The 72089-nt window shown below is 32.7% G+C and overlaps 3 protein-coding genes across 4 annotated transcripts; 2 read left to right on the forward strand and 1 right to left on the reverse strand.

Annotated features, from left to right (window-relative positions):
* Nucleotides 1-30531: 30531 nt before the first annotated feature.
* On the forward strand, nt 30532-33558 carry LOC123195660 (putative disease resistance protein RGA1). The gene has a single exon (XM_044609477.1). It carries the CDS (start codon nt 30532-30534, stop codon nt 33556-33558), a length of 3027 nt encoding a protein of 1008 aa, XP_044465412.1.
* A 6281-nt stretch (nt 33559-39839) lies between these two features.
* On the forward strand, nt 39840-44367 carry LOC123196412 (probable disease resistance protein At1g15890). The gene is made up of 2 exons (XM_044610430.1): nt 39840-40073; nt 41307-44367. Exon 2 carries the CDS (start codon nt 41308-41310, stop codon nt 44263-44265), a length of 2958 nt encoding a protein of 985 aa, XP_044466365.1. The 5' UTR covers nt 39840-40073; nt 41307; the 3' UTR covers nt 44266-44367.
* A 130-nt stretch (nt 44368-44497) lies between these two features.
* Nucleotides 44498-49177, reverse strand: LOC123196410 (disease resistance protein RPS2-like). 2 transcript variants are annotated; one of them, XM_044610429.1, is made up of 3 exons: nt 49035-49177; nt 45351-48356; nt 44498-45191 (listed from the first exon to the last, which is right to left on the reverse strand). In XM_044610429.1, exons 1-3 carry the CDS (start codon nt 49048-49050, stop codon nt 44647-44649), a joined length of 3567 nt encoding a protein of 1188 aa, XP_044466364.1. In that variant the 5' UTR covers nt 49051-49177; the 3' UTR covers nt 44498-44646. The 2 variants fall into 2 exon arrangements, with proteins under 2 accessions (XP_044466364.1, XP_044466363.1); XM_044610428.1 differs by having other exon boundaries at nt 44498-48356.
* Between the last annotated feature and the right edge of the window lie 22912 nt (nt 49178-72089).

Genomic DNA, 72089 nt, shown 5'->3' on the forward strand with positions numbered 1-72089 from the left:
AAGTTGTAGGCTAATGAAAATTTCCAATTGCTTCCCTTTTTGAGTGCGCGAACGTGGACCCGAGCGGACGGAAGCCTTGGTGGTTGGTCGTGGCTGAGGTGACGGTGAAGGGAATGATGGTGGAGGAGTTACATTCGTCGGAGACGGTGTAGACTGTGGAGCTGTATTGATCGGTGATTCATCGGAATCGGACAACAGCTCTGGTGTGGATGGTTTCCGATGGTCAGATTTTGCTGCTCGATGATGCTGTGAACGGGTTCGGACCATGGTGTTGCAAGATGGAGGAAAGGGGCTACTAGGTTTTCGTTTTAGGGGAAGAGAAATTTTTGAGGCATGGGTTTGTCGAATATGGTCTCTGGAAGCAAATAACCCAGCGCTTTTAATCACACAAATTCATATGGCCCTCTTGGATTTAACCAAATATCAAAGCAAAAGTTTGACTTTTGACAGAAATACATAACCCAGCTCCAGATTACCAAAGTGCAGATTCCTCCCCTCGTGAACATTTACAGAAGGCTAATTGAGACTGGCAGGAGGAAGAAGACGATTGAACAGTAACCTGAAAATAAATTAAAATAAACCCAATAAAAAATTCATAAAATAATTGCTAATTAACTATCTAAACATCCTAAAACCGAAATTTAAAACTAAAAATTGGAACACATAAACCGAAATTAAAGCAATTGTTGAGAAAATTAAAATTGAAACATTAATCAAAATTAAGCTTGGGTTGCCTCCCAAGTAGCGCCTTTGTTTACAGTCGTCGGCTCGACGTAAAGCCTTCGTCTATTCATCCATGTACATGGGATCTTTCAGCTCCACTTCTCCAATGTTTTCAGTTGACACTCCTTCGTAAAACAGTTTGAGTCTGTGGCCATTAACTTTAAATACTTTCGATGTCGTTAAGCTCTGAATCTCTACTGCACCACGAGGAAAAATGTTAGTAACAACGAACGGCCCAATCCAACGAGAACGTAATTTACCTGGAAATAATTGAAGTCTTGAATGATAAAGGAGAACTTTTTGACCAAGTGAAAATTCCTTTCTGGAAATCATTTTGTCATGGAAAGCTTTTGTTTTCTCCTTGTAAATTCTAGCATTCTCGTACGCGTCATTACGAATTTCTTCTAATTCTTGCAGCTGTAATTTCCTATGTTCGCCACTCTCATCCAACTTCATATTGCAATGCTTGATAGCCCAATATGCTCTGTGTTCTAATTCAACTAGAAGATGACAGGCCTTACCGAATATCAACCTATACGGTGACATCCCAATTGGCGTTTTGTACGTTGTTCTGTATGCCCACAACGCATCTTCCAATCGCAAACTCCAATCTTTTCTTGTTGGACCAACTGTTTTCTCTATGATTGATTTAATTTCTCGATTTGAAACCTCAGCTTGTCCGCTGGTTTGTGGATGGTACGCCATAGCAATCTTGTGTGTTACACCATATTTTTTTAGCAGCGCCTCTATTGTTCGGTTGCAAAAATGTTTCCCTTGATCGCTAATTAGAGCCTTTGGAATGCCGAACCTGCTGAATATGTTAGATTTAAGGAAACCTGAAACAACTTTAGAGTCATTAGTTCGGGTAGCTTTCACTTCTACCCATTTCGAGACATAATCAACGGCCAATAAAATATAGAATTAACCAAACAAAGATGGAAAAGGCCCTATGAAATCAATACCCCAAACATCAAAAATTTCGCAAACTAAAATAGAAGTTTGAGGCATTTCATTTTTCTACGAAATATTACCTGTTTTCTGACAGCGTTCACAAGATTTACAAAACAAGTATGTGTCTCGGAATAAAGTTGGCCAGAAAAACCCACAATCCAGAATTTTTCTTGCTGTCCGTTTTGCTCCAAAATGGCCTCCACAAGCATACGAATGGCAGAAGGTAATAATAGAAGAAATTTCAATTTCAGGTACGCACCTTCTAATAATTTGATCAGCGCAACGCTTCCATAGATATGGATCATCCCATACGTGATATTTTGCATTATTTTTCAGTTTGTCTCTTTGAGCCTTAGATAAATCAGTTGGCAGTGTGTTAGTAACTAAATAATTCACCATGTGTGCGTACCAGGGCAGCCTGTAGCTCGCTGAAAATAACTGCTCATCAGGAAATTGCTCCTGCAGATTCTGCTCTGTTTTAACATGAACCAGACGGCTTAAATGGTCAGCAACACGATTTTCTTGTCTAGCTTTATCCTTGATTTCCAGGTCAAATTCACTCAGCAGCAGAACCCATCTTACAAGCCTTAGCTTTGCCTCCTTCTTTGTAATCAAGTACCTAAGGGCTGCATGATCAGAGTAAATAACCACTCTAGTACCCAATAAATAAGAACGAAATTTTTCTAATGCAAAAACAACAGCCAAGAGTTCTTTTTCAGTGGTCGAATAATTTTTTTGTGCATCATTTAAGGTCATGGATGCATAATATATGGCATGTGGCACCCTTCTAACTCGCTGCCCCAAAACAGCTCCTACGGCATAATCACTTGCATCACACATTATTTCAAACGGGAGACTCCAATCTGGTGGCTGGATTATTGGTGCAGAAGTTAGCAGCTGCTTCAACTTGTCAAATGCATTTTTACAGCTTTCATCAAACTCAAAAGTCACCTCTTTCTGCAGCAGCTTACATAATGGCAATGCAATACGTGAAAATTCTTTAATAAAACATCAGTAAAAACCTGCATGGCCAAGAAAAGAACGAACTTCCCGCACACTAGCGGGGTAAGGTAAGGACTGAATAATATCAACTTTAGCCTTATCTACCTCAATACCCCTAGCTGAAACTACATGCCCCAAAACTATACCTTGCTCAACCATAAAATGACATTTTTCAAAATTTAAAACAAGGTTAGTTTCAATGCATCTTTGTAACACAAGTGTGAGATTCTGCAAACAATTATCAAATGAGTCTCCGTGAACAGTAAAATCGTCCATAAAAATTTCGATAATGTGCTCAACATAATCTGAAAATATACTTACCATACACCTTTGAAAAGTAGTCGGTGCATTACAAGCTCCAAATGGCATTCGTCGATATGCAAAAGTTCCAAATGGACATGTGAAAGTTGTCTTCTCTTGATCTTCGGGAGTAATTGCAATCTGAAAATATCTTGAAAAACCATCTAGAAAACTATAGTAAGCTCGGCCAGCCAACCTTTCCAACATTTGATCAATAAACGACAACGGAAAGTGATCTTTACGGGTTACCGAATTTAATTTCCTATAATCTATACAGACCCGCCACCCATTCTGAACTCGAGTAAGCACCAATTCATCATTCTGATTTTTTACCACTGTGATGCCGGTCTTCTTCGGAACGACTTGAACAGGGCTGACCCATTCGCTGTCTGAAATAGGATAAATTACTCCGGCTTGAAGCAACTTCAAAATTTCCTTCTTTACCACTTCCATCATTGGCGGATTCAGCCTCTTTTGTGGTTGTCGAATTGGTTTAGCTCTCTCTTCGAGATGAATTCGATGCATGCAAGTAGAGCGACTGATTCCTTTTATGTCGGCAATGGTCCATCCTATGGCTGTTTTATGTTTCTTCAAAATCTGCACTAATTTTTCCTCTTGCTGCTTAATTAACTTGCTGGAAATAATCACTGGTAAGGTCTCCCCATCTCCAAGGTACACATATTTTAGGTGATTTGGAAGAGGTTTCAGCTCCAGCTCTGGTGCCTGTAAAACAAAAGGTATCAATTTTTCGTTAGGCACTGGCAACTCAATATAAGATAAATTATCTGTATTTTTCAGCTCTCTGCACTCATTCATCGCTGCCACTGTATTCTGCACATCTGAAATTAATTTAGGTTCATCTCTTTCTTCCAAAATATTTTCCTGGTTAGCTGCTTCCAACTCATCTTCATCATCAAAAATTTCCTGCGTTAGAGAATCAATTAAATCCACTGAGTACACAGGAAAATCTATATCAGGATATTTCATAACATCATAAATATTAAATTGGACAGTTTCACCATCAAACTCCATGGTCAGTATGCCTTTATGAACATCAATTTTCGTTTTAGCTGTTTTCAGAAAAGGTCTTCCCAACAAAATAGGTGCAGATTGGTCATTATTTTCCATGTCAAGAACATAAAAATCAGCTGAAAAAATTAATTTATCATTAAACTGAACAAGAATATCTTCAATTAATCCTTTCGGATATGTGTTCGATCTATCGGTCAACTGAATAACTACACCAGTTTGTTCTAAAGGACCCAGATTAAGAGCAGAATAAATGGAATATGGCATTACATTAATAGATGCTCCTAAATCTAACATGGCTTTTTCAATTTTTGTTCCTCCTATGGTGCAAGGGATGCAAAACATACCTGGATCTTTGCATTTTTCAAGAAGACTCTTTCGAATTATGGCTGAAACATTTTCTCCTACCTTTATTTTTTCATACCTTTTGAGTTTTTGCTTTCTTTTCAATGTACACAGCTCTTTCAAAAATTTAGCATAGCGAGACACTTGTTTTATTGCATCAAACAGGGGGATATTGACTTCACACTTCTGAAAGGTCTCATATAAATCCGCATTGCTTTCGCACTTTAGTTTTAAAGCTTCAGGAAAAGGAGGAACAAGTTTGTATTCGCTAAAAGGAGGATATTTACCTGTCGTTACCTTTTCGGAAGGATTCTTTTCTACCATTGCTTCCTCTCTGTTTTTCACTTGTTGTGTTGGTACAGGTGGTTCAGGTGGTTCAGGTGGTTCTTTAATTGGCATCTCCAACTCTTTTCCACTTCTTAGCACTATGGCGCTAGCATTCTCCTTTGGGTTCACCATAGTTTGTGACGGCAGTTTACTTGAATTTTGTGCTTCCAGCCTACTGATTGCAGTAGCCATCTGACTTATTTGATTTTCCAAATTTTGAATACTGGTTCTTGTTTCTTGCTGAAATTTCACAGTGTTAGTAGCCATAGTTTTAACAATATCCTCAAGAGATGTACCTGAACTGGAATTTTGGATTGGTTGCTGTTGTCTAGGAACATAAGGCTGCTGATACGACTGAAAATTATTCGAAGGCTGATTCGCATTTGCATTCCCATAACGAAAATTAGGATGATTTTTCCAACCGGAGTTGTAGGTATTTGAATAGGGATTATAATTATGATTTCGCTGCTGCTGTCCTAAAAATCCGCCCACTACATTAGCATGTTCAGAGCAGTCCTCCTGAAGTGTTGGGCACATATCAGTTGGATGTCCTCCTACCGAACAGATTCCGTAAACTTTCGCTACCTTTGTTTTTCCTACAACCATTTGACGTACAAGAGTAGTTAGATCATCAAGTCAGCTTTCAAGAGAAGATACATTTACCTCATTGACGCGCCGAGACGAATGGTCTAATCTATTTCCAAATTGTTGTGAATTTGACGCCATATTTGCAATTAAATTTCGGGCTACTTCAGGTGTTTTGTCAGCCAATGCTCCACCACTTGCTGCATCAATCATATTTCTCTCATTCGATAGAAGTCCTTCGTAGAAATATTGAATAAGCAGCTGGTCACTTATTTGGTGATATGGATAGCTTGCACAAAGTTTTTTAAAGCGCTCCCAATATTCGTATAAAGATTCTCCAGTATGCTGCCGAATGCCACATATTTCTTTCCTTATGCTGGCTGCTCTTGATGCTGGAAAAAATTTCTGCAAAAATAATCTTTTCATCTCATGCCAAGTAGTGATACTTCCAGCGGGTAGATAATACAACCAATCTTACGCATCATCTTTCAAAGAAAACGGAAAAGCCCTCATCTTGATTTGTTCTTCGGTTACTCCATTTGGTTTCATTCCGGTGCACACCACATGAAATTCTTTTAAATGTTTATAAGGATCTTCACCTGCAGAACCACGAAAAATAGGTAAAAGATGAATTAGTCCAGATTTTAATTCGAATGTAGTATTAACATCTAAATTCGGAAAAGTAATGCAGTGTGGTTGTTGATTTAAATTTGGAGCAGCAAGTCTCTTAAAGTCTGATTTTCAGCCATGTTTTCCTCTGTTTCGTAAGCAGATTTGTGTGCTTGCAGTCTCCTTTTCGCTTCTTTTCTCAGCCCTTTTGCAGTCTTTTCAATTTCTGGATCAAACTGTAAACTAGCTTGTTTCAAAGATCGCGTAACGAACATACAAAGTAAAAACTCCCCGGCAACGGCGCCAAAATTTGGTACGTGCTGTCGTTGACACCCAAATTAAATCCTAAATTCTTGTAACAAAAATGTAGTAAAGGAAAGTAGGGATCGTTCCCTCAAAGAGCTTTGATTAGTATGTCGTCACTAATAAATCGAAACAAATAAATAAAAAGGGGGGTTTTGAAGTGAATGCAAATTATAATGAAAAACACTAATTAAAAATTCAGTAAAATAATCTAAAAGGAATAAATCGATTTAACAAACCTTGGTCTTCGGTCACATCCACCATTGGAACTACGATCGATCATCGAAACAAAATATCAAATTAATTATTCAAATATTCGTTGTGGTATTAAATTAGTCTGTCCTTCCTTACGATTAGTTAACCAAAAACATGTATTTCAATTAACCCTTATTGATTAATAATTCGGATACGATCTTGAATTTAATTAAACAATAACATTATGAATTAGAAAAACCAACGAAGCAAGACAACACAAACGTACGACGTTGCATTTAATCTAGTTGATTATTTCCCTAGGATTATCGCTTCTGACGCAGCAAACGATAAACTTAGTTGCCACTTCGATTAGATGGATTGAACAATTACGGATTCAACACCTAAACTAGCCGTAGATTATATTAATTGATAAACTAATCGAGCGCCTTAGAAATCAACCAACACAATCATAAACAAATAATTCAGAAAGATAATCAATACTCGAATAAATAAAAAGATGCATTAAAGAACAAAAATAAATCTCACAATTATTGTAGTTCCATGGTTTCAGATCCTTTCAACCAAGATAAATTATTCAGCCACTGTAGACCATGTTTTTCTCTCTAATTCTCTAAGTACAATGGTTGATCATTCTCAAATAAAAATAAGAGTATATATATTATCTTCCTACTAAAAATCTGGAAACTGAAATCAATCCTAATCTCCTAATCCAATCAAGCAAAGTGATACATATCTTCCCAAAAAGAAAGGAAAAGATATGTATCTTTAATATATATCCTTCTTCCTAAAATATCATTCCTTATTTAGCTCAATTAATCCTCTTTTCTAGCTGGTGATTATCCTTTTCCTAGGAAGCAAATCTTAATATTTTCTGGACTCTTGCAGCTGATCTGGGCGTTCAGATCTGTTTTCTAGATTCTGCTCTCATCTTTCACGTGCCCACGCCTAGTCTACTTTACGAAAATTCCAGATTAATAGATCTGCTCCAGTTTTTCATCTTTTTGGCCCTATTTATTCCAAAATTGCTCAAAGCTTCCTAAAAGCAAAAAGATAAGTAATTCTATTAGATTAAATCAAATTTCCACACAACACAAGAGAATTCTAAGTCAAAATAGTAACAATTAATGGCCTTATCAATAGGTGATCGAGGTAGTTACGAGGCAGGGTCAAGTCAGCGAAAATAGATCTGTTTGGACCAAGTTATCTCTAGTTTATATTACATGCATACAGTGACATGCACTTATCGACTTTTGACCTTTTTGAGATGATTATACAGTTGTATATGATTACTCCCTGTTTTTAGACGCTTTCAGATGAGTTTTCATATGAGTATATACATCTTTTGTTTGCTTCCAGATTTCCAGTTTTCTTGGAATACTTTCTAAACACTTTTAGTGATGCATTTATTTTAAAGTATTTTAAAAGAAAAAAATATATGCTCCAGATATTAATTCGTAACATTTCTCCTTCGGTGGGTAGTACTTCTAGGGAGGGGTGTTACAATTTAAGTAACTTGTTTGGTTATTTACAATAAATTTATACTAATTTGTGTTAAAATAATTAACTATTATTATGATTCAATATGTAGATTTGCGAGACATTTACTCACATGATTCTGATTGATAAATTGTCATTTTCGTATTGGCTTCAACTATTTCTATAGTATTTTACAATCGCTAAACAAGAGAATTGGCAGAAAACAAGCCAAATCTGATTGTGATCAAGTTGTACAAGCTAAAGCTAAAGAATTTAAGAAACTTTTTAAAGAATTAAGAAGGGTAAGTGGGATAACAGATTTATGGAAGTTAGATGCACAAAACATCAAATATGTGGTCATAACCATTCATTAAATGGATAAAGCGTAGACATTAAATAAACACATTATTAGTTTTGTCCATGTACCTCCCTCAAGAAATGGGGAAATTGTTGTGCAAGCTTTGTACAATTGCTTTGAAGAGTGGCTTATTCAGTAGAAGGTAAAGTTCAATTTTATTTTGCTTACTAACTAGTATATCTTGATTGATAAGTAACAACCCTTATAATTTAAAAACATGTTAATTCTATGTTGATAGGTGTTCACCATTACTGTGGACAATGCATCTATAAATGACAAGAGCATAAGATCATTGAAGAAATATTTTAAGATGGACATATCAATAACTTTTGAGGGAACGTTATTACACATTAAGGGCATGACTTACATTGTCAATTTGCTTGTTCAAGATGCCATTGTTGAGATTATGGATACAATTGAGAAAATAAGGGTCAATGTCTAATTTATGCGTGCTAGTGAGGTTAGGTAGTGAGAATTTGCAAGTACAGCAAAAATTTGTGGGATTAAAGAACGAAAATTGGATTTGGATTGCCCAACTAGGTGGAACAACACCTATAATATGCTTAATGTGGCATTCATTTTTCGGGAAGTATAATTGTGATATGGAGCTAAGGATGGAAACTACTTGCGATATTTGCTAAATGGGGATGAATGGAACAAAATGGCTACAGTTTGCCATTTTTTGAAAATATTTAACAATGTAAGTAAAATTGTATTCGGAATTGACTATCCAATGACCAACTTGTACTTTATGGAGGTTTTTAGAATAAAAAAGCTGTTAAAAGCTAGAAAAATTGATCTAGTTATAGCCTTAATGGTTATATCAATGATGTTAAAGTTTAACAGGTATTGGGGAGAGGTTAATCTACTAATGACGGTTGCAATCGTTTTAGATCCGAGGTAATAATCTTGATTATTGATATGATATTTATTAATTTTGATTTAGTATATATGGTAACAAACTAATTTCTCATTATCATGGGTATAAATTTGAGTTTACAAAATTTGTTTATCTTATTTTATATGAGGAATATGATAAGGAGCTTGAGTTGGACAACCTTCACCACACACTCAATTAGTTATATTAAGAGTATGTGGAAATTTTTTCAACATGGAACCCATCTCTCGTCCTCACATCACAGATAGGATCATCTACCTTAGGTATATAATTTCATTATACATTAATATTAATTGAATTAAAGTTTTAGATTTTTTTTTTATAAACATGCAATTTTAATAATAAACATTGTAGAAATACATTCTAGTTTCATATCTTCACATGGAATGACAAATGATATTGTGTTGCAATGTTGTGTACACCATAAGAAAAGTCTAATTGAACTTTTGGGAAAGTCAGAGTTGAAAATGTACCCAAAATCCGATGTATTTGAGTTTGACACATTAGAGGATGCAGATACAATAAAATTTAACCTATTTAACTAGTGGTCTGTAAATCAAACTAAGTATAAAGTTTTGTCACGAATGGCGGTTGAGATTCTTACAGTTTTGATCTCTACAGTAGCTTTATAAAAGTGTTTTCAGTGTTGCTGGTAGAGTGGTTGACCCGTATAAGGCATCTCTAGCATTAAAAATTGTAAGCATGCTTATGTGTTGAGGTTATTGGATTTGAGCCAAGCATCGGGTAAAAAAATAACTTTAACTTCATATACTTAATAATTTAATAAGCCACATAGTTTGCTTTTTTGAAGATTGATACTAATATAGAGATCGTTGAGATAGTAGGCATTTAAACAACCATATATTGAAGGATAATGCAATGTTCTTGTACAGGTAAATCATTCAATATATGAATATTTATGCATATACTTATTGATGTTAACTAGATCTAAAAAAAAAAATATGATTATGGATGTTATTGATGTGTAACCATATCAAAAAAAATATGACTATGGATGTTATTGTTGTGTTATTGTTTTTATTCTTGAATTCATTTTCCAAGTATGACATATGGAATCAATTGGCTATAGTTTGTGAAACTGCTTATTGAGGGTTGACTAAAACTATGACATGTTATAATTATATAGGGTTGGTTGAGGTTTGATAGAGGCATGAAAGTTATGGAACCATAACATGAAATAGGCCTGATTTAGGTTTGATAGGAGACAATTTCATTTTGGCCATTTGTTCATATTTAAGTATTCTTTATAAATATTAAAATTACGCAATTAATGTGTAATGTTTTACTATTGCTATTTTGTATTCATGTCTTTGGAAACAAATATTGAGGATGATAATAGGACGTAATATATATTTTTGATAAATAATATTTTGTACACATGTTTAAATTTGGGATTCTTATTGTACAATAGTATACATTTTTCATATATTCTGTATTGTACAATATACAAATGAATAATCCAGATTTTGACACGAGCTTGAAATACAAACTTGAAGTTGAGTTACCCAGCTTGAATTGCGAGCATGAAGTCTATTAAAACAAACCCGAGTCAGAATATACGAACTTTAACTAATTATAAGTTGATCTCAATTACTAAAATTATGAAATGAGCCAAACACGAACATATGTTCAACGAGCTCAATGAGTTTAAGCCAGAGCCCAAGTCTGAGCTTGGGCTTAACAAAAATGAGCCAAACCCGAATCCAGTCCTAGATGCAAGTCATGACATTCTAAAGATAGGGAATGTATAGGCATACTCCATGAGAGAGTGCTAGGGTACATTTACTTTCAAGCTTGATGTGTGACTTCTTCATGTATAGGTAGAGGTGTGTGCGGTTCAGTTTGGTGTGATTTAAAGATTTTTTGAAACTAAATTGAAAAAAACTAATTTGAAAAAATTTTTAAATCAAATCAAATCAAACTAAACTGAAAAAATATGGTTTGATTTAATGTGGATTACGGTTTGAATCATTTAAAAATCATTTACTTTAAAATATTTCTTACTTAATAAATAATATTGAATTATAGTTATTTAAGATATAAAATAAACATGTAAAATGGACATGAAATACATACAAAATACATATATAAAAAAATTGACAAGATAAATATTAAAAACAAGTAATATAAACTCCTAATTTGTTGCATTATGTTCAATTTTTTGAGGTGTAATTGTTATTTTTGAAACAATTTAAAGATATATTAAAAATTTTAAAATTACAAAAACACCCTCGAAGTTTTTTAAAATTTCCAAAACCCCTTAAAAATTATTAACACCCCTAAGATTTTCAAAAATTACAAAACACCTCCAAATGTAAAATTATATATCATTGACACCCCTATCTATATTTGTAATTTTTTTATATATTTAATTGAAATGATGTAAAACTAAGGATAAAAAATTATATAATAAAATTTTAGGGACAAAGTGTTACTAGCTTGAGGTTTATTTTTTCTTTTCAACAATTTTATAAAAAAATAATAAATTTAATATATGGTTGAGAAAATGACTTTTTTTCAAACTTGAATGGTAAGAAATTTTCATTTCATCAAGCCTTGGGTGGAAAATAGTCATTTGGCCAATATATTTTTAAAAAATGCAATGTGTGATTTGGATTGGTTTGGAAACCTATTAAATTACAACCCAAATTATAAACTGTTTTTCCAAATTTTATCAACACAAACCAAATTGTTTTATAAACCAAACTATACGAAACCATAAGTTTTGAATGGTACCAAATTATGCACACCTTTACATACGAGACATTCTCCTCGTGACTTTGCCTATATTAAGTGATGTACAATTGTAATGTTAGTGTGTACAGACATACATGCATATTTGAATGAGTACTATGCATACATCAAAGAGGTGAGGGCGTAAATGACCTAAAATGTTGCATTTTTCAACTTTTGTCTAATTTTATCATGAACTAATTCATTTCATAGACAAGTTAGATAATTTCGCTTACTTTTTGTTATCATTAAAATACCTAGGGGTTTAACAATTCTATTGCAAGTACAAAATTTGAGAGATGGCCCAGGCAAATGAGCCATAGTCTTACCAACAATCTAAACACATACTCGAACAATACCCCTTAATCATAAAGATTATTTAGTATGCAAATAGCAAAGTAGACACCGATGGCAACTTAACTAACCTATTAATGAAGCCTTTATCACAATAGGACATGATAAACATGTAGCCTTATATGCAATTAGACATATAACTAATTGGTTATAGTGAAAGCGAGAGATTGTTAGGGTAGTTCCTTAAAGCCATTCATCACATATGTAGTTTTATGTTATTTGTAGTCATTCTTATTTTAATTAATAATATGACATTTCTTTATCTTGTTCTTGTAATTATATGAATGTCTTTAAAATGGTTGAATTGTGACAAGGGGTTTAGTGTATGACCATTGATCTTAAGGATATTATGTTCACATTAGGTGGTTATTCTTAAAGTTTTTATAGTTATGATATTACCATGACTAAGGGCAAAGATAATATTGATAAACTATCATAATGTTGACATATTTGATATGTTAAATTTTTTTATTGATGGTTTGGTGCAACACATGAGTTCATGTCATAAACGTGTCCACTAGATAAATCTAACAAAAGGATTCCATATAGATAGTTGTTCAGTGTCTGGAACATATCCTCTTAGTGAATAGAGGAACATGTGATCTTTAGACTTGAGGTTACCAGATCATTTTGTACAAGGATCAGTATGATTTAACTCTAGCCTAACTTGATCTTTATAAAGGGTTGCTAAGTAGGTGGTGATTGGTAATATCAAGATATTTGTAAACGTTATAATGGATCAACAAATGATTCGTCACCCCAAGCACAAAAACTAATATCTTAGAAGGTTTACTAATAGATAACAACAACTACTTAAATTCATAGTTGTAATATGATTAAGTTGGTGTTTAATCAAATATTGGTCAATTATTGACAAAAGTCAGTCCATATGTATTGAAGGTTTCTTGAGGGAGATACTTAATCTATAGCTTAACCTCGAAAAAGATTGTAACACCCCTCCTTAGAAGTATTACCCACCAAAAGAGAAATGTTACGAATTAATATTCGGAGTGCCTTTTTTTTTTAAAAATACTTTGAAATAAACGCATCATTAAAAGTGTTTAGAAAGTCTTCTAAGAAAACTGAAAATCTGGAAGCGAATAAAAGATATATATACTCATATGAAAACTCATCTGAAAGCATCTGAAAATAGGGAGTAATCATATACAACTGTACAATTATCTCAAAAAGTCAAAAGTCGACAAGAACATGGCACTGTATGCATACAATATAAACTAGAGATAATCTGCTCTAACCGGTTCTATCTTCGCTGACCTGACCTTGTCTCTCAGCTACCTTGATCACCTGTACCTGCGATCAGGAAAGAAAATGAAGTGAGAGATAAGAATACTCAGTAAGGGGAAAGAATTAAGTAAACTATCTCATTTCCTGTTCTAACTCACTCTTAGGACTTAACCTTGCTCATAACCTCTATAAGAAAGTGATGGGGTAATCTAGTTAATTCTTTACTATTTAGGTCATACTTTGTCCCATCTGGTGTTTATTTGATACTTTCTGGAAGCTAACTATAGGGATTTGACACTTTCTAAGTTTGAGCTCTTTTTTTTTCTCTCATTACACCATTTTTGAATCTGAATTGAGCTCTACTACGAGCATTCTCTATTACGAACGAACCCTACTAGGGGTCTATGTCCTACTACAGACATGTCCTACTATGAACATGCCCTACTGCGGGCGGTGTAGTGTAAAGTGCCCCTTCATAGTTTTTAGCATGCATGCAGGCTTCATATCTGACTAATTTTGCTTCCATCTAAATCTATTCATAACTCACCAGACCATACGCTTGGGACGACCCCTGAATCTTGAGCCCTAAATTCCTTTTCTTGTTTTTCTCTCTTTTTTTCTTCTTTTCTTTCTCTCTCTTTTCTTTCCTTTCCTTTCCTTTCTTTTCTTTCTTTTCCTTTCCAAAACTGTGAAATACTGTTCACAACCCTGTTCATTTGATAGGGCAACCTTTTTTTTTATACAATTTCACTATCCAAATAGTTTCTAATTTATACAAACTATATATCATTGAAAAGAGGATTCAAAGAGATTTTCAACATGCTATAATAACACTCCTAATTCATTAGATAAGGTAGTCAAAACGTGAGATGAAATCAGCGGCAAAAACTGCTTCCTTTGTTTATTTGGTAAAACAGTCCTTGTGGTTTATACAATATTTAACAGTCCAAATGATCCCCAATTCATATAAGCTATATATCACTGAAAAGAGAATTCAAAGATATTTCCAATAAGATATAATAGCACTTATAAACCATTAGATAAGACAGTCAAAACGTAAGATGAAATCAGTGGCAAAAACTGTCTTAACTATTTATTTGGTAAAATAGTCCTTTTGTTTCATACAATATTTAACAGTCCAAATGATCTCTAATTCATACAAACTATATATCATTGGAAATAGGATTCAAATATCTTTCCAACAAGTTATAATAGCACCCATGATTCATAAGATAAGATAGCAAAAATATGGGACGAACTACATGGCAAAATTGTAAATATTGTCCAACTCTCTGCCATCAACAAAATCACACACATAGACACCCCAAATGGCAAAACAACATTTCTTGACTTCAAAATCATCATTTATAACATAGATCTAAGGAACCAAAAGCCTAAAACATGCAACATATCAAGGATAATACCCTTTACCTTGTTTCAAGCTAAATATTTGCAAGTTCGCTTCCTTCTCTTTGTTTTGCTTTCTTTACCACTAAAATCACTTTAAATCAATATCAAAACACACTAACATATTCATATAACATGCATCCAATACATATATAAACATAGGTAAAGGGAAAAAGAAGAGATCTTTTGGTTACCAAGACTCCCAAAGTGTTTCCTCTTTTTTTCCTTCCTTATTTATCTTCTAAAACCCTTCCAAATCACTCAGTTTTCATCAAAAAACATAGCAAAGAAAGGAAGAAACTGCCTCCTTCTGGAAGAGATGGGAAAATGATGGAAAATATGCAAAGATTGCCTTTTTTTGACTTTTCTCTCTTTATATATATATATATTTACATACTTTTGAATATATTAATATATATATAACGCTTTGTTTTTCTTTGTAATTAGTTTGTATATAACACACACACACACATACATTTCAACATATAAATTTAAAATTGGAAATGTCTCAAAGTAGGATCAGAAGACACAAATGCCCTTGGAATGCACCCGAGGGTATTATAAAGATATTATAAGATGAATGGTTTAAATTGTACAAGTAGTTACAAAAGGTTGGGAGGCTATGATATCTTTTTACAGGTCAATCTTTGTTTGTATCTAAATGAAGGTCAAGTCAAGAGCTCAAGACAGATTTGATCACCGTTTGCTTAATAAAAGGCTTATGGGTCACAAACAAAAAAGGTTGATCAAACTAAGGCATAATCTAGTTTGAAACCTGGAAAGAGGATTTCAAGTTATAAAAGGTCTTTTGGCTCAAAGTGCAATTTATTGCACATAGGGACCAAAATATAACAATCTTGACATATTAATCTATGTATGAAATTATGAAGTATTTAGTTTATCCAATTGGATAAAGAAAAACATGAATAAAATTTCTTTTGGCCTATATACGACCATGTGTAATCCAAGCACGAGTGTGCATAATGTTTGGATAATGATAATTTGATAATGCTTATCAACCCCAAAATCTAGATAAATCATATATTATACAAGATTGGATAAGGTGATGTACACTAGTAAAACATTGATGTATAGTCGTACATGGTATCTATATAAACAGACTTGAATTTTACAATTTCATTTTTTCTTTTCTTTACATAAACACATGTACACCTATATGAAACTCCCTCACACCTGTACTTAACGTTCTAGCCAACATCAATATGTGATTCTAGCCTCTTTTCTATTCATGCTTTGTGTAGATGTAGGGATTCGATTCTGTGCTTGTATCAAGAGCGATATCAATGCCATTCAATGACTGTGAAAGATGAAGAAGTTGTTAAATGCAAGAATAAAATACTAAACACCCTATGGATGTTTATATTAATGCTAGTGTTTCAATAATACTAGGAGTGAGATCCTACAGAGGTTTTATAGTTTTATGTGATTTTAAAATTCTAAAACCTAACAATATCATCATGTGCTAATTGGTTATTATCTTATCTTTAATTTAAAATCACCAAATCACATGATAACATATAATTTGAATACCCTATTGGGTAGATGCATATAGTTTTATTATTGTAGTTATGACACATGAAAGTTAGTATTCATCTTTTACTCTTAATCAAGTTGCTTGATACATATAGTCAACTATAATCACAAAGAAGTAAATCTATCAGAATTCACAAAATGAAATTATACACTTGTCTTCGAGGTCTCGATTTACAACTGTTTCTCTAATAAATAAATTTTTTTGATCATCACTCTTTATATAAATCTCAGAAACCTAATGTTTTTAGGCTTTAACTTAAGAATTAGAAAATTCTTAAATGTCAACTCTACAAGATAATAAGGTTGTTAAATAATATTAAGGATATGAACTAGTCTTAGACAACTAACAATGTCTAACTTTTGTAAGGAATCGAACTTTTCTATGGTCTGATCAATAGGAGGTCCATTTGCCACAATGAATAATCCTCAAATATCTGGTAGAAGAAAAACTTTGGATAACTAAAAATAAAATTTCTAGATTATCATAATCATGTATTTTTAGTTTCATGACATAAATTAAGTTTCTAAGATCACCTAGTAAGCCCTTGAGTTAGTGAAAGTTATCAATATGAGAGGTAAGAAAGGGTTAATGGTTAAGTGAGTTTGAGCTTGAGTTTGCTTGAGTTGAACTCATTTTCACTGGTGATATATGAACTAGTCTTAGACAATTGACAAAGTCTAACTTTTGTAGGGAATCAAACTTTTCTATGGTTTGATCAATAGGAGATCCACTTGTCACAATGAAGAATACTCAAATGTCTAATAGAAGAAAAACTTTGGATAACTAAAAATAGAATTTCTAGATTATCACAATCATGTATTTTTAGTTTTGTGATAGAAATCATGTTTCTAGGATCATCGGGTAAGCCCTCAAGTTCATGAAAGTTATTAACATAAGAGATAAGAAAGGGTTAAGGGTCAATGGTTAAATAAGTTTGAGCTTAAGTTCGCTTGAGTCAATCTCATTTTTTCCAGTGATATATGAATTAGTCTTGGACAATTGACAATGTCTAATGTTTGTAGGGAATCAAACTTTTCCATGGTCTGATCAATAGAAGATCCACCTGTCACAATGAAAAATACTTAAATGTTTGATAGAAGAAAAATTTTGGATGATTGAAAATAGAATTTCTAGTCTATTACAATCATGTATTTTTAGTTTTGTGATAAAAATTGAGTTTTTAGGATTACTTAGTGAGCCCTCAAGTTTGTGAAAGTTATCAACTTGAGAGATAAGAAAAGGTTAATGGTTAAGTGAGTTTGAGCTCGAGTTCGCTTAAGTCGAGCTCATTTTCACTGATGATATATGAACTAGTCGTTGACAATTAGCAATGTCTAATTTTTGTAGGGAATCAAACTTTTCCATGGTCTGATCAATAGGAGATCCACTTGTCACAATGAAGAATACTCAAATTTCTCATAGAAGAAAAACTTTGAATGACTAAAAATAGAATTTCCAGACTATCACAATCATGTATTTTTAGTTTTGTGATAGAAATTGAGTTTCTAGGATCACCTTGTGAGCCCTTGAGTTTGCGAAAGTTATCAACATGAGAAGCAAGAAAAGATTAATGGCTAAGTAAGTTTGAGCTTGAGTACGCTTGAGTCGAGCTCATTTTCACTGGTGAAATATCTCCACATCATGCAACCTTATAAAATAGAAAATTACTATGTAATAGCCATAAGCACATCTCAAAGGCATAATAGTCTTTTTTTATGATTACGATTGACGTATGATTGATTTAATGTGAAATAAATGTTAAGTATGATTTTTAAATGACACACAACCATTCACGGGTGGTCATGCTTGTGTGTCAATTACCACATTAGCTAGATAAGATAAATGCATCATAATTTCAAATTCAAGTGATACACGGTTGTGTATTACGTTACGTTATAATAGTTTATATAAGACACATTTGTTGTTTTAGGGATTTTTATCCGTACCCAAGAACACAAACTCTTGTAAAGGAAAGAGAACGTTTTTTAGTTTGATCATTTGGCATTATTGTGATAGCTCCAATGACATTTTTGGTAAGAGAAAAAGAGGTGGTGGTATAAAGAAGTAAGACAGACACAACTTTAAACACTTCAGAGATAAGGTAAGTAGGTTTCTCTTTTTTTACACTTGTTCTTGCTTTACATTTTGATGGTTATTTGAAGGCCTTTTCCCTCTACCTAAACTTGTATAGAACTATGCAATTACACATTTTAGATTATTATTGTGCATTCCTTAAATTGATTTCAAGGTTGATTAGTTCATTATGCTTGATTGGATGCCTTATGGAATGGATTGTAATTTTATAACATGTTATGAATAGATTGATAAGCAAGGTTAATTGGTTATGCTCAAGGACTTGTAGTTATTTTAATATCACAAGTTTATAATCATAGTTGTTTCAAGATTGTAAGTTGTGTTATATAGAATTGTGATAAATTGAATTTTTAAGTTGTAGATGTAGTCTAGGTTATAGATGATTGTTTTGCCTGGATTTGCTTTAGGAATCTAGAAATTTAAGGTTGAAGTGGTAGGAAATGTATAGAGCCATTTAAAGAGTGAAAATAGGTTTACTCTTCTAGTTTTCTAGGTTTGACACATAGTCGTATTGTATAGGATACAAACCGTATGTGTGAATTCTAAATTTTAGAATGAGTTTTTAGCAATTTGATGACCATTAGATATCGTTAACCGTTAAGTGATCAACTAGGGCAAAAAGTTTGCTCGTGTATATTGCATGCATGATTGTGTGTAAGGTGAAATGGCTAAATACCCTTGAGAAGTAGAGTTGTTGTGTTGAGGTTGAGTTTTGAAAAAAAAAACCTAAGTATAGAGAATAGGAACACGCTTGTATTTGGAGACACACATGCCTATGTATAGTTGATTTTGTGTACATAGGAAAAGGCCACCATGAATAAAGGTCATGTATGCTATAAAGAGACAACATGTTTGTGTCCAAAAGTAACATACTTGTGTACAAAGCATAGTAGAGACATGCCTTTAAGGAGATAGTCGTGTCTTATGCATGAGGACAAATACATGCCTATATATCCTAAGGGATATGTTTGTGTATAAAGGGCAAACTAAGAAAGAAAAAGAAAAATAGGCTAAAAGTTTAAGGGTTGTCTTGAGAGACAATATAGAGATGTTGAGTACGTAACAGTACCCAATGTGCTAAAGAAATAAACTTATGATAGGGCACGAAATATGATTAAGGTGAAAGCTAAGAGGAGCTTGAAGTGATCTGAAACTCAAGATGTATGCATGTTAAACATCTTAAAGTCATGTAACACCCTTCTCTAGACATATACCTCTACACAAAATGTGTACCTGAAAAACATGTCAAACAAAAACTTCACATGTTAAGAATTAATGCCAAATATGTTTCATTAATGAAAATCCCGTAATCCCAAAAAGTGTATCAATTATTACATGGAAATCAAACATATAAATCCGATAAGGCATGTCATCAACTAAATGTGCATTAATAGAATTGAGAAATAATGAAATTAATGCAATGTCCAATTAGTGATGACTAAAACCACACAATGTATGTTGGCATCTCAGACGCTCGGTGAAAGCATAAGACATCCTGGATATTGATCATAAAATACACTTATTATACATATTGTCTAGGCTTAGGGCTATGGACACTATATCATAAGTTAGTGAGACCTCGAGCCTCTCTTGCTATCGAACATGCATCCCAAATTTGATTCTCATCGTCTGTGCTAGATCATTTAAAGCTATCAATATCACATAGACTTGCCTTGTTACTTTCACTACTATACTACACATCTTGGTGATTCTAAATATTAAATACATCATTTTTTGGTTTTGACTCGAAACCACTTTCATCGAGGTTCATGTCATCATTCACATAGTCAAAAACACCCATCTTAGCCTTTATTAAGGCCTTGTATCTTTTTTCATCAAAATCAACCTTTGTAGGGGTAGAATAGTCATTTTTAAGCTCATATGTTCATTTCAAAACCCTATAAATTCTTCACTAACTATATTTTTATTCTCAGTTTTCCCAAATATAAACAAGTATGTATCTTTCACAGATAGGTGTGTATACCTTTAATCCATATGACTTGAAACTTAGGCACATGGGTGTGCATCTTTAGGGTAGGGCACACGGTCATGCGTCCTTTACCACACGGGTATATTTGTTCCTAAATCTACACTTTTATGGCTTGTTCTAACACGGGAAGAAATCCTTTCAAAATATACACAATCGTGTGTCACATGACACACGAGTGTGTTGTTAAGACAGGTGCCTTAGAGCCAACTGATTTAACATTTGCAACTATAATTTTACATTTCATTAATTAATCAATGATCTAATTGTTATTCAATTCATATGTGTTTTTTTTATATGATTGTGCAAATAACATGCTTTTAAAATGGTAGAACTATGATAAGAGGATTAGATGACTGACCATAGGAACTTTATGCACATTTTAAATGGCCATTCTAGAAACCTTAGTAATCCTTGCATTATAATGAACAAGTGCACATGTAATGATGATAGAATTATCCGAGTGTTGAGCAACCTCACTGAATGGTGGTGACAGTTCTCATGTGTCGAAACTATTCATAGACAACTTGATGTAATACGTTGGTGCATATTGTAGACGTGTTAATCAGACTGACCCTACTGAAAGATATCCATATGAATGGTTTCTCTAGTGCTTATGGTATAAATCCTCTGAGCAAAACGAGTATATGTGATCCTATGATTTGAGGTTGTCAGACCATCTTGTATAAGGATTGACTTGGTTCGACTCTATCCAACATACCAACATAATTGGGGTATCATAAAGGTAGTGTATAACCATATCGTGAGATACATGGAAGGTATGGTTGATCAATAAAAAATTTGTCGCTCTTAAGTAATGAAGAAGATATCTCAAATAAGAATACTGAATCACATTCTTGACTTCTTGAATTTGTGGCCATAATGGGAAAATGTTATAGCCTAATCTATGTAGGTCATTAGTGTGTGTCAGTTCATATCGAGAAATTACTGAGATAGATATGCATTTATGTCTCAACCTCAAGAGATATTAGTTAATAAAAAGATTGAATTGCATATAACTATGATGTTGTAAAAGCTTAAGAAATATCTGCTAACACTCTATCATTTGAGTGGTTATGATGCTTTGCTAGAGGCCAATCTTGGTTTGTGTTTGAATTAAACTTGAATTTAGATACTATTAGTTAGATGGAGAGCTTATGAGTCACAAGTATATAAGGGTCGGTACGGACCTTGAGACAAGGATCTTTTGCTGATAATTCTAGTGTTTAGGAAAAGAGAGAAAGATTGAAGTTGACCACACTATGCCAAGTTTGACTTAGTATGTATAGTGTCATTTGACATTTTACAAAATTAAGGTGAGTTAATTGATAATAATATTACTAGGAGAGACAAAATTCACATACGAAAAATCAAAAAATCTAGCCACTAGTTTTCTCTATTTTCTCTCTTCTTGTGAACATGTTCCAGTCCAGATCACAAAAGTCCTAATAGCCTTCAACTTGGGTAGCCTCACTGTTCGTGCTTTGGGTAGATACCAACATGTTGCCTTTGGATAGCGGTTGTTTCTTTGCCATGTGAAAAATTGGAGGAGCCATTAACGTAGGCATAAACCCTAAAAACACCCCATTGTTATTTTTTTATGTTCATGTTAAATATGGTTTAAAACAGGTATCATGGTTAGAGTTTTAGGATCATTTGATTTTTTGTAATTTTTAATTCCATAACGTTATCAATTATCAGTACCTTAAAACCCTATAGTGGTATAAGAGTTACCACTTACAGATATTTTCATAAAAAATTATACCCATATGTTTTAATTATTTTACTTGTTGTTGCATATAATTAAATTAATTAAAACCCTAAAATTAGTAAAGATAATTTGCAATTGTGTTGTCACACTATTTTGTAAAGTTTCATGAAAGAAGTAAACGTATATAAATTATCGAATAATGTTCTTTGATTATTTTGTTTCATTTTTATTATTTTTGTAGGCTAAATTCAAGTTGAAAATCGTTCCATCGGTGTGAGCACAATTTACATGCCATATTTTCTCATCCTAGTTGTGGCTTACTAAGAATGGGTTTTTTTAAAATTTGTTGTCATTCAAAAATCCAGAAGACTTGTTTGAAAAATTATCAGGAATAAAGCTACCAGCTGAGGGACCTTACACCAAGAGAGAAGGTCATAATTGGACCAATCTTGGTCCAACCATTATAACTCAATTGGTGCTCAACACTAATAAGAGCCATCACAATTGGACCATGTATCTAGCTGTGAAGTAGCAGTGTTATGGCACCATTAGGTGTCATGGCTAAACCAATTTCCAAATTGGTCCAATTGTGACACCTTATGGTTGGTGACATTATGTGTCATGGTTAGACCATTATTCAACTTTGTCTAGCCATGACTCATCATGGCAACACGTGTCTAGCTGTAGACCAATTATGTGTTATGGTTAGATAGTTTTTCACATTTGTCCAGTCGTGCAACCTATTAGAATTTTGCTAAATTTCAAAATCACGGTTGGACGTCTTGCTTGCACACTTGACAAAGTTGAAAATTATAATTTAGCCCTATTTTGTTGAATTTGGATCAAACTAAAATTTTTCTTGAGTTTTGGGGTTAAATATAATTTTACAAAACTTTAGGAATTAAAATGTAATTTTTAATTTGATTAAATAATAATTAAAATTTAATTTCAATTGGTTGTATATGTATTGATATGTATATATAGAGTGCTTAGTACACAACTAAAGAACCAATGTGATTTTTTTAATTTAATTTTTATTTGACTATCTTTGGGTTGTAATTCTCAAATATGGCTTGCACGCCTTGCTTTAATCCCATTCTTCTTAGTTTAATTTCTTTATTTTATTTTCTTAGAATTATGTAACTAGGAAACAACACTAATTATTGAAGATTGGAGGCGAAAAGACATGCGTGAAGACTTGAATACCAAGATTCACCTAGGTTGACCCATCAAATCCCTTTTAGCTTGAGAGATTTGACATTAGTTATGACTATATGTTGGCACATTTACTTTTACATTGTTGTATGTATATGGATGGTTATATTTTGCAAATATCACCTAACATGTGACTTTAATCTAATGAGACTAATTAATTTAAAACCCTTAAGTTAAATATTAATCTAAGATTAAATTAATGTCTTCCAATATAATATCTTGATTAAGCCTTTATTCGTTAGAACCTTGTTTGCCAAAGCGAAGGGTAAACTTCTACCAGACAAAAAATTAGGAGATTTTCATTTTGGGTCCCACTTAATTAGTATACTTTGCTTGTTCACCAAAGCAAAGGTGAAATATATTGAAGGCATGAATAGGAAATACATTTGTCGATGTAAGAAGATATATAGTATCCACCCTACTGATACCATACGTCACATTTGAGGTTACATGATTTGTTAGGATAAAACTTAGCTTAAGATCATGGACTTTTGTTGATTAATTTCAAATATACATATTCGATTAATTTGTGCCAATGCAAAAGAGAAAATTAATGCGATAAAGTCTTGGTCCACTAAAAAGTTTTCTAAAACTTTTCGAGCATAATAGTAAGAGCTATTTGCTTGAGGAAAATAGTAGAAACATTTTAATTAATTAAATCTGTAATTAAAAGGAATATTAATTAAGAAAAAAATTAATAAAGGTAGTGTATGACCATATTTTGAGATAAATGGAGACTATGGTTGATCAATAAAAGATTCATCACTCCTAAGTATAAGAGAATATATCTCACATGAGAATATTAAATGACATTTATAACTGTTTGAATCTGTGGCCACGGTGGGATAAGGTTGTAGCTTAATCCGTATAAGTCATTAATGTGTATCAGTTCATACTAAAGAATAACTGAGATAGACACATGTCTATGTCTTAGCCTTGAGAGATATTGGTTTATGAAAGAATTGAATTGCACATAACTGTAATGTTGAAAAAGCTTAAGAGATGTCCGTTGACACTCTATCATTCGGGTGGCTATAACGCTTTGCTAAAGGTCAATCTTAATCTATGTTTGAATTCAATCTAAATTCAAACACTACAAGTTCAATGAAGAGCTTATAGGTCACACGTATATAGGGGTTGATATGAACTCAGGGACAAAGATCGTTTGGTAACAATCCTAGTGTTTAGAGAGAGAGAGATTTCGATTGACCATGCTTTGATCAAGTTTGACTTAGTATGTATAATGCCATTTGACATTACACAAAATTAATGTGCTTGGCATGACTAGACCACCTTTTCAGTCCAACCATGCAAGGCCAATAAATGGCGCAGTTGGATAAGGCTTGTATAGCCGTGTAATGCATGTTAAATGCCAGATGACACAATCTTGTGTTCACTCATGCATATGTGTTGATAGAAACAAATTTAGATGAAATTCCATTAGGATTTGGATACCTGCACAATAAACAAATAAAACCATGAGTTAGTTGATAACAACACTATTATGAGATACAAAATTCACATATGAAAAATCAAAAACCCTAGTCGTTATTTTTCTTGATTTTCTTTCTTCTTGTGAACATGTTCCAATCAAGATCATAGAAGCCCTAACAACTTTTAACCTAGACAACCTCCTATGTTCATGCTTTACGTGGATACCAGAGCATTACCTCACGAGGGTTGGATAGTGTTCATTTGTTTGCCATTTGATAAATTGAGAAAACCATCAACACATGTATAAACCCTAAAAACAATCTATGGTTGTTTTTGTATGTTCATGTTAGATATGGTTTAAAATAGGTATCCTAGTCAAAGTTTTAGGATTATTTGATTTTATAATTTTTAATTCTGCTACGTGTTAGTTATCGACGCCTTAAAACCTTACACATGGAGTATAGAATTTCCAAAATTCTATCGTGACTCTTCTGCATTTTTTGGCCTACCAACCCTCAATACTTAATCCAAAACACAACAATCTAGCACCAAATAACCTAAACCAATTTCTATATCCCACATGTTCACAATTCACCATTAACATAGTGATTTAGGCATTATTCCTCTAAGCACATTTACAACCTTCACAACCCTTCTCCAATACAAATACTTATAATTTCAAAGCACGTCAACCATCTACCATCGTTAATTCTACTAGCAAATTATCATATTAGAATCAACCATTAACTTTAATTAACCTACCTAAAGCAATAAGGACATGTTATGCATTCCCCTAACTCATTCTTATTGATACAAGAACATCAGCACTATTAACATACTAAACCAATGAATTCAATAGCATACATATATAAATCTATCATTGTTTGTTCATAAATTTTTAAAAAACACCAAAACAAAATTTTAGAAAAGGAATTGTACTAGTTACCTCTCTTGCAATGATGCTAATCAAACCTTCATATGGCCTTTGATGGAACCCCTAAGGTCTCTTATGTGTCTAAGGCTTCCAAAGCACTTAAACCTCACATTTTCTTTATGTGTTGATTGTAGAAAATAAGGAAAAATTATAAACCAAAAATAAGTCCGATCCTTTTTATTTTCTCTCTAGTCTATAATACATAGGTCTACACTTAAAGCACATGGATCTATGTGCCATTTCACAGCAAAGCCACATTCAAAAATCCTTGTGAAATTCATCTCTATCCAATATTTAAAGTGCTGATGATACACAGGCATGCATACCCAATGCATGAGTGTGTATCATGTTCAATTTGGTCAAATAACACGTATCACATAGAAAAGATTACTTTACCCTTTACAATGTCACACATGAATGTGTAGCTGCTCTACATGACTATGCATCACAAATTTCATACATTATAAATTCTCATACATCATTACTTAACTCAAGCAAAAAGACAAAAATAACCTTAGACATGCCTGTGGGTGTTACTGATGTATAGACGACTCCATTGTCATTTTTGGGTTCCAAGCCATCCTTAAGTCTCCATGCAGTCTTTGAAGCCAAGAAGAATGAAATCTAGCAAATCTCAAGCCAAAGGAAGCATTGCACCTTCAATTTTGGCCCAAAACCACTTTTGGGTATAGTCTCATTATATGTACCCAAGGTCCAAGTGAATAGCTTACTCTAATTGATCTAAAAGTGTGACTTTGGAAGTCCATCAATGGCCCAAACGTCCAAGCATCATTTTGGGAAGCCCAAAGGGCCCAAAATTGGTTTTTAGTTATGTTAGAACTAAATTAGAATTTGGTTGTTTTAGTTAGGAAATATCATTCTTAAAGCTAAGGAATTGGTTGCTTTTAGTTAATTATTATGTATGGCCTTGGTTTAGAATGAATTGCTTAGCTTAATTCATGCCATTTTTAGTTGACCTTTGTGAGAAATATTGTATCATTGCCATCCATGCCCCCTATATAAAGGGGTGGATCTTCATTTGTAATTGGTTGGTTGGCATTTTGAATGAAAATTTGAAGAAAACTTTGTTGGCTTTTATCTCATTTCCTTTATCCAATCATTCTTGGTGGAAGATTATTGGTAGAAGACCTTAAGTTGGTGGAACTTTCCTTTATGCCTCGGTTACATTTTATGTTTAGAAATCCAAATTAGAGTGTGTATGTGTGTTAATTTTGCTTATAACATAGAGTTGCACTATAATTACGTTTTCTGTCATTGATTTTGATAAGCCATTTTGACTACTTTATCTATTGAATCTTGAGAGCTACCATAGCTTGAAAGAAAGTTTATTTTGTTGTGATTATGATGATATAAATTTGGTTGGATTTAGAGTTGATTTGATTGGTTAAATTGAATGAACAAAAAAACTGCACATGCCAAATAAACAGTAAAAACAGTTTTAATTATTTGGTTGATTATTGCATGTTTGGATAAATATGCACCAGTTACAAGTTGTTACGGAGGGGACACTGTGAGTACATACTTCTTACATTGCTTATAATAGGGCATATGCATAATATGATACCATACTTATAATAAGGTACTAGCTCATAGAAGATCTCAGTTAAGATAATGTTGGACAATCCTATAGTGGTGTAAATGAGTGAACATCACAACAAGTGCTCATATGACCAAGGTATCAAATCCCTATATTCAATCTAGTCTGATCGGCTTAGTTTCTAGTTATAAGATATAAACTCCAGATGATAGTACTTTCATTTAGAGATGATATGGTCACACTAGTAAGAATTTAGGGAATGGTTTTTTAGTGACTGAACAAGAGATAATTTGATTTGAGAGTTATGATATGTACCCTAGATGTTCTGATATCAGTATGACTATAGATATAAGAAGTAAGCCCTATCATCATCTTAGTAAGAATTTAATGACAGAGTTAGTATAGGTCAAGCCAAGGGCATTTTGAAGATTACATAAAAGTTGATAGTATTGTTTTTTACTTATTGAGTATTTTATTACTTATTCCCCATGTGTGTTAATACGAGTGATCATGATGCATGCAGACTGAACAGTGGTCAACGGGCGTAGAGCAGTTGAGGACATTTATGTTATTATAATGTTATTATTGCTGTTTTTTTTTTTTTTTTTGATGTATTTGGCTATATACCTTATGATATTATTATTGATGTTTTTATGATGGGGATATTTTTTGTACGTTTCCAAATGATGAATTTTTGATCAAGGGAATTTTGGTAATTTATAATTAGTGTTTGATGTTTTAAATAAATTGTCATATATTTGTATGCTCAATTAATCAAATTAGTAACATATTTCTTTGGAGGATACTATTTTTGGAGAAATGTGTTACATATTATTTAATCTTTTTTCATGGATCATAATAGAAAAATCAAATGACAATTTCCTACCCAAATTTGGTCAAACAATAATTTTTAGATTTTTAAATTTGAAATGTTCATTTACCCACATGTCATCTGATAATCTTGGTGAGTTTCATATGGTTTCGGTTCAAATTTTGGTTTTGTCCTTTGTCAATGTAATTACAAGAATGTCATTAATATTTAGTTGACCAACCATCCTCCAGTAATCTTTGATTTACTAATTTGTGTGTTGGTTATTATAATTATATTATTTTCCCTTTTTAAAAGTATTTTTTCTTTTTTGATTTTTTCTTCTCTTCCTCTTATTATCTTCATTAATAAGGGTATCAGGCATCAGTAACCTTTCTCTTGTAACATTTTTCCGTGAGTACATATGATGAATGAGGCATCCTTTCCATGTGTGTGTGACCTCTTAATGGGTGTATAATTTATGTTATGAGTATCACCTCGCAACAACCTTTTAGAAAATATATTTAAAAAAGAATAATATCCATTTTTAATATATAAATATATATATATATTTATATATCATTATATAAGTGAGTATTATTTTATTCTTAATTCAAAATCACTCAATTATATAATGACACATATAAATATATATATTTATATATTCAAAGTGAGTACACATAATTTTATTGTTTAAAAAATCATAGTGAGAAAAATATGTCATGAATGACTCAAAATCTCTCTATTAACGGCATCTATATGTTCTACACATGTTTTAGGGGATTTTTATACCCTAGATGATGTGTCATCAAATAAATGAGTATTATTTTATTCTTAATTTAAAATATCTTAATTATATGATAACATATCATTTGAATATTCAATCAAATACTCAAAATTGAGTACACATAATTATATTGATAAAATATTATTTGATTACATACTGATATATTAGTACATATATTAATATTTTTTGTTAGTGCACATGTTTTAAGAGTACGGGTTGATACATAGCTTTATCATAAATTTTCATTAATAACAAGAATAGTTTAATACAACTTCTTTTTACATTAAAGCTATGTGTTTTCACTTTGAGTCACAAATATATATATATTTGATGTATATTATCAAATGATTGAGTGATTTTGAATTAAAGATAAACTAACATTTAATTACATAATGATGTACATAACATTACTCTTTCTCTTATATGACCTTAAAATAAAATTTCCCGACTAATATTAGACGTAACAATCCACCCATTACTATTTAATATGGGCATATACTAACAATAGTTTAAAACACAGATACAAATATTGATATGTCATCATGTGATTAAATATTATTTTTTTAATTCAGAATCTTTTACTCACTTAACGACATATTAGTATTTATATTTATCATTAATATATAAAATATTATTAATTTAATATTTAAGTTGTCGGATTAAGTGAATATATGTATATATATAAATGGAATTCTAATTCAGTAGTGGCGAAAAGGTAAATTAATATTTTTATATGTAAGGTAAAAATGTTATTTTGGGAAATCTAAAGGCGAGTTATATTAAATTTTAACAAAATTATATTAGACTATGTCACACACTTTTCTTATGTGAAGGCCTTCGAGATAGCATTGAGCCTCCTTTGATAAAAAACCGGAAGCCAAAAGTTGTAGTCCCATTCTTGTTCTAACCATCATGATCAAGTCAAGCATCGTCTCATACAGGAGAACCTTGTATTAATATTTTACATTATATTATATTATACAATATATATCTTTTTAAAAATATTTAATAATAAAATATTTCTAATTTTTAAATAAATATTTTAAAAAATATCGTAAAAACTCATTGAAATTCTGAAATTCCTTATATATATTTTTATTATCTCATCATTTCTTTAAAAAGTATTTTGATTCATATCGATACTTTATATTACATTGTATGATATATATCATATCGTACAATTTTTTATATACTTGTGTATCTTTTTTTATTTTATTATAATATACCATATGATACGTATTATGTATCGTACCTTTACTAATAATTATGGTTTCAATAAACAATAAAATTATATATAAAGTTTTATACACAAATAATGATATATTATTATATAGGTGGATATTGTTTTGTCTTTAATTTTAACGTATTCAATCACATAATAATATATAATTATTTGTGTATAAAATTATGTATTTTATTTATACATAAATTTGTGGTTATTGTTTGTATGCATTACACTTCTCTTAAATAAATCTACCCAACTACAATTCAAACTATAGGTTCGGTTTTCTTTCACATTTCTTCGTCATCAAAGTAGGTTGGTTGATTGGTTGTTGCTACTTATCAATGGCGGGTACTGTAGCCTCTCCTCTTCTTGACATGGTTTGCCACAGGCTTGACTCCCACACCAGGGCCTTGTCCAAGAGCACAAACTTCATAAAGATGCGTCTCAAGTTGGCAGAAACTCTGGCCTTCCTTGAGGAAACTGAGCACCATGAATCCGGTGACAACTCATCCATCAAGATCTGGCTCACCGTTCTCCGAGATCTTGCTTACGATGTTGATGTACTGATCGATGATTGGGAGCAGCAATCGAATAAAATCCCCCGACCATCTTCTTATCTTGAGAAAGAATTGAGGAGAATTCATGGCCAGTTGGTTTCCCACTTGGACTCATATTTCAGGCTTGTTCCTGGCCATGATGTGCCCGAGAGAGCAAATCCTGAGATGGATTTTTATGGGTCAGATATTGTTTATGGACGCTATTCTGAGATGTCTGGAGTTATAAACAACATGTTCTCAGGCAATGATGGGAAGATATTACGGGTTATTCCTATAGTAGGGATGGGAGGAATTGGTAAGACAGTTTTCGCTAGAAGAATTTTCCAGAACGATGAGGTGAAATCTCATTTCCAGGTCAAGGCTTGGGTTTCAGCAGGAGAAAATCTTGATCTTGCGAAAATTGAAGAGTCTGTAGCATCCCAGAGTAGCTTGGAGGGAAAGAAATTTTTGCTCGTGTTGGATGATGTGTGGGAGGAAGATGGCAAAAAATTGCAGGAACTGAAAGAATGGTTAACTATCAATGTTGGTGATTCAGGATCTTGTTGTGTTTTGTTAACTACTCGCTCTAGTCGAGTGGCAGCTTTGGCAGGCACAGTTCCAGCAAAACAGTTAGAATGTTGGTCAGATGAGGATTCGTGGGCTCTATTTCGGTGTCTGGCATTCGGACCTATGCAAGATGAGAGTATTGAATTCGAAAAAATTGGTCTGAAAATTATTGCCAAGTGCAAGGGACTTCCTCTGGCGATTAAGGTTGTAGGCGGCTTGTTACGTTGCAAAAACAAGCAAGAATGGTTGTCTATCAGGCGGCATGATTTATCAAATTTGCCAGAATTCAAAGCTTATGTATTGCCAGTTTTAAAGCTTAGTTACCATCGTCTACCGCCAACTTTGAAACAATGTTTCGTGTATTGTTCGATATTCCCGAAAGGTTACTGGATCAACAAAGAGAAATTAGTCCAGTTGTGGATTGCTGAGGGTTTTGTTGGACTTGAAAGTAGAGATAGAGGCTTAGAAGATATAGCTAATGAATATTTTTCCGAATTGTTTCAGAATTCATTCTTCCTTGATGTAATGAGAGATGAATTTAGTGAAGTGGCATGGTGCAGAATGCACGATTTTATGCATGATCTTGCCCAGTTTGTTGCAGGAGTTGAATGCGAAATTTCGCTAAGCCAAATTGGCCAGGTGGTATCTCACAAAATGCATGATCTTGCACAGTTTGTCTGGAGAATTGAATGCTCATCTTTGTTAATGGGGTATCCGCGAAGTGTTCAGGGACGTGTACAGTATTGCTCCATGGTTACTCCTGAGCCTGGAAAATTGCGTACACTGCTTTTGTTATCAGGTAAATTGGACAACGTTGCCAGCATTTTTCGTATGTTTAATCGTTTAAGGGTGCTAGATTTGAGTCAAAGTGGCCTCATTGAGTTGCCAGTTTCCATTGGTATTTTGAAGCATTTGAGGTATCTTGATCTCTCTCACACATACATCAGAAAAATACCGAACTCTATCAGTAAGCTGAAGCAATTGCAGACATTGGAACTCTCTCATTGTTACAACCTGGAAGTGTTACCCAGAGCTATTACTCTGTTGACAAAGCTAAGAAATTTGGGTATTTCATCATGTTGTTCTTTGATTCACATGCCCTCAGGCATTGGAAAACTAAAGCTTCTGAGAAAGTTGCCGGCCTTCATTTTGGGTAAAAGAAGTGATGCTGCAAAACTCAAAGAACTAAATTTGTTAAACCTTGTGGGCAGATTAGCCATCAAGAATCTTGAGAATGTGAAAATTCTGGTTGATGCACAAGAAGCAAAGATTCATGAGAAAGTACACATTCGTTCATTGGAGTTATCCTGGAACCGCAACGCCGATCTGAGCTTTGACATGTCTGCTGCAATTTTAGAAATCCTCAGGCCGCCTATGAATATAAAAATTTTGTGTTTAAAAGGATACAGAGGCTTATCTTTTCCAGGATGGATGAATTGGGAATTTCCAAACTTAGTGAAGGTTTCTTTGATCGATTGCAGTTGCCAGAAACTTCCCCCTCTCGGGGGGCTACCAGGCCTTCAGGATCTTTACATAAAAGGGTTTCCTGCAGTGCTGAGCATAGGCGATGAATTCTATGGCAATGGTGTTGTCAAAGGGTTTCCATCACTGCAACAGCTTGAGATTTTTGATATGCCTAATTTGGTGGAATGGAACAGCTTCCCAGCTACAGCGCAGGGAGAACAATTTCCCTGTCTTGAGAAACTTACAATTGAAGGATGCAGAATCCTGACAGAATTTCCATTTGCTCCGAATATCAAGAACTTGGCTATCTGCAACAGCAATGAAACTCTACTTAACTCACTTCACCATTTGCCCTCTCTTGCCTCTCTTGTTATCGACAACTTTCATGAACTCGAAAGCTCACCTGGTGATCCTGGAAACCCGAATTCTATCACAAAGCTGACAATTCATGATTGTGATAGTCTGGAAATTCTGTTTGCAGCCGTCCGAAGTTTATCTTCTGTCAGACATTTGAGTATTCTGCATTGCGACAAGGTGGATCTCCTACCGATGAGCCTAGAAAAGTTCGATTCCCTTCAGAAGTTAGAGATTGTCAATTGTCCAAGACTATTTCAGATCCCTGATATTCTTCATCAACTTTCTTGTCTGGTGGAGCTGACATTTGAGAATTGTCCAATCCTGGAGTTGAAGCCTGAAAGCATCAGGTTACTCAGCTCTATCCAAATTTTGATGATCCAAAGATGTCCTCTATTAGAGAAACAACTGGAGATCGAGACTACGAAAAAAGGCGTAAGATTTTAATTTTTGGCGAATCCTGAGAGATTAATTTTTTGGTGATTACAGTTGATTATATGTATCAAGCAACTTGTTCAAGAGTACAAGGATGATGAATAGAAGCTTTTCTATGCCGTAAATGGAGTCATCATTTCTTGTATCGTTAAAGAGCCAACACTTTTTTTTTTTTTTATAAATTTTTTTTAGGGAGTAAACTTTTAAATTTTTATATAAAAAGGATAAAACTCGTAGATTTTTATGTTAAAGGTATTAGATTTTCACTATTTCTTATATAATGTGTCAAACAAATCACCTTACTTATTAAACAAACATATCTAATTATGTTTGTTTATCATTTTAAATAGAAAATACTGAAAATTCAGTTTTTTTTTTTATAAAAAAAATTTGAGGGTTCAATTTCTTTAAGAAGGAAAAGTGATAATTCAATATATGTAGGTGTTATTTTCTCAATTTTTAAACATTTTCTTCTTTTCTCTCCTATATTTTTAAACATCATGCAAGTAAAGATAGATATACTTACTATCAAGCCAAATTCAATTTAAATTTAATGTAATCTAGATTTAATATTTATGGATTAAATAGGTAAAATTATTTTGAATAAACATAATTAAGATATTTGCTTCACACCCACTTAGGGGCAAAATGATAGGCAGGGTGCCAACTCAGGGGCAGATGAATATTTGCCACACATTTGTTAAAATTCACGAGAGTTTGCCTTTTTGAAGCTGATGTTTACAAAAAGGGAATCACATGTTTTTTTTGAAAAAGTCATAGGTAGATTTAGTATTTGATATTTGTTCAGATCAGATTTTTGTTCTTTAATTTTCTGATTTTCAATTAGTAAAATAATGTCGATACAATCTGATAATAGTTGAGATTTTTTAGGATTTTAGTTTGGTTGTAAACTTATAAATAGACATTCACATTCTGAAATATATTATAGTGGGCCTTCTTTCACCATTTTAACTCTCAATTTTCTTTGTTACTTTTTTCAAAATACTATATTTTCAGGTTATTATAGAAAACCTGAATTTGCTAACATTTTAACAACATTAACTTGTTCATTTGTTCGGTAGTGACTGGATGTGATGAACAGTAAATAAATGTGAAGGTATATATTAATAACCGAATTACTATAATCTATTTTTTTTAGCAATTAATAATCTTTGGCATAAAATTATTAATTATAAAAAAAAGGAAAAAAAGGAAGATTATTGTAATTCAGTTATTAATGTATACTTCCACAATGGTGCTAATTTTTTTATTGGTACAATAAATATAATCACGCATTTATATGTGAATTTAAAACAATGCAATTATAAATAAATTTTTTAATCCTATGTTACGTGATTATCCACATAATAACTTTCGATCAATTCTATAAAAATATCTTTTTAACATTAGCAAACTTTATATTCTGACATTAGATACTAGCTTATAAAACTCAAAAATTGAAATTTAACATCAATTGATAAAAAAAATGTTATAGATTTATATTGTTGAACCCCAAGATATTCTGATTCAAACAATATAGCACGAAAAAGATCAAGAAAAAATAACAACACAATATACTTGGTTCGAATTTCGTAAAAAAAATCCTATATTTGAGACAAAAGTGTTCTTCTAGTCAAATCCACTAATATCAAGTTCGATTACAGAATACAAACACATGAATCTCAATCTTTGTACACCCAAAACAATATACAAAGTTAACACACAGTAAAACAAAGTCAAAGAGAACTTGACTTCACTGATGAGACACTGTTAATCGAACTCAGGGAGCCAAAACAGTTTCACAGCAGCCACAAGATGCAAAAACCAAAGAAGGAATAAACCCAGTAGCCTCACGCCTTTCCTTTCTCTCTTATGCAGTTCACAGCCAACGCAAGTCTTATATACTTAGGTCAAAAAATGTGAAAGCCCAGCAGAATTATAGAACTATCCTCACTTAATGAAAGTAATGACTTATGCATCTTAGCTCTAATTACAGTATTGCCCTTATAATTTTTAAACAAAACATTACAAACTCCACCTTGTTTGAAAACTATAAGACTACTAAAAAACATGAATTTAACTAGTAAAAAACACCTATACAAGACAAACTCACACACTTCCAATATGTAACAAGTCTAAGGCACTCTTAAACTTGTTTATTGGAATAACTTTTATCAAAATATTAGCAGGATTAACCTCTGAAGCAATTTTCTCCAGAATTACCTGACCTTTAGACAAAATTTCCTTTATGAAATGCAACCTAACATCTATATGCTTTGTTCTCTCATGAAAAACACTATTTTTAAACAAATGTATTGCACTTTGTCAGTCACAATAGATCACAGGAGTACCACAACTCAACCCCAACTTTTCTGTTATACCCTTCAACCACAAAGGTTCTTTAGTAGCCTCTGTTAATGCCATATATTCAGCTTATGTTGTTGACAAAGCAACAATATGTTGAAAGCAGCTCTTCCAACTTATCACATTATCACCATATGTGAAAATATAGCCAGTTAGAGACCTTCTCTTGTCTAAATCTGCAACATAATCTGAATCATAGTATCCTTTAACATGTAAACTATTAGTATCAAATGCAGTGTATACAAGACCAAAACCACATGAACCTTTCAAGTATCTCAACACCCATTTCACAACATTCCAATGTGTTTTACAAGGTTTTCCCATAAACCTACTCACCAAACTGATTGCATAGGCAATATCAGGCCTGGATCCTATCATAGCATACATTAGGCTACCTACCACATTTGCATAAGGAATCTTTTTCATATATTTAGATTCATTCGTAGGCAGATCATGCAAAACAGACATCAATTTGAAATGAGCTCCTATATGAGTATTAACATATTTAGTATCATATATACCATACAATTCAAGAACCTTCTTAACATACACAGATTGAGACAGAGTTAAAATACCTTTAATTCTATCTCTATTAATATCCATGCCTAAGATTTTTTTTGCAGGCCACAAATCTTTCATTTCAAATTCATCTTTTAACAATTTTTTCAACCTATTTAGATCACTTATTTTTTTTGAAACAATAAACATATTATCCATATATATTAACAAGAAAACATAACTGTCTATTTCAGTTTTACAAAAATAAACACAATTATCAAAGTTACTTCTAGAAAAACCAATGGAAAACATATAATCATCAAACCTTTCATACCATTGTCTTAGTGCCTGTTATAAGCCATACAATGACCTTTTTAATAAGCAAACCATATCTTCAGATCCAAGTTTCTCAAAACCCTCTGGTTGCTCCATATAAATCTGCTCTTCTAAATTTCCATGAAGAAAGACAGTAGTAACATCTAGCTATTCAAGTTCTAAATCAAATAACACCACAATAGATAAAATAACCTTATTGATGTATGTTTAACTACAGGTGAAAAAATATTGTGATAGTCAATTCCTTCTACTTGGGAAAAGCCTTTGCAACAACTCTAGCCTTAAACCTTTCATTTTCAAAGCTTAGAGTAGTAGGTTTTCTTTTAAAACCCATTTACAACCTATAATCTTTTTATTTACAAGTCTTTTAACAAGAATCCATGTGTTATTTTTATGTAAGGAATCAATCTTAGCTTGCATGGCATTTAACCATTCCTTTTTGTGTTTACTCATATAGGCTTGTTTGAAATTTAAAGGTTCATTCAATTCAATACAATCACCTATATTAAATGCATATGATATAAGATTTACATGAGCATATTTAGATGGCAGTTTAATAGCTTTTCTAGACCTATCTCTAGCTAATTGATAATCATAAATATCAGAATATGCATCACTATCTAAACTATTTTGACTCTGACTCTGTGATGGTTGCTGGTTCAAACCCCTATCTTCATACTTTGGAGCATGAATTGGATTTGAGCCCAAACCAGGTCCATCACTTGACTCAAAACTATCAAAATTACTTAAGTCAGAATTCTCCACCTCAATATAAACCTATTTAGACTGAGATTGATTAGAGATAAATAGATCTTTATAAAAAAACAGATTCATTAAACACAACATCCCCTACTAATCACACATTTTAATTCATCAATTAACTTGACTTTATAACCCTTAGTCCTTGTAGGGTATTCTAAGAAGACAACTTTTAAAGCTCTAGGGTTTAACTTACCCTGTTTCACATAGATATAGGCAAGGCATCCAAAAAGTCTCAAGTGATTTAATTTAGGTGGTTTACAAGACCACGATTCAATAGGAGTTTTAAAATTAATAGCAGAAGAGGGGGATCTATTGATCAAATAACAAACAGTAGCGACTGCTTTAGCCCAAAATTTCTTACACAATCCTGAGTTAGCTAACATGCATCTTACCTTATTCAGAATGGTTTTATTCATTCTCTCTACAAGACCATTCTACTGAGGAGTGTCTGTACAGGTTCTATGTCTCAAGATTCCAAATTGTTTACAAAAATCAGTAAACTGTTTATTACAGAATTCAAGATCATTGTTTATTCTTAAAACTTTTAATTTCTTATTAGTTTGATTTTCAACAAGAGTTTTCCATTCTTTAAAAAATTCAAAAGCTTGATCTTTAGTTTTTAAAAAATAAACCCATACTCTTCTTGAAAAATCATCCACAAAGGTTAGAAAATAATGATCATTATACAGAGAACTAGGTACCTGAGGAGAACCCCACAAATCTGAACGCACATAATCAAGAATATTCTTTGATCTATGAGTAACAGCTACAAACTTCAACTTTGTGACTTCCCCAAGACACAGTTTTCACAAAACTCTAATGTAGAAATTCCTTTAGAATTAATCAAGTTTTGTTTACAAAGTTCTTGCAAGCCCAAAAAACTAATGTGTCTTAGCCTTTTATGTCACAAGACAGTTTCATCCATCTTATTAGGTTTAGAAGACATTGAGTCACTAACAGTCGTTCCCTCTAAAATGTATAACCCATTTATTAGTTTAGCTCTCATTACTATCAAAGCATCTCTTATTATTTTAAGCACACATTTCTCAGATTTATAAGAATAGCCATTGGAATCTAACAAACCTGAAGATATTAGGTTTCTTCTCAATTTAGGAACTAATCTAACATCATTGAGAATTTTAATAGAACCATCAACAAGTTTCAGTTTAGTTGCACCTATACCAGTTACCTCACATGCATCATCATTACCTATTAAGACTTTTTTCCCATTTATTTGTTTTAAATCTAAAAACCAGTCTTTTCTAGGTGTCATGTGAAAGGTGCATCCTGAATCTTAAACCCATTCTTCTCTAGACAACCCCTTAGTTAATACCAATACTTTAGCACTATCATAGCCATCAAGTAGATTTACAGAGTCATGTTTCTCATTATTGGGAGGAAAATTCATTTTCTTCCTTGCAGGGCAATTTCTTTTCATATGACCTTCTTTATGACAATTCCAACAAACTCTTTTTGGCCTAGATTTAGTTCTATTATTTCTTTTATCTTTTTGTTGAATTTTCTTCTCTGCTCTGCCTCTAACTTGCAAACCTTCACTTATGGTTTTCTTTTTTATGTTCATTTCTAAATCTTTTGACTTAAGAGCCCCTAAGACATCTTCAAAAGAAATAGACTATCTACCATATTTGATAGCAGCTTTTACATCTTTAAAAGTTTCAGGCAATGAGTTCAAAATAATAATGGCTTCATTTTCATCTGAAATCATTTCTTCTATATTAGCCAAATTAATAGTAATTTTATTGAACTCATCTAAATTTTCTTCCAAAGACTTTCTTGGATCCATTTTAAAACCAAAAAGTTGCTCTTTTAAATATATTTTATTAGTCAAAGATTTAGTCATATAAAAAGATTCAAGCTTCAACCATAGTTTAACAGCATTATTAACATCATCAACTTGTTTTAAAATATTATCATAAAAATGTAAAATAAGCAAACTATAGGCATTTTCAAGTACCTTAGCTAGGGTTGGATTCGAGTCAAGTCAGCTCGAGCTCGAGTTCGAGCTCGGCTCGATCGAGCCTGAAACGAGCCAGCCTTAGCTGAGCTCGATCGAGCTCAAAAAAAAAAAAGAAAGTTTGCATTTGAAAATTTTCCTGTGTATAGTCAATCACCATTAGGGATGTAACTGAGTTAAGTATTGCTTCACTTGGGCTAGGCTTGATAGAATTTACTTACGGCTCAAGCTCGAACTTGATGAACTCGCAAGTTGTGGACTCGAGCTTAAGCTCCAGAGTGAAGCTCTCATCATAGCATTAGCATGAGTTTTCGGTTGCTAAATTTATGAATCCTAAAATTTAAGTTAAAAATTTATAAATCTGCAGTTAAATTTTTCGAAACCTTCGTACCTGAATTTTCGGTAAATATATTGAATGGCCAGCTTGGTCTTTCTTATCGTTGACTAGCTGTTTGAGCAAACTGATGATTTCAGTTCACACTTAGAACTTAAAAGTAGCCGGCTACATCTAGTTTTAAGCTACACCAGAAAATATTTCAGCTGAGAGGGATAAGCAAAGCAGTTTGGCAGGTGGTTTTGGCTCTAAACTTGTGTAAGTTTTACATATTCAAGAATCAATGCTCTATTTAATTGCTATTATTTTATGTTAATATGTTATGGTAAGATTCATGCAACTTGTTACAATCTATATACTGACTTTTAATTCTAAGAAGAATCTTGAAATTTCATCAGCTTGTAGAAGATATACAGCCCTGAAAAATGATTTTGAGAAGGAGATGGATTGGGTTGTCTGATAATGAGGAGGTGTTGACTCTACTGAAGCTTGAGTTGACTAACAATGGATAATTCTCGACTCTTTTTTTTTTGGTTTTTGGGTTTTCTTCTAATATTCCTTTAGCCCTTTTGTCGAACTAATCAGACAATTTTATGCCAACTGAAAGAGGGATTTGTTGTCTCATAAAATTAGTTATTTCTTGTAGAATGAGGAATAAAACTCCCCTTTATAGTTTAATTTGTAAGATGGGTTTTGAAATTTCTTATTTTTGAAATCAATATGCTATTAGCTCAGGGCAATTAGAAGTTTGTTAAAATATGAACATAATATAGTCACAACTGGTTTTGTTGATTAGGGGTGTCTTCAGCTTCACCTAAAAGGCTAGTCATTTGGGTTGGATTATTGGCCGGCCATTTGTGTCAAAGGTCTGGTGAGGGGAGATTTATCACAATCTGGTCGATTTAGGTGTTAGTCTTTTGGATTGGGTATCTGTCCTCCTCCAGGTTTATGCTGTAAAATAGTTTTAAATGACTTATGGTTTTCTATTCTGCATAAAATTCTCAGCTCAAGTTGATGCAGTACTTGAAATCTCAATTTCAAAATGTTTTGAAAGTGTTCCTTTTGGAACATAAATAAATGATGTTATTTTACAACATACTTTTAATGAAATAATTGGTTTATTAATAAAGTGTAACACTCCTAGATAAGTCCTATATTGACAAAACATAAGAGAGATGTTGGGTATGGATATATCACATCGCTTGGGCATAATAAGAGAAGATTGGTTAATTTTCAAGGCGCATTGGATACTATTTTTACAGTGGGCAAGACTGTTGGAACATGATGTTACTGTTCTAGCAGTCAATTTTGTGTTTTAGGGAAGGTACAATACTTCCTCCTAGAGGTCTGCAATAAAGTATTAATGTGAGATCATGGCATCAGTTTCTACTGAGTATCTGTATCAATTTGTTACATGGTGTTCAAGCTTTCATTATGTTTGCAATTAGGCAAAATTTTCTGCTCTAGCTTTCACTGAAATGATATTTGCAGGATGGAGGCAATAGCTACACAAGCAGCAGGTTCAATTGTTGGACCAGCAGCAGAGGGAGGCAAAGGCATATTCAACTGTTTGAAGCGCAAATATGATTATGTGAAAAACATGAAGAAGAACTTTCATGAACTTGAAAGGGAAGAAAAATATCTATATGATGAAGAGGAAGATGTAAAAACTAGATTGGATAGGAATAAAATAAAGATGGAGAAGACGCGCAGATGTGAAACATGGTTGAATGAGGTGGAAAAGCTTAGAGGTGAGATCGAAATACTGAAGACTGAATACCATAATACTCACAAATTCTTCTGGGGAATTTGCCCATTTCCAGGTTTGTTAAAGCTTGGTAAGCGAATAATTAAGAAGACTGCAGAGGTGGTTTCCCTGAAGAATCAAATTAAACATATAAGCATAATGGTTGGGAAGGCACCAGCTCCAGTCATAAGAAAGCATGCCAAGAAAATTAAAGAGGTTCCGTCACTTATAAAGCATGTAGAACAGCTGCTAGAGTGTTTGAGAAAGAAAGAATTGAAGAGAATTTGCATATGGGGACCACCAGGAGTTGGGAAAACTACAATAATGGAAAATCTCCATGATGCAATGGATGAGGTTCGACAGTTTGACATAATCTTTTGGGTAACTGTGGATGACAAAAGCATAAGAGATATACAGGAAGTGCTGTTGAAGCGGTTGGATGTAAAAGCAGAAGAACAAAGTAATGACCAAAGAGCAAACTTGATATCAGAAGAGCTGAAGAATATGAGCTATATCTTGTTCCTTGATGAAGTTTCTGCTGACATTAATTTGAAAGAAATTGGTATTCATGATGAGCATAGACATGGAAAGGTGGTCTTTGCTTGTAGGTCTAGAAACATCTGTGGACAAACTGATGAGGACATCAATGTCCAGAGATTGTCTGATGAGGATGCTCAAAAGCTGTTTTGGGAGACAGTGGGTGCCAGTTTGAAGGGTAATCGAGACATCAATCCAGTTGCAAGATTGATTATCAACGAGTGTGGTGGCATGCCACTCATTATTAAGTTGATAGGAAAAAGTATGGCAAATGTTAGCAATCCAGCAATTTGGCGAGATACGTTGATTCAGTTAAGGTCACCGAGTGATGAACCAAAGCAAGAACTCGAAGAATTTTACAAGTTCTTTAAATTTGTTTTTGACAAGCTACCCTTGGAGAAACGACCTTGCTTACTATATTGGGCAATTTTTCCTGCTGGCTGTGAACTTCACCAAGACTATATTATTGAGTGCTGGAGAGCAGAACAGTTTTTCATGCACATAAAAAAGCTTGGGGAGGTGCGTGACAGAGGGCATGCCATTTTGGATGAATTTGTTCGGAAATCTCTCCTGGAAAAGGGAAGGAAGTTGTCACATTATAAGATGTTTGAGCATTTTCAACGAGTTGCGTTGAGAATGGCTAATCTCAATGAGAATAATTACAGAATTTTGGTTAAAGATGGAGAAAAGATTAGAGAAGAAGAATGGGAACATGCATACAGGATCTCTTTAATTCGTTTATGTTTATCTACACTTCCAAAAAGGCCTAGATGTTGCAGAATCTTAACTTTGTTACTTCAAGAAAGTCAGTTGATAGAATTTCCCATGTCTTTCTTCGGATATATGTGCAGCCTTCAACTTCTAGATTTGCATGATACAAGAATCAAATTGCTTCCATCATCTATCTCCAGCTTGATAAATCTCAAAGCACTTTTCCTGAATAATTGTACTCAACTAAAGCTGCTGCCTGCTGAAGTAGGAGATCTCCATAGTCTTGAAATATTTGATATATGTTATACTGGTATTCATGCTTTGCCAAACGAAATTGGAAACTTGACTAATCTCAGGTGTCTAAGAGTTTCCTTTACAGAACTTGGTGGAAATTCTAACCATGTAACAGTTGGACCGAGGGAGATGATTTCCTCTAACATGATTGCGAATCTTTTCTCTTTGGAGGAATTGAGCATTTATGTGGAACCCAATAATAGAAGATGGAATCAAATTGTGGAAAACATTGCTAGGGAAGTTGCTGCACTTGAAGACTTGACTGCTCTATCGTTTTATTTTCCTGAGGTGAATTGCTTCCAGAAGTTTGTCGATACAAGCAAATCATGGAATGGAAACAGCACACTTTGGCGAGGCAACAGCTTCCGATCATTCAGTATCCTTGTTGGCTATCATCAGGGAAGCAGTCAATCAACAGAAATTGATATCTCTGGATGCTCAGCTGAAAAGCATTTTAGATTTTCAGGTGGCGAAGGATTCCCCGATGCAGTATTAAAGATGTTAGAACATGCTTGTGCTTTTGAGCTGATTGGTCATCACACTGCTGCCAGCTTATCAGACTTTGATGCTGATAGATTTGGAGGGCTTGAAGCTTGTATAATTGAAGATTGTAGCGAAATGACAAGCATCATTGATGGTAGTGTTACAAGAGGTGTTGCATTTCAGTGTTTGAAGAAGCTATACATAAGCAATCTCCCAAAATTGGCTGATATTTGGACAGGTTCAATAGAACCAGAGAGCCTCGGCATGCTGACAACTCTAACGCTGACAAGATGTCATAGTGTGAATACACTTTTCTCAATAGAAATGGTCGTTAGACTTAACCAGCTACAGTTTCTGCAAGTTGAGAACTGTAATGGGATTGAAGAGATTGTTAACGCTGGAAGTTTCGTCGAACCAACAGCCTTACCTAAATTGAAGAAACTGCAACTCATTGATCTGCCCAATTTATCATACATTTTCCACAATGCATCTTTGGCTTGGCCTTCTCTGGAGTCAATATTGATCAAGACTTGTGAGAACCTAAAAAGCTTCCCATTTACCATTGAAAATGCAATCAAATTGAGAGTGATCCGGTGCACTCAAGTTTGGTGGAACCAGTTGGTTTGGCCGAACGACATTGTTAGATATCATTTTCAAAGCTTTCATCAAATAATTTGAGGAATTTTAACCGCACACGACTGCAAAATTTATATATTCTGTATGTGATTTTAATGTAAAGACTGGCTTTATAGTGTACCGTAAATTATATTTTGCGGCAAATTTATGGGTTTTCTGTTAAAGTACAGCTGATAGCTGATGCAGTTTGGAATTAAAATCTGTCTTCCCGATTTAGGGTCTCGGATGCTACATAATTCTCGACTTTCATTGATTACTTAATGTTTTACTTGTCTGGTTCAATGTCTCTTTTAGTATTCAAACATTATCTTTTACAAGAAATCAAAGATAGAAGATCACTAGATTGAAGCCCCTGGGCTATCACAACAATGAACATGTAAAACTAACTTATCATGTAAGTCTGAATGGTATTTACTGTAGAGTCTACAGATCATCTTCACAAATAGTGATGAAATTCTCTTGAAGACACAAGCGCAATTCAGTATCTTCCCACTCTAACGCATCCCACCAACTCTTCTCTGCCTTAATCTTTGTAATTGCTTGTTTCGAAATGGAATCCTTACCAATCCTCTTAAAGTTAGGGCAGTCAAAGAAACTGATATGTTCTAAAGAGGTACAACTTTTAGTCCAAATGTTAACTAATTTGGGTAGATAGTGAAGTGTTAGTTTCTTCAAACTGGGGAGTGCACTGTTACCAGAATCAGTTATCTCACTCTGGCATATGATTTCTTCAACTGCTGGACAATCTTTGACAGCCAACTCCTCTAAGTTGGAGAAAAAATGAATCAATGAACTGCTAAAGATATATTTCAACTTTGGACATGCTTGCACTGACAAAATTTTTAGCCTAGCAAAGCTTTCTTCTGGTAAAACTGCCGGCCAAATATGAGTCAAATTCCACAAGTGATGAAGACTTAAGTTCTCCAGGATGGGAAAGACTGGCTCCGTCAGTTCCATGCTATCCACAACTGTCTCAAATTTGCAACATTCACTTATTATACAAAAATTCAACCCATTAACATTATTGATTCCAAAGTTGGTTAGACTGCGAATGTCAAGGTGATTATCTAGATGAAATGCAGTACTACGAGCTAACGATCTGAGGATTGCGTTAGATAGATTCTCACCATTTACAAATCTCAAGCATCGACTTTGCCGATTATATTCAAACTCCAAGTAATCTGGCACCCGAGAGGTAATGCTCTTGACATCATGACCAACCACAAATTTGAACTTATTTAATTGTTGAGCTTTCCATGCTATGCTTATTTCGAGGAAAATTTCAAGAAGTTCTTCTTCTGGGAAATGGAAACAAAGAGATCTCAACTCTGTCAATTTGCTGATATCAACTATGACAGATTGTACATCCTTATACCACCTTTGATCTCCTGGGTACATAACAATACTTAGAGTTTCTAATGAGCGCAACCCCGACATAACTCCAGTTGAAATTAATTCACGTGGCAAATTAGCATACTCATTGTGGTTGATTGATCCATAAAAGTATACCTCCAAATACCTCAGGGAGGCTAATTGACAAACTTCATCAGGTAATTTGCTAATTTGAGTGCCTTTGAGATCAAGTACCTCCAAACATTTAAGTGATCCAACTTCTGAGGGGAGGACAGCAAGACGTTCACAATCACGTAGAATGATAATTTTGAGGCTTTTAAGCTTAAAAATTGACTGTGGCAAGTACTTGATTCTGGTATTGGACAGGTTCAACACTTCGAGGGAATTCATGCGGTCAAAAAAAGACATGGGTATAACCCTCAGCTGATAGTTTCTTTGTAGGAACAATGTCAAAAGTTCAGGGCAACTAGGTCGCTCAGGCAGACTGCTTAACTCATTTTCCATCAAGAAAATCATCTTGGCCTGTGTCCATTCCTCCTCTGAAGGTGGTTCAGTTAGACCTGCACCAGGTTTCAGTAAGAATTGATGACCTTCAGGAATAAATAGTCTGCTGCCTTCCAGACTATCAAGTGATCTGGATGACAAACTATTTCCAGGATTTGATGTTTCTGTTAATCTTGAATAAGCTGGCAATAGATACTGACTACCTTCTGCCACTGACAAAATTGACAGAGCTAAATCTCTAATCAAATCATGCATTTTGATGGAATCATCACCTTCAGTAAGTTGCAACAGATAATTATGTATCAGAAATTCAACAATATCGAGTCCCCTTTTATGTGCATCAGCCCAACTACCAGTAATAATAACTTCCTGGAAACAATATTCAATAAATTCAAAAATATTAACCTCCTCATCTCCTAGAAACAAGCAACAATGCAAGAAAAAACTCTTTGTTTCATGATCCTTCAATTGGTCAAAGCTGAATTTTAATAGTTGGATTACATCTTCAACAAGATATGTTCCCACAGTAGACAGTGAAAATTTCCTTGATGCATGCTCCCACACAGAAATATCATTTTCCTCACTTAATGCCCTTCCGGTAACAATAATCAACAGTGGCAAACCACCACAACCTTCAACTATAGCTTTAGCAAACGGCTGGATGTTTTGCAAGGCAATGATTCTGCCTGCTTGTTCATAAAACAATTCCCAAGCTTCCTCCCTGGAGAGTGCATCCATTTCAATCACCTTAACTACATACATGTCATGAAAAACATCCAATTTTCTAGATGCCATTAGTATCTTGCAGCCGTTTTCTAAATTGGGATCAGGAATACCAACTGCCTCTAAATCAAGCTTCTCCCAAACATCATCTAGAAGTAACAAAAACTTCTTCCTACTTAAAACTTGGAATAATCTTTCAGCAACTTGAGAATCAGCTTCAGAATCTTCCTGACATAATGATAATTGTCTTAAAACCACATTTTGGATCTTCCTCACGCTCCAAGATCTTGAGAGAGTGACCAACATGATCAAGTCAAACATGCTCTTTGTTCTGGGGTCATTTATTAGTGTCTTCAGCACAGTAGTCTTTCCAATCCCACCAATTCCATGAACACCAATTTTTTTAGCCATAACATCACTCAAGCATCTCAGGATCTTCAGTACAGTTCTCTCAATTGATCTCCTGACAATCTCTGTCTTAGGTTTATCTTCGGTCTCGGTATAATTAACCTCATCAATGGACTGCATCCCCTCATTTCCAACAGAAACTGTCACAGAAGTTTGCTGATTATCAGATTCATCCATTGGTGATGTATCTTCGGTCACAATTTCTATCTCTGATATAGGAACCTTATCTGCAGCTGGCAAAGATTCTGTAACTGCTGTAGTTACTTTCTCACTTAACACCTCTTCATCACCTGATGTAGAAGGAGCCACCTCATCTTTAAGTCCAAAAGTTGATCCTACTCCTGTTAAAGCCTCAACCATAGATTTAAATGATGATGGTGATGTGTTAATTATTCTAGGCTTTACAGGTATATGTCTCCTCATCTTCCTAAAAATACTATTTTCATTTTGTTCTTTTTGTTCATATATCTTGCTTTCGATTCTTGGACTGCTTAATGTCTCCTTTATCAAATGTGGTGAAAGAGCCGCTGAATCATGCGATGCTTTAGTGAATACCATGGTTTCAGGTTCTGCATCCAGTTCGCCAAGTGATGAAACCTCTTCCCTCTGCGCAGCTTTTTTCCCCTGTGCAAGAACTTCTACATCTAATTCACCTTCTCCCTGAAACTTTCTTCTCTGGTTCAGATTCTTAGTTTTTTCACCCTGTCCATAAGTTTCCCCCCCAATTCTTCCACTGGTCAATGTCTTTGCTGCCCTATGCAGTGCCTGAGAATGGTGCCCCAGTGGAGCATTCTCTAAATGGCAAGTAATCTCATCAAGTGTGTTCATATGATCACCACTTGGTAGTTTCATACAAGAAAACATTGAAACACTCGTATTCTCCTGATTCAATCTTACCATGTCATTAACACACCCTTCGATCTCGATCTCCTTGTTAAGCCATCTGTGGCATTTCATTGTCTCATTTGTTCCATGCATCAATTCTTTCACTTGCTCTCGCTTGACAGAATCTCTCATATCATATAAATATTCGGTTTTCTGTAAAAGCACATCAAAATTTCTTCCACGCCTTTTAGGACGGCCAATTTTCCAATGGTGTGAAACAGCAGGTGAATTCATCCCACACCAAGTTAATTCCATGTCACCTACAAAGTTGAGAAAAGTGTCAAAGGAACAATCTATAAGAAGCACATACAGTATCAGTAATCAGCACTACAATACTTCTTCTCATACAGTTATCAAAACTTCAATATTATTTTTAGGCTTTTACTAGGGCTACAATAATATTGCACTCATAAACTATCTGAACGATGTCTGTTGATATTTATCAACATGGTATAAATTGAAAGATGATTAATAAAAATGAACCTGTGCCAATCAGTTGTCAGATCATCAAAGATTCAAAGCCCAGATACTTAATAAAATATTACATTTTATAAATTCAATTATGATGAAATATCACATATTTTTTTTCTAAATTAATGTTTGTGTAGCTCAAGTTTCAATTTCATAAACTAAAATTAGAATACAAATTAGTCAGCAAGCTCTACTATTCTCCATTTTCAAAGTCTTATCAATTCACCTCGAGCAAATCCCGCTTCGAAAAAACACGAGAATGATAACAAAACATTGGTTAAAGAGACTGTAGGCTCCTAATCTACATTTTGGTTTGCAAATCCCAACAAAAATGAAGCAACTGTAAAATATTCAAAGAAATCGACAACAATTAAAAACTCAACTGAATTCAAAATACCCTGGCACAGGATTGGATTAACATAATCAAATTAAAATAATTCTTAAATTTTTAAACTTACAACTGATACCTGAAAGTCTTGGCATCGCGACTCATCAATGAAATTCTGAGAAGAAAGGCTGAGTTCGAGAGTTGGATGAAGATGGATGCCTTCAGAATTTTTGGTTTTATAAGTACCTAACGGTCAACTGAACCGCGCAAAGAGACCTGCTTTGAGATACTATTTTTTCCCAAGCAAGTATAATAAAAGCATCCAACACCCAAATTTTGTACTAGTGAACAGAAGTACCTCAACTTTCATTGTTAGTCATGAACCCCCCATACACGTGCCTTTAAAATATAACTAACAAGTTTGAAGGGGTATTATATTGATCATTCAGCTGAAAAGATGAATGATTTGAGAGCACTCAGCAAAAAAAATTCTATAAAGTATAGACAATTGTATATGTTTGAAGTAGGAAATCGCACGAAAGATACATCTGTTCGAAGATCTTTTGTGAGAGTTGTGATAAAAAGTGTATTTATGTGAGAAATACAAAACAATAAAATAGTAATAAGAGAGATAGTTGAAAAGTGGTTCAATTACCTTGAGTAGACTTATATATATTGTTATGTTCTTACTCTTTTTTATTATATGTTCATACGAAACAATTATAGAGAATGATTATGTGAAGTGTCTTAGAGATCTTAGAGGAATGTTGGAGAGAATTTAGACAATATTTTGTTGCTTGGAGAATGAGAAAAACAAAAAAACAATAAAAAAGTCTCTCTTGCCCTTGTGAGGTTTCCTCTGTCAATATGTTTGTTTGATCAAGGAGATAATTGTAAATTTGCATGGTGCCCTACCTTAGGCCCTCTTTTTTGCTTAACGCCCCATTTTGCTACTCAAATTAGCCATTGAAGTTAATTATGTCAAATCTTTTGAATATTAATTTCAGCCAATTCAAAGAGCTTCAACTTGGAAACATAACCTACGGAAAATTGTTTCAATATTCTTTTGTATAAATTGAAAAGAGCTATGCTATGTGTACCTATTTTTGGTACACAATTAATGTACATAGTAATGTGTCATCATACAATTAGATGATTTTAAAATATGTATTACCATATGATAAAGAAATATCCAATCACATGATAACACCTCATCTGTGTACATAAATTATGTATAAAAAATAAATACACATAATTTTATTAAATTGAAAAAATATTAACTTTTGTCATAAATATATGAACTTCAATGTTTAAATTACCGAACCACTTTGACCTAGTCAAAGGCTTGGTTTTAGTTTTTCCCATCTGATTGGTCAGACTAGTGGTTAGACTAACTGAGAAACCAGCACTATTTAAACATACAAATATTGATAATATACCTCATGAAACTTGTGGTCTCCTATGTCTAGCAAATCAGGTTTGTTTGTGCAATTCCCCAATTGAAACTTCAAGCTCAATGTTTACAACTTAAAACCGTAATTTGACGCAACCAATTCGGTTAAACAGCAGTTTCATGCAATCTAATGACTAAAGTCACTTGATCGCTCACACAGACCAAACTAGCCACTGTGTAGCCATTAGATTATCACCCAAACTGAACTAGCCACCACTTAGCCATTAGACCACCACCTAGACTAGATTGGCGATTGAGTCTCAGTTAAATCAATCTGACATGTCAGTCAAATCCATTGAACAAATTAGAGAGTGTGTGTAATGAATAATAAAGAAAATAATCAAATACAAATCAATATAAATAGTAAAGAAAAATAACAAGTGATTTACCTTAGATTACCTAAAATAGAGCTACATTTTGCAGAGTCAATATTATTTTAGTATTTTCTCATTTCCTTTGTTACAATAAATGTGTTTGTTAACGAATTATTATATAATTCATTTATAAGAATAATCTGTATACATTCTTATCACTAGAGAGCAGAGTCTCTACCCATTAACTAAGTAATGGTCCTCGTATGCATCACACCTTATAAATTAAGTGGTTGATAGGTGATACTCCAAAATGGCTTTGGCCACACACTAGACCAGATTTCTTTCAAAGAACTCTTATGTTGTGGAGGAGATTTCAAAGTAGCGGAACAGAAATGACCTAATTCAGTCATATCCAACACTTGAATGTCAAGTGTTTGAAGTAGAAGAAGGCTTACTTATGGCAGTGGATCGACCATGAAATATTTTCTCCAAGTTAATCAAAATTTGAAGAGACAATGACTTTAAGAAGGGAAAAGCGAAAAAAGAAATTTAGAGAATCAAGAAGAATAAAAGTAAAATATAAGGAGTTAATAAAGAAATAACAAATGAAGTAAAATTTTAGAGATCACATTGATAATTTACATATAAAATTTTAGTTAACTTTCCTTGACCTCTTTGGGTATGTGTCTTGGAAGATCTTTGAATAATTGAGAGATCTTCATATATATTGTATGAAAAAATAAACCTAATTTTTTGTGTATCTAGTATAGTAGTATGTATTTTATTGAATTGTAAAATACAATTATATGAAAAATAAAATTTTCAATTATTGCATTATCATTTTAGAAAGTATCACACACCTCTGAAGTTCTAAAATTTTACAAAAATACCTTTGTCATATTATCAGTTCTTTCAAAAATGTATATTGACATTAGTAAAATTACTAATACAGATTGATACATATCATATCACACAATATAACCATTATATCATACTAATTTTCTATTTATCTTCAGATACATATTATTTTTAACATATATCATATCATAGGAAAACAATTTGACAAAGGAACTAACGTGAAGTTATTAAAAGTAAGGTTAAATTACAAATTGCCTCCAAAGGTTTTGAAACTAGCAGATAACTCCTAACGTTAGTAGACTAGACATAGTGGGTCTGATTGGTAAGGCTTACGAAAGTTCAATTGGTCAAGCTAGAATTTTTATAAAATTTATCAGTTTGATGATAAAAAGAGTTGTCTTAAATTATCCTAGAAAACACTTTAATACATAAATTTATCAGTTTAATACTCCCTTTTAAACTTAACCAACCAAACTCTTAAAGTTTCTATGGAAATCATATATAATGAACAATATTGTGGCCATAGCTGTTTTTTACGCTCTAATTAGATGAACAGACAGAAGGTCAACCAAAACCAAATAAGTCCAGAACAAATGCAAAAAATGGTACTGAATTTGTCTTTCAAGAGCTTATAAATATGGTAGTTTGGGATCATTACACATAATAAGTAGACAATAAATCCAATCCCTGCAACAGACATATTCAAAAAACTCTTTAACAAGGGGTGAACTTGAGTCGAACAAAACCTAGCTTAAGCTTGGCTCAAATCCATAATGCCAAGCTCATGTTCAAGCTTGAGCTTGTTTAATTTGATGTGCAGTATCTTTCAAAGGCCACCAATAAAATAAGCAGTACTATAGATAAGGAGTGAACAATGTCATTAAAAGGGTGAGATGTGTTGCCAACAGGGTGAACAATGTTACTAAAGGGGTAAAAGAACCAAACTTAAGTTGAGCCTTTGAGCTGAAGTTCCAACCAAGTTTAGCTTATTCAATCCAAACATGGATTCAAGCCTAAGCTAGCTTGGTGCGTCTAAAATTGGACAATAAACTACACAAAATTTTCCAAATTCAGAAGTCTCATTTTGGTGCATTTTCTAAGTTGAAATACAGTAAACAAAAATTCATCTTTCAATGACAGAACTTTATTATCAAGGCAAGTTGAAATTTTTGCACTCCAAGGCTTCTCGTAGTAGGGTTCTTTAAAAGTTTGTTTCTTCATAGATTTCTCCTAGTCTTACTCAGAAAATCATAAGAATTCAGCTGCATCGACAAGTAGGAATCTTTCACCAAGTTTCTACATATGTTGGCTTCTATCTGTTTTCAACATGTTTGAGTCTAAATCTTAGTGTTTGCAAATGTGGATTATATATGCGTATGGTGGCAAGCCAAAGTGTTGCATAAGTTGAACAAAAGAAAATTGTGTTAGGCTTTTGGGTCTCGTCCTATATGAAGAAACACAAATTTCTTTAATGAAAAAACCTGACCCACTATATTCATAAATTAGGTTAAAATAAGAGTTCAACATATACTTATAAATAACATACTAAAGTCAAAATAAAAAGAAGAGAGAAAAAAGACAAAAACATTGTCTTAGGTTTTCAATGCATATCTATAGGAAATTTTCTTGTTCTTTTAATTTTACCATTAGATCGCTCTGATTTTTGAACTATTGGTAAAAGACTCATCTTTATTCATTCTAAATAGTGGAGGTCACCATTTGTTTTTCAAGTAAGCAATTATCTATGCTAAAATGTGACTAGTTATGTTGTGCAATTCTGTTTAGATAGCTCTTAGAAAAACGTCTCTCTCTTTCATTTGTCGTCGAATTGCTCACAATTTTTTATAATATTTTAGGCACATCTGGTGTCATATTTTGGATGGTGAAGATTTTTTTTTATGCCTATAAAACGAGATATAAGCTTTTGAGTTTGCACTGATATTCATTATTTTTCTATAGTTGTGTTATTTATTTGTTTTATTGCTTTAGAGAGTTGCCTACCCATTTGTAGGCTAAAAATAGTGTAATTTTTTTTGATATAGTGGATTGGTTTATTTGGATAAGGCCTTGTGGTTTTACTTTTCACATTTAAGAGGTTTTCACATTAAATTGTGGTATTATTTTCTATTATATTTGCTTTTGATCGTTTGGTGTGATAAAATCATATTTTGATTGATTGTTTATTGTCACATAGTTTAATTAAGTGGGGGAGAGTTTGATTTTGATATTTCTAGTTTAATTGTTTTCTGCCTAACAAATTATGACATTGACTCGTAAATCAAATTGCATAATGGCCTTACTCCACATGATACATAGAAAGATGATCATAAACTTCCTCAAAATTTTGGACATTTTGTAACGATAATGATAATATATTTTTGGGTGAATCTATGAACTACCAAGAAGCGTTACAATTGGGGTCTTGGTTAAGAAAAAAAAAAAACTACCAAGAAATGTTACTTCATACTGATTAAATTAAAATAGTGTCAAGGGAACTTTTACATTCAAAGTATCTTAAAAAGATAATATGATATGATATAATGTAAACTTGATTCATACATTTTCTTTACTAAAACATTTTATGGTTGCATTAAGGTCACCTTGCCGAAACCTTTCATCTATTTCCTGGTTTTGTTGAACTTTATTTAGCTTTGGTGTCTCTAGGACTCTTGTAGAGCAAATCTTCATCTTGGCACATTCTATCACAAAATAATCTTCCAAAAATAGGAATTTGAAGGTACTATCGCCAGAACAGACATTCTAAATTTTCAGGTGATAAAAACTTCAATTTTTTTGAAAATAATCTTATGTTCTACCACAATGACCTCACTTGCCATTACTTCTCTCATCATTTCACAATTCTATACTTATTTTTTCAAGTCTCACAACAATTTTGGCTATGGATGGTGCTAGAAGGCCTTTCAATCTTTTACATTATCATAACTCCAAAATTGTAAGATTTTGGAAATAAGTTGAGGATGGCACTAGATTAATCAAATAATCACACCACCATGCTTCTAGAATCTCAAGATTTTAAAGAATAGAATCTACTTCAGATTCTTATTTCCACATGTACTTCAAATCATGAAGTTTCCACAACTTTAAACTTTTTATGCATTTTGCATTAGAGCATTTCTCATAACATCTCCATTAGAAAATCTCTTTATATAAAGTTGATCTTACTTTAAGCTTTTCTAGATTGCGAAATGTCTCAAGGATACCAAGTGGGAAATTTTATGACTTACCATTCATGACCTCAAGCATTGCAAGATTGTGAAAAAAGTGGTCTAGGAATTGGCCCTGGAATATCATTGTAATTTCTTTGCTACTTAATTTCAATTCTTCCAAGTTGGTAACAACTTGATTAGACAAAATTAAGTTAAAGTTGATATTGTAGTCATAATTAAACAAGATTTTAATAAAACTCAAAGGGATCAAGAAAATTAATCATAATTAGTGAAGCTTATGGAGTGTAAAGGAAAAATAGAGAAAGAGAGAAACAAGAAGCACAAGTTAATGGACTTCATAATTTTTCATTTTCATAAGTGATTTATACATACATCCAATAGTAATACCTTACATCAGCAAGATTCATTTATTCAACCAAAAACCAATAAAAATCCTGATATTAAGGATCCTTAAGCATTTTTAACCAAAACACATTTACTACTTTGACTATGTGAAATGACATAAAAAACCTCAATTCTCTAACACTCCTCCTTTGAGGTCTTTGTCCATAGCACCAAGTTTAACTCTAAGGGATTCGAACTGAGGTCTTAAGAATGCCTTGGTAAAGATGTCAACCAATTGATCTTTTAAGCCACAATGATGAAGACTAAATTCTCCATTCTTTTTAGGTTTTCTCAATATATGAAACTTAACATTCATGTGCTTAGTTTGATCATGTTGGACTAAATTCTATGCTATAGCAATGGTAAATTTATTATCCACAAAAAGAGGAAAACTTTCACCCTTTAATTGTTCCAAGTTTGCCAGAATTTTCTTGAGTCATATACCATGATTTGTAGCATTTGCAACAATTATATATTTAACTTCAGCTGAGGATTGTGCACCTACATCTTGCTTCTTAGAATTCTATGAGAAAACAACAACATTTTCAAAGCAAAAACAATAGCTTGAAGTATTTTTTAAGTCTTCAACACTTTTTGCCTAGTCATTATCAGAGTATGCAGCCAAACATCTACTTTGGTTTTTCGAATACCGTAAACCACAATTAGCACTACCTTTCATATACCTTAGAACTCTTTTGGTTGCATGAAAATGTGATATGTTAGGAGAAAACATGAACCTCAACAACATAGAAGTAGTAAACATAATATCAGGTCTTGTTGAAGACAAATAAAGCAACCTTCCAACCAAGCTTTTATAGACAGAAGCATCAAACTTGTCTTCTCTATCATTGTTAACCAATTTTTCATTCATAGTAAGAGGTGAAAACATTGATTTGCAGTTGTCCAAATTAAACTTTTTTAATAGATATAAAACATACTTCTTTTGTGATAAGAAGATGCCATGATCATATTGCTTAATCTCATGTCCAAAGAAATACTTCACTTTTCCCAAATCTGACATGTCAAATTCAGATTTCATATAAGCTTTAAACTAAACAACAAAGTTCAAGTTTCCTTTTGTAATCAGGAGGTCATTAACATAAAGAGAGACTATAAGCTTTACTTTTTTTCAATCATTTTCACATACAGTGTTACTTCATTTTCACTGCATTTAAATCCCTACTATAGCAAATATGATGAATTTGACTATACCAGGCTCTAAGAGCTTATTTTAGGTCATAAAGAGCCTTGTACAATTTATACACCTTATCTTCCTTGCTTAAAGCTTGAAAATCCTCTGGTTGCTTAATAAAAATTTCCTCACTTAGCATATCATTAAGGAATGCAAATTTCACATCTAGATGGTAAACTTTCCAATTCAATTCCATAGCCAATGCCAATAGCATTCTAACTATTTCTATGTTGCAACTGATGTAAAGGTATTGGTGAAGTTAACTCTATATTATTACAGATATCCTTTTACACCTAATGTTGCTTTGTGCTTGTTGATTGTGTTATTAGGATTAAATTTAATTCTATAAACCCATTTAACTCGAAGACCTTTTGATTTGCAGGTCTCTTTACAAGCTGCCATGTTTTATTCTTTTCAATCATGTTGATTTCTTCCTGCATAGCTCTTCTCCACTCAAATTTCTTTGTAGCTTTCTGATAAGAATTAGGTTCAAGTAAGGCTACATTACACTTGTAAATATATGTATGAGATCTGGTTCCTCTAATTGATATATCTTTCTCATCACTATCATCATCATGCTCATTTTCAAATTAAGAGCTAGCTATAGTACTTTGAGTGGAATTAATCAAGACAGCTTCCTTTCTTTCCTAATTCCATGCAGCTAGCTCATCAACTTTAACATTTATATTAACTTGCAACTTTTGAGTTTTAGGATTATAGATCTTGTACCTCTTAGAAACCAAATTGCAGCTTACAAGAATCCCTTCATTTGATCTGTTATCTAACTTACTGTTTTTCTTACTTGGCACAAGATCATAAGATAAACTCCCAAATACTCTAAGATGATCAATTGATGGCTTAAAACCATGCCAAACTTCAAAGGGAGTTACATTATTCAAGGCTTTAGTAGGCAGTATGTTCAGTAGTAAACTAATGTATTTACTGCCTCAACCCAGAAGGTTTTAGGTAACCCTTTTTCAATCATTAGACATCTTGACATGTCCATCACTAACCTATTCTTCCTCTCACTCAAACCATTTTGCTATAGAGAGTAAAGAGTGGTCAGTTGATGTATAATCCCTTCTTGTTTACAAAATGAAGCAAATGCATTTGAAATGAACTCACCACCATTGTTTGACCTGAGCATCTTAATTTTGTTTCTTGTTTGTTTTTCAACAGTAACTTTAAATTCTTTGAATACTTCTAAGGCTTTTGATTTATGTTTTAGAAAGTATATCTAACAGTATCTGGGGAAGTCATCTATGAAAAACATGAAGTATAAGCTACCATTCAATGATTGCACACTTATAGGTTCACACAAGTTAGTATGAATCAATTGAAGTTTCTCACTAGCCTTCTATTTGCCTTTTGAAAAAGGTAATTTTATTTGCTTCCTAAGATGACATACATCACATATATGTTCTTGAATTTCAATAGGAGGCAAGTTTAGCACAAGATCACTGTTTTGCATATTCTTCAAGGTAGAATAGCTAAAATAACCAAACCTCTTATGTCATAATGTTGAATCATTTTCCAAATGGTGAAAGACATTTAAACAAGTTTGATTCCAATTTATGACAAAGTTTTTATCTGTCATTTTTACTACTATTACTTTATTTCCTATAGGATCATTTATAATTCAAGCATAATCTGAAAAATGAAGAAAATATCTTTTCTCTAACATTTATGCTACACTTAAAAGATTATGGGTTATATCAGGTACATAAAGGATATCTTGAATGAGTTTTGTACCTTATGAAGTTTTAACAATAACAATACCTTTGCTTTGGACATTGACCAAATTGCTATTTCCAATCCTTACTTTAGAAGAGTAGGATTTCTTTAACTTTTTGAAGACATCAATATCAAAAGTCATATGATTAGTGCACCCACTGTTAATTAGCCATTCATCCTTTTTGTTGCTTACTGCACAATAAGAGGTAACAAATAGATTTTAACTTGATTCCTTAAGCTTCTCTACTACTCTGATTTGTTGTCCTTATTGATCTCCTTTCCTCTTGCAAATTTTTTTTCGCATGACCTTGTTGATTATGAACCTTACATTTTGCATTAGGCCTAAACTAGCAAAAATTTGGAGTATGATTTTTCTTTTTGCAGTAGGGACAATGAGCGAACTTTGTTTTCTTTTCCCACTGCTTGTCTTTTTCCTTCTTTCATCCTTTTTCTCTAAGCTTTGCTTCTTGCCTGTGCCACTACTAAGAGTTTTCTCTTGGTGTTTTATATTAAAAGCCTCTTCTATTGATTCTTCTTGTCTTAAAGCTTTTCTCTAGTCTAAAGCTTTAAAGGCATTTACTACCTCTGTTAAGGTAAGTTTAGAGAAATTTTTAGAGTCTTCAAAAGAGGAAATGTTTTATTCATACCTCTCCGGAATACTCACTAAAATCTTTTCCATAACTCTTTGATCAGTAAGTGTCTCTCCAATCAATCTTATTTGGTTGACTACCTTAATCAGTCAATCAACATACTCCTTTATAGTTTCAGTTTCCCTCATTTTTAGAGTCTTAAATTCTTTCCTAAGATTTAAGACACGTATTTGCCTTGATCTCTCATTTCCAAGAGAGTCTTCTCTAAGTTTGTCTTAAACTTGCTTAGCAGTATCACAGTCAACTATTTTTGTAAAAGATAACATCTGTGACTCCCTGGTGTATTACGAAAGGAGCTCGAGAAGCCTTAATCATCTCCTCTTCATGCACTCTCAACTGATTTAAGGTGGGATTGGGTCCTAATTGAAGAGGTAGCTTCTCTTTTTCAACATACTACCAGAGACCTACTCCTTTTAAAAAAGCTTTCATTTTTACAGCCCAAATGTGATAACAACCACCATTATAGAGAGGTGGTGAAAGGTTAGAAGAGGATGAGGTCATCATAAGCTTAGATGAAGGAGTTATGAGGTAAGGTTCTCTTTTTTTTTTTCTTTTAATACAGACCTTTTAGATCACTAATGCTCTAATACCATGATATTGTAGTTAGAATTAAACAAGATTCTAATAAAAATCAAAGGGATCAAGAAAATTAATTAAAACCAATGAAACTTATGGAGTGCAAAGGAAAAATAGAGAAAGATAGAAAAAGGAAGCACAAGTTGGTGGACTTCACGATTTTTTATTTTCATAAGTGATTTATACATAAATCCCATAGCAATAAATTACATTAGAAAGATTCATTTTTTCAACCAAAAACCAACAAAAATCCTGATATTAAGGATCATCCAAAACACACCTACTACTTTGACTAATATTATGTAAAATAACACAAAAAACCTCAATTCTTTAACATAATTTTCCTCAATTTTGTAGAATATCGTGGTTTTATTCAATACTTCGCCAACAGAATAAAAAGGAATATGTAGAATTGATGGTATGACCATAGACCAACTAATGTGGCAAAGTTTAAGCTAGGAATAGCCTAAACTTTACACAAAAATCACGAACACCTCAGAAAGATATATGATTACACTGTCCTAGTTCAATTTTCTCCACTTCCATATTGTGGATCTAAGGAAGAGTCAAGAAAATTAGTATCTTACCTCTTTCCTTGTTATCAAATGGATGTTCAAATTAGGTAGACTTGAGATCAGTCTAATATGAAATATATTTTGATTTTATCATTATTCTTATTGTACTTCTACCTCTTCCCATATTGTCCGATTCATTATTGTACTTGTACCAACTCCTATTGGTCCATGAACGCAAATTCTTTTTAAATTTTCAACAATTAGATAGCCTTGGTTGGAGCTCTTTTATGTTTTCTTCCAGGGATGGAAACTCAGTAATTTTGTTGGTAGGATTGTTATATGCGGAATTAGAGCCTTTTGAACCATTAAACTTCTTATACACCCACTTTCACCCTTCAGAACCCTTTCCTTCTCCGTCTTTTTGACAATTTGGCCACCAAGTTTAACAAGACAACAAATTGGACTTAATCCACACATGCAGCTGAAGGACTTTTTATACTTGGCCATCGCCTCCAATTCTTTGGCATTTTTTCATCTCTTGTACTTTTTTCAACCAGTCTTTGCAAGCATTGTTCTTCTCTTTTTCTATCTCAATTCTCTCCACTTGTTTATTCACATCGTCCTCTTCATTACATAGCAAAATTGGCTACAGGCACGCTTGTTTGCATTGCTGCCAATGGATCACAAATAATTCTCACAAATATTAATGAAAATTACAAGTCTTCGTCACAAATAATTCTCTCATACAAAACGTCTTCCCTCTAAAATTCCTCTCCTCTCTAACAGAAATAAGAAATGCAGCCGTAGGTTGCTAACCTTTGTGATTACTAAAAATTCGTTGTTAGGCTAGCCAAAGGCGATTGATTATTAGGGGATATCAAGAATGGACTAAACTTGTTCACAAAATAGGGAATATTCGGTGTTCTGATTCTAAGATATTGTAGCCTTTCAATAATACAATGGGCTATCACGCAAGGTTTAATTGCACATAAATTTGGTTGCCTAATAAATTAATTCAAGTTAGTGAAAATGCAATCAGAATGCCTATGAGCTTCAAACATAATAATCTAGCTAGTTAATCCTAGAGTCTTCAAACCAAACTAGAGGATTATCTGTAAAAACATTTCCCAGATATATCATATACATAACTAAAATATAATAAGACAAAAATTCGGCACTGTAAATGAGTAATCTAATATTAAATTTGGAACAATGAAATCCCAACCACAGTAGTACGAGCTTTAGTTTATGAAACCAAGGTCAACGAGCCTATTTAATCCATATAATCTTTACAATCCTCAGGCTACTGTTGAAAACTTTTGCCCGCTAATCTAACCTAATATTTGTTTGCTTCCATTAGCATTATAGTTAGCTCTATAAACCCACTCATAGCAAACCACATTCATGTTTTTTCAATGTTATTTTGAAAGAAAAAAAAAACAAATGGCACAATCTGGAAAAACGAATTTATGCGAATCAATTGATTAACCATCTGATGAGGGGTTCATTTAGAAGCAAAGATCACAACTTTAAATATCAACTACTTTGGTTACTAATGTATCGACATTATTTTAATTTTAACTGAAAAAAAAATCATCATTTTTCGTATCATCTTTTGAACAATGTAGTATTATACTATAAAATATATAATTAAATTATCTGCTAATTAATGTGCTCCTTAAATTAAAATTAAAGTAATACTTAATCAAATGGTGATACATTATCTTTGATAGTCAAATTAACACTCATTACACATGCACATAACATTCTCTATAATATATATGACACTTTTACAAAGTTCCCACCTTTGCTCAAAACCAAATCAATAAGCAAAATACTCCTATTGATCCTAAATACGAAAAGTTATTCCTAGTTGAAATTTAGTAAAAAATGAATGAAAGAGAAGAAGAAAGAAAAAGTCTTGACTTTACATTTTCGTCCAACTTTAATTGCTTCAACCATGCGTTTAAAACTCAGAAGTAGCCTAAATCTCAATAAAATGGCACTAAATCTTCAGCATTAATTGATTATTAATTACACATCTCAACAATCAAGCAGATGTAATAATATAACACAATTAAGTTTCTAATTATGAAAATCTTCGAGAAAAAGAGAATATTGCTTTTGTTCAATCCTGGGGAATTGCCCGATTAACTGCCCTCTCCTCGTCGTCAAAATATGCAAAGCAGCTTAAAACCAGAAGAAGTCACAGTGTATATAAATTTAATTTCCATGGGGCCATGAAAAGCTTGTTTTTTTATTCAAGCATTTATTTTAGGGTCATTATCCCAAATCTCCCCTAGGGTTTGAGTTTTTCCTTCTCACTCCATAAGTTTAAAATAGCATTCCTCACCTCCCCTTTAATTTAAAAAATTCTCTCATAACTTCTCTTTCCACTATTTACTAATAGAATCTGTTAGGTTCATTGTATTTTCCTAGAGATAGTGCCGTTTATGTTGTGTCTTTTCATGTTACCAGTAAAAGAAAAAAACTTAATCTAAACAAGAATTATAACGAATACATAAACATTAATTGATTTGTGAATGGGTTGAATGACTCAACTTGTCTTTGAAACAGGTCAAGTTGTGTCATAACTTGACATTAGCTAACCTAGTTAACTTGTTTGACTTGTTTTGACACAATACAACATGTTTTCCACTTATATGGTTAGCGTTCAAGTTATGAGGGATCAACTCGAGCACAACCTATTTAGCAAACAAGTTAAAATAAACATGACTCGTTTTATATTCACATCAAAATTACTCATTCCAAACTCGCTTTTTTACATATCATATCGGGTTAATAAGTTGTGTTGTAAATTCTTACCTCTACATTTTCTTTTAAAAAAATTACTCTGAGACACTATTAAGTATAATATTATAACCCTCAAATAAAGAAAATTACTCTTAACCCCCAATAATTAGTTAACCATTTGAAATTTTTTTTGTTTTGGTTAAAATTGAGTTTATCAAAACTAAAAGATTTAGAGTTGTGTAATTGGCACCCCACTTTTTGACTTTTTTTTTTTTTAATGCAAGAGTCAAAGACCCAAAAAATTGACATAGAAAACATAGACACTAATCTAACCGTAAAGCTTTAATGTTTTTTGCCAAAAGAATCCCCTATAACCCGATTAGTGGATCTTGATAAAATGTAAACTTATTAGATGAATTTAAAACAAATTTGAATATCCAATCAACAGCTTTATTTGTTTCTCAAAACACATGCACAAACCTCACTTGCTAATTCTCATGACATATATTATTGACGTCATTGAGGAGTTTACCAAGAGAATCTCTACTTCGACATGTAGAATGCACTAGATGGATTGTCACTTTAGAGTCAAATTCAATTTGAACATCTGAAGCTCTATGCTCTCTAGTTACTTTAAGTCCAAGTTTAATAGCCCATAATTCAACTTCTACCATTAAATAAATTCCTAAATTCTTGGTGAATCCCCCAAGGTAGTTAGAGTCTGCAGTTCTTACAATTCCCCTAACTCTTGCAATACTAGTCAATTTCAACACAATAGCATTGACATTTAGTTTCCAAGTCTCATCCATAGGAGACGACCACTGAACATACTGAGTAATAACATCCTCAATTAATATTTTCTTAGAGAATATTTTCCAAGCATTCATAATTGAATTAACATAATAAAATATTGGTTGACTCCCTTTATTGGTCTTAAAAAATCAATATCATGAAGCTTTTTACAATGCCAACTCCACAACATGTAGCTAGTACAAGCGAACCACATATTCCAATTCTGTCCAAGAACTTGTTTACCCTTTTGTCTCAAATTTAGGCTTAACTAGTTATCACCATTTAACCTGTAAATTAACTCCTTAAGATTATGTGCAATAAGATAATCCCATATATCTTTTGCATAAATACAATCTCGCAAAACATGAAGCCAATCATCTTCAAAATTTCCATTAAAGTTTTTAAATAAATAAAAATATCTAAACTAGCCTCTATCCATTTATAAAATTAATGATATTTCTATTAGAAATTTTCTAATGTAAACTGATATTAATTATGTTTTTGGTTTAATAAAACTAGGTAATTGAAAAGTCCAATGTCAGTTTACAGATGAGTTTAAGTGATCAATAAAGATAAGTTCAATACATTTATAGGTTATGATTTAGATAAACATCATAAATATAGGCCTTGAGGATTATTAGACCCTTGATTAGGGGAGGAGGTCAATTGACCTACTATATATTGACTAGTCTCCACTCCAAAACCTGATGTAATGTAACTACAATATAGCTTATCCCATTGAAAGCTATTGTTTAGGGAGATTTCTAAAGTGAAAGACCAACTCACTTCAAGAGGTTATCTAAAAAATTTTATAGATTCAAATTGCATAGTGATCCACGTATTCATATAACCCTAAAGAACTTAATTCAAAATTTTATAATTTATGCATAGATCCTATGGATTTAGACTTGCATATTCTATGTATGTATACAAAATATCTTATATGTGGCATCAAAGCCAAACATGTTAGATTATAGAATGTAAAATTTTGAAACTGAAATTAAGTTTGATTCAATTTTTGAAATTTAGGGATTTAAAATCGATGCTTTGGACTCTGAAATAAGATATTAAAAAGAAAGAAAAAACCCTTATCTAGTTTTTTTTAAGGAATGAATTCAAGCCTAGAACCTTTCGATAATCAAAATTTTCTTCTAAACAAAATTAGACAGATAAGCCACCACATGTAGCCATTTTACTATCAACATTTATGGCAAAATTGAAGGTTTTTGAGCTGCCGCCGACATGAGCCATATGCTAATTCCCCTTTTTCATCGACCGAAACATATGATCCATGATAGGATTACAAGGAAAAACCACATTAGAAAACCATTTTTCTGCCATGACTTTCTAGTGCAAATCCAATTATGTAATTGCCTAGAAAGAAACCTGAATGACTTGAAATCTCACAACCCTATATCAGGGAACCGATTGGATGATCAAAGATTAGGATGTCAACAGCGAAGAGATCTTAAACCTAGGGTTTATGCAATTCATGGGTTGAAATTGGGTTAGGATAACCCAAAAATATGACTCATAAAGTAAACAAATCACCAACTTGATCAAAGTAAAATTGTATCAGATCTAACCCATAATCGCTCAAGTTTACATACCTTGAACCCAACTATATGTGGTGTTTTTCACATGCCAAATTTAAAATCATGTATGCTAGTGAGTCACGCGTGAAGGTTATATCATGCACGTGACCATTTTTGGGAATTATGTTCAAGTGTGTGAATGATTTTTGGATGCACGTAAGGGTACATGAAGGTATTTAAAGTGCATAAAGGCATGTGTGTGCTTTTTCTATAGCGTGTGAGTACTTGGCTAGGTTTTGGTAGTGCGTGTTAGCATGTGAAACATCCTAAGAGCATATTTTAGCATGTTTAAAGGTTCTTTAGGTGCATGATAATGCGTGTAATTGTTTTAAAGGTGCATTGACATCTTTTATTAGAGCATTGGTAGTCTTGGCGGCCTATGTAAGCTTATGGTGGATGCAAGTAACATGTAGGGTCTTTTAAAAGTGTGTTAATGCATTGTGTAAGGTCTTTCAAAAACATGCTAGTGCATTGTAACTAGTGAATTATATTGAGTGGATGTTTGTAATACTTTGTAATCCATTCCTAATAGTGTATGTGTGCGCAAAGGATTTTTTGATGCACCAACATATGAGAGCAAGTGATAAGGTTGTAAAGTTCTTCTAGGTCATGTTATTGCATGTGATAATATTTTATAGTATTTTTGGGGCATGCAAGTGCATGTGAATGGTTTTATATGGTGCATGTGATGGCATAAAGGTTAGTTTAGGCACGTTAGAGTGCATCAAGAGTTTAAGATAGTGCATTGAGCATGTTAAGGATATGTGACAATTCTATAGCATATGAGAAGCAACCAGTAACCCATAATGTGCATGAATGTATGCGAATGGCTTGTGGTAGCATGTAAAGGCATATGAAGCACTTGTAGGTCTCTGTTGAAGATGAATTTAATTTTTAGATTAAATATTGTGGTATAAAGTACTCTTGTAACACCTATAGGTATGCCCAAGGGTATATATGTCTTTTTTCCTTGTGAATATGTTTAGCTTTGTGCATGTGTTATTCTGGGGTTATATGGTCATGTGTGGGACGTCAAGGGCAAAATAGTCTTCTCCCATGTGATGCGTGAATCAATTAAGTGTGGAGGCGTACCAACCATTCATGATAGACATAATGTTTGTTTGTTAATTTGAAATTAGATAAAGTCAGTTTCACAATGAAGTTAGGGTTTGCCATTAATGGATAATGTTTAGAATGAGAATTTCCTAAAAAGGAATGCTTGTTCATAGTGTTATTTCTATAAAATAAAGAGTGTTATGGCTGTTTGGTTTATTAATTTACATACAACTTTCGCAGAGCATAAAAGTGAATGGAGAGAGAAATTCTTGGAGCAATCTTGGACATCAAAGTCATAGCCATGTGGAAATTAATTGCTTTCATTGAACGAGATATAAGTAAGATGATTTGCTTATGGTTTAAAGTTGGTATTGGATTTTGCTATTGTATTGGTAATATATGGTCATTGAAATCACGTTGTGTTTAACTTTCCTGGTATTATAAATATGTTATTAAGGGAGAATGGTGGTGATATGATTTTGCGTTGATGATTTATACAGTGATTATAATTTTTTAAGCATGGAAATTATAAATGATGCATGATCTATGAACTTGATGTATGCATATATATTGGTTTACTAGGTTTTGGTTGAAATTATAGAAAATAGACTTATTGGAATTTTGTAGCACTGATCATTCCCCCCTAAGGTAACATATAGTTAGTCAATTCATCATAGGAATATTCAGTAGGTAATGTTCATAGTGGTCAAGAACGCTCATTTGGTATGGATGAATGATCGTTCTTGGTGATGTAGGTAGAGCAAATTGGCTTAAAGACAAACGAGTAAGAGGGTGACACTTTTAGTTAATATTTGTAGGAATGTTCATTTTGGCTTATGAATACTAATTGTTCATGGATGAAAATTAAGAAAGACCATTAAGGTAGTGAGCGTTTGTTTCTATGCAATAAGAAATAACTATTTTACCCATATAAGGGATGAGTGAGAGGAAAAAATATGGAGGCCAAAACAAAGGTAGAATTTGATAGAAATCACTATTGGGGTGTCTGACTACGTGAACAATGGTATGGACTCAGACTGGAGTAGTTCCAAGTCAAAAAAACCAACAATGTGTTATATGATTCTCGTCATTAGGCTTCTATGATGTGGTTACTCTACCAAGCTTAGTGTAGTTTGGGTTAATCACTAAACTGTGTGCAATATGACTTGTCACAAAGCTATGTGCTATATTACATATCACTATGTTATGTGCAAAGTGATTATATCACCAAGCTATGTGTAGTATCACTATGAAAGCATCAGGGTATAGTTTGTATGACCTCAATCCAAAGCTTGATCATATGTGTACAGGGTACACCATATATTTGACATTGAAGATGTCATATGCTTTCACCAAATTATACATCATTAGATATAAGTCATTAGGGATAACATTATTATTAGAGATTTGGCATAGAATGTCAAGATATACGGATAGACATCTAAGATGTTGGGAAAACATTTGGGATATAACCTTGTGTTTAGGATCCTAGTAAAATGTCATTTTTTTTTTTTTTTTGCCTAAAGGTGATTTAATGATGATGCACTAAGATTCCTATAAGGTGTGACTTATAAAATTTTAAAACTACTTTAATTATTGTCTAATATAGACTTGTTGCAATACTTAATTAAGATTGTTAGAGATAATCCGATGTTGAATCTTTTGAAATCTTAATTTTTGCAATATTATTTAGTCTCAATAGAAATCATTATAAGTTGTTCGAATGTTTAATTGCCAAAATGGTGCATTAATTAAAGCTTGTGATATTTCTATATTGGATGAAAAAGACAATTTTCAATTTGATGCATACAATTTCTTGCTTAAAAGAGGTTATTGTGTGTGTTAAAATTGATGGTTATTGTGATTTAGTCTTAATATGATTGGATTTTTCTTTGCCTAAAGGTGGTTATTGTGATTTTTCAATTGATGTATGTATTTCCTTCTAGTGTGAAAGAGAATAGTAACCTTGGGGGTTTATCTACCAAAGGTGATAAACTTTCCAAAAGTTATTTATTCTCCTTATTTGTAACCTTATGTTTGATGGCTCTAGTTGCATGTCGTATTTTCTGCCTAAAGGTGATTATATGATGATACACTTGGAACCCTTATAGATAATAGCTTATAAGGTTTTGAAGTTATTTATTGTCAATGATATTGCTTATAACATCTCATCATTAATAGAATCCATTATTGTCAACAATGATAATAATGTCATAATAGAGGTTTTGACTGGCTCTAACTTTAAAGTGTTAAAGATAAAATATTGAATTTGTCTTGTTGTTTAAGGATATAGATTTGGCCCAACGAGTTGATGAACTACTTAAGCCCAAAGTTAACTCTAAGTAAGCATTCTTTCCTTTATTGTTAAGAAGATCAATTGAATAAAAGGATTTTCATGTTAAGTGGGAGAAATTCATCAAGTTAAGTTGCTTGCAATACAGAGTTTATGGTTGATTACCTCATTGGAGTTTTACCTTAAACCATTAGTGTTAAGAAGTTCGTCACTATGGTTAGTCAAACATCTAACAATATTAAAGATACTTGTTTAGTGAATGGAATCACTTTGACATGGTATGATAATCATAAAGGAGTTAAAGAGTGATGAGAAATTATTAGTTTAAAATGCACTATAAGACTCATTTGACTTTTGTAAAATCAAGACTAGTATATGGTTTAAAATCATATATGAAGTATTATTAATCTGATTTCTAAATGTTGTTAAATAAGAGAAATAGGAAAAGATAAGTATTTTATATTCGATTTAGTTAGTCAATTAAAGCTCAATTACAAAGGAAAATGAAACAATAAGAAATACTAGTCTTATAGCCTATATAAGGATTAAGGTTTTTGAAAGCAAAGTTGGTAAGTAGGTAAAGGTTAAGTAAATGGAAGTAGGTTTGAAAATTATGTGGACATCAAGATTATCAATATGGCATAATGGATAATTTACAAAAAATTTCTAAATCTTAAGACTCCAAATATGGCATAGCTATAAAATGCAGTTGTAACCTTAAAGTTATTATTAGAAGAAAACGTGACTAAGTATCTATGGGTGAAGCAATCTAGATGGCATAGAATACCTCAAAGATATATTTCTTATAAATTTGTGCCAAAGATTTCTTTTAGGTCTTTAGACATGATGAAAACTTAAGCCTAATACATTTTTGAGTTTAGGGATGTTTTGGTTAAGTATTTACAATCCTATTAAGACTAGATTAAAGAAAAAATTTGTTATTGTCTTATTAGTCATTTGGAGCATTTCAAAGGATAGAACATTTATTGCTCAATCAAGCGCTAAAGTAATTGGCTCATATATAGTAAGGTTCTTAGGTCTTCAAATTGTCTGAAAATAATACTTTTCCATTATTTTAAAGGATGCAAAGTAGATCCATCTAATTATTCCACTATCTATAAGCTATGATAATGTCATGGTTGAAATAGCAGTGGAAGTCAGTAAGGTTTTCAAATTCCCATGGAAGTAACATCACTTTAGAGGATGTTCCCACTAAATAACTAATAGCTACTTTTATAGTGGATGAGTCAAACACGATTAACGTAGTTATGAAAACCTTGACGAGAAAGTCTATTATAAAATGATGATCTTTTTGTCACTAAGTATTGTTATGTGTATTATAGTAAGAAAGATTATATAGTTGGCTAGAATTTTGAATCCGACTATTGTTTAAAAGCCTTCATGAAATATCAATCTGAATGATAGTTTAAAGTTATAAGAAAAGATATACTTTATGATTGATAATAAAAGGTGATATCTCATGAAACGACATGATGGCATTGATAGCTTATTTGAATTAAAGATATGCAAGAGGGATGTCAAAGTTTTCTTTCTAAATGAAAGTCTTAGTAAGAAAGTCTATATAATATAATTACATTTATCAAAAGTATAAGGAATAAAACTTTTAGTATGAAATCATGTAAAGTATATCAATGGTTGAAATAGACTTCTTGATAGTAGTGTTTCAGTTTCACATAACTTCATAAGGAACAAATTGGATAATATAGGAATATACTGATCAATAAGAGTATATTGATCTTTCATGATATGATTCAGTATGTTAGTAGTAGAGATATCAACTTGTTTCATGAGATCAAACTAATTTTATCCAAGATATTTTGATGTGGAAAATCTATAAAATGCATCAATTGTTCTTGGTATTGAGATCCATTATGATATGTATGTAAATTGTCCAAATAATTCATTTAATTAATAAAACAAGATTATTAAATTGTTCCCTACAGGTGTTATATTAGTTGGACAATAATATCATATCAGAGATATTCTGAATGCCTCTATTGAATATGATGAGATAATATTAGTGCAAGTGATAATAACGGTCATATCACTAGGGTATTAGTATGGATTAATAGTTAGTAAACTGTTTTTGAATGTAACCAATTACAATAAATCACATGAACATTATAATGTAGTTAATGAATTATGGTATGGTTATACTAGCATACATAGTAATCCTTTGACTTAAGATATAATAGTTCGATTTGATACAAATGTTATGGTTCATATAATGTATAAATACAGAGCCAATCATGTTCCATAAGAAAAAGCCAAGTTAGTCATACATTGTTCATATACGGAGACAAATGATGATTAAGAAGGGATCAGTTGATTCAAAGTTATTGGATTCGAAGTATCTATTGACTCTGAAATTATTTGATTCTGAATTCTTACACGAATGTTAACAAATATTGGAAATAAAAATCTTTTGCCAAAGTATAATCTAAGTCATACGAAAGATGTTCATAATTACATGTTCCAAATATATTGACCAATAATCCATAGAATATCTAGATTAGGGTTTCGACAAACCATGAACCCATACTCAATCAGGATTTGACAACGAAAGGATCCTACCTACATGAAACATATTATTAGAAAATATGTTTGATAGAGTATGTCTTTATCGTAGTTTAGGGACTATAACACATTGCTAGATATTTACCATAGTCATTTAGTTTTCAGACATATTTTTTTGATAATAAAAAAAAAGTCTCATAGTTACACAATGGTGAACCTAAATAGTTATACCAATAAACAAACATTTTAGAAAGAGAGAATTGATTATCTAGGGATGGCTAAGACCTTCCAAGGCTAATGAAGGTAACATTACATAAAGTATTATATGGATTTGAAAATGACATTTTAAAGGTTAAGATATCTATGAGATAAAAATAGGGTGACTAATGTCTATATAAGATATACATGCATGACTATTATGTAAATAGAGAACTCTGCAAGGTGCAATGCAAGAATTAAGAATTTCCTAATTAAGTCCACCAATATAAAAAGGAAAAGTTAGTTCATTTTATTAAATATGAACTCATTTTAGCTAGAACAATTCTCACACTACAAATTCGCCTAAGGGTCATTTTATACTTAGTTTGGTGTAAACTTTAAAGGCATCACAAGTGAGGTACTCTATTCCATCTACTTCAAAGAAATAAGCATGGAGAAGGTATAATTCCTACCTTTCCTTTATTTCCTTTTTCATGTTATTGATTATTACTTTCACCATGCATGGATATCCATTTCCATTATCATCTTCTTCCCATTTTTATAGAAATAAGCACACACCCACAGTCTATAGTCAACACCACTTAAATAAATGGTCGTTAAAAGATTTACAACATAAATCATCTGTATAACTTCGGCAAAATCTGGTACAAGATAAGTTTTGGCAACTCTTTAGAATAACTTTTCTATAGGCTTTGTATGTTTTTACCTATTGTGCATGTTCTTTATTATATGTTGGTTGCACCAACAATGATGTGTATTTGAGAACACCCTTCTCACTAAATGACTGATAAAGTGTTGTCTATCTGAAATGATTAATAATTCTAGGAGGTCACCAATGCACCAATGTAAAGCTCTCATGAATAGGGTCCAAGTAACTATATCCTTCTTTTCCCTCACACCAAAAGCTAAAGGATCAATTTGGTTGTTTCCATCATTTTCCATAATAATAAAAAGTGTCTTCCAGTATTGACCTTTCAAGAATGTTCAATCAACGCAAATGATGAGATGATAATACTCTTGAGACCTTCTAATTGAGAACCCTAAAGCTATATAGATGAATTTGAGCTGATTATCCTCCTTTGT

Source organism: Mangifera indica, chromosome 14 (genome assembly GCF_011075055.1).
Source record: "Mangifera indica cultivar Alphonso chromosome 14, CATAS_Mindica_2.1, whole genome shotgun sequence".
NCBI lineage: Eukaryota > Viridiplantae > Streptophyta > Magnoliopsida > Sapindales > Anacardiaceae > Mangifera > Mangifera indica.

Bases quoted from the DNA above. Each gene is read 5' to 3' on its own strand.
- LOC123196412 (XM_044610430.1), top strand. From the start codon at position 41,308: ATGGAGGCAATAGCTACACAAGCAGCAGGTTCAATTGTTGGACCAGCA.
- LOC123195660 (XM_044609477.1), top strand. From the start codon at position 30,532: ATGGCGGGTACTGTAGCCTCTCCTCTTCTTGACATGGTTTGCCACAGG.